The sequence below is a fragment of the Mus musculus genome, chromosome 2 (genome assembly GCF_000001635.26).
Source record: "Mus musculus strain C57BL/6J chromosome 2, GRCm38.p6 C57BL/6J".
Classification (NCBI taxonomy): Eukaryota; Metazoa; Chordata; class Mammalia; order Rodentia; family Muridae; genus Mus; species Mus musculus.
The window spans coordinates 153,906,038-153,966,985 of NC_000068.7; the positions used below are offsets into that span (position 1 = coordinate 153,906,038).

Genomic DNA, 60,948 nt, shown 5'->3' on the forward strand with positions numbered 1-60,948 from the left:
ACATCCCCACCAGCCACTACAGCTAGCCACATCCAGGTGGACTTTAGTGTAAGTAGCGAGGGTTGAGCACAGGCTTGGTGGGGATGGTGTGACTGCTTCTACCTGACAGTGGCTGGGAGGTGATTAGTGGGAGCCTTGCTGTGAGGACTCTCATCTGCTAGGGCTGGTGGCTTCAGCCTCATTTGTTGCAGCACTATGTGTGTCTCTCAGAGCGTGGCTATGCCCTACCACTGTATAGGTGGGGAACACCGAGACCAGGAAGAGACTAGGCTTAAAGAGGCTTCTGCAGTGAGTTAGTGGCAGAGTTCAGTTCTCACTTACGTGAGCAAGTCCCAGGTGACCAAAGATGCATCTTGCAAGGATGTAGATGAAAGGACTAGGAAGTCCTGCCCCCTACCGGTGGCCTTCTTCCTGCGATGCTGGGGGCTGTTCTCCTTGTTTGTGAGAATGATGTGGTAGGACTCATAGCACAGTCTGAACAAATAACCCAAGCCAGAGTCAGAGCCACTAGGGTGACCTAAATGCTCTTAGGAGAAACTGCCAGGGATCTTGTGGCTGATGCTCTTGACCTCTCAAGTCACACCCGCCCACTTCTCTGCTCTAACTATGTCTTGCTGGCTTGAGGTCTGACTTGAGCCTCAGTGGGTGGAGGGCCAAGCCCACCCTGCCTTCATTCCTGTGTGGCTGAGTGTTCTTCCTATTGTACCTTAGCCTGTGGTGCAGCTCCAGGAAGGCCAGCTTATCCAGCTTGCCACTGATGGGTCACTCCCGGAGTTCCCCGAGGGCTCAGCCAAGGACTCACAACTGCTGCTCTCAGCCACCTTCCTCACAGCTGAGCTGGCCCTTCTGCAGAAGTCCTTGGAAGTGAAACTCAAGGACAAGAGGGTGAGCTGCCATCACACCCCACCCGCTTCTGCTCCTAGACTTCCAGGCTCTGCCTGTCTGGGGCACCTGGGAGTGGTCCAGGAGTCGGATGCAGAACTGCTGATGGAGGTGTGGGGCTGCTTGGGGCTTCAATGTCAGTTAGCCCTGCCTATCACTCACTCCTCTGCCCATGTGACCTTTGTCTAACCATGTGTACATCCAACCTTCCATACAACCAGCCCTTTAGTGGTTCACCTACATTTCTTTTCTTCAGAGTTTAAAAGAAAAGCATACATGTGGAGGTCAGAAGACAACTTTCAGGAGTTGGTTCTCTCCTTCCACCGGGAGTTCCAGGGTCTGGGATCAAGTCAAGGCTTGGGCGGCCAGAGGTTTTACCTGCTGAGCCATCCCCGTCTTACCCCACCCCCACATTTCTCAGGCCTTTGCAGCCATCGCTTTCCTCTCACCCAACGCATCACCTATCCACTGTGTCTTCACGACCTGGTTTGATTCCCCGCCTCACATCCTTCCATCCCCTCGTCACCATAGGCTGGTGGATAAGTGCACCTCTTCACCATCATTAATTAACACACACGCCTGGCCACTGTCCTTTCTGCCACTCACCGGTTCACCCAGCCAGGATCTACTCTCCCCACCTGTGCATTCTTCCCTCCTTCATTGCTCCAGTTCACCATCTTACAACCCCTCCCCTCATCAGCCACTCATCTTCTTGCTGGTCACCAATCCATTTTCTTCCTAGGCACTATCTGGTTTCCCCTCAGCAATCCATCCCACTCACGGTCACCCACACAGGTCCGCCACACTTCCATCCACGTATCTACCCATCCTCCCCCATTCCATCGTCACTTATCTGTTTTTCTGTCTCCCCTTCCATTTGCCTATCTGTCTATAAACTTGCTTTGGCATCCACCACACACGGCCATCTTCCCATCTATCTTCCTGCTTTTCCATTCAACATTTTCTCAGTGTTTGACCATGGTCAGGAGCCATGGACACTGGGGTGTGTAGACTATGATTGGGCACTGGAGGTTCCTGCCCTCGCTGAGCACAGAGTTGTGTGTGCAGGAGAAGGGAGATTCTGAGGCTCCCACCTTCCTGAGGCAGAGAGATGGGTGCTGGAATGACTCGCTTTTATACAGTGTCCACTTTGGCTTTGATTTGTAGGTTGGTAAGCTTCCACAAAACACTAGGACACTGGCTGGCTTCATCCCGCAGGTGAGTGCCCCAGTCACTTGTGACGACTTCGTGCCCTCGTCTCTCCAGGCAACGGGAGCTGACTTGGGAGGCAGCCACTCAGTGTGCATGCCCTTTGCCCAGTGTGGAGACAGGCCCACCTCTTCAGAGAGCACTCTTTGGATCCGGCTGAGAGACAGCTCAGCCTTAGTGTCTTGTGCGTCCTATATCTAGCACACACATAGCCAAAATATGTGTTCTGCCCCTTTCATTTCCTAAGAGACACAACCAGGCTTTTGCATATTGGACTTCTGGCAGAAACCAACCACTTTCTGAGACATCCTTTGACTGAAATCCGAGAGACTGTGCCTTGGCCTTTGCAGGTGGCCAAGACATACCACAAACCAAAGCCTTTGCTGATCAAGGTCAAGATAAACAAACCCCCCAAGGTTACCATGAAGGCTGGAAAGAGCCTGATGCACCTCCACGGTAGCTTGGAGATGTTCGCAGCGCGTAGACATGGCAAGCACCCGAAGTCACTCTTCCGTCTGGAGACTGTGAGTGGGGCCCATCAGTAGCCACTCTCACCACAGGGACACTTTCGGCTAGAGGGTGCTAGGATTTTAGTTGAGAGTCAAGACACAAATGGAGGGACCTGACCTGCTGTATGATGGATTATCTCCCCCTCCTCCCTCCAATCCTCCTCAGGCCCCACGGACAGTAAAGTCTGCTCCAGAAGAACATTGGAAGCCCAAAGAAACCCATAGCCAGCCCTGGCTGAGATGTTTGAAGGTTGATCAGTAGCTATGCAAGAGAGGAGCTGATGTTGAGGAGTTTAGGGATACCCTGAGCAGAGGGCGAAGGCCAGGAACAGTTGTGACCATGTGCAGACATTGACCGTGGGCCAGGTGCTTATGAAAGTTCATGTTGATCCAGGAGAAGGAGACACAAAGATCCTGGGCTAGGGTTGTGGAGAGGCTGCTGGGCTCAGTAACAGGACAGGACAGGACACAGAGGTAACAATGAGAGACCCATTGCTTTCTCTGCTCCTTCCCCCATGCCAGCACATTGGACTGGAAATCCACTACTCCGTGCAGGATAACCGGCTGCAGATGGTCACCTCTATGGACAGGTAGGAGCTTTGGGTCCCACAATGGCATCCTGTGGTAGTCTGGGCTCTATTCTCGACCTCACACCCTTCTAACTCTCCACACCATCTACAACACTGACTGGTGGATAGGTGCATCTCTATGCCACTGCCACAATACTTCTATGGCCATTGTCTGCTTTTCCTCTTGTTCATTCTGGTGACACCTCTTGGATTCCAACCCCAGGTTCTCACACAGATCCATCCAAGTTCCTACCAAGATCCATCCACTATGGCCCACACGACCAGGACGTGCTGCTCATTTAGCCTGCTCTAGAGCCCCAGATGGCTACACACTATTACATGGTCTTCCCTTCAATTTTGGCTCAGCACTCAGAGCCTTTCTCAAATCTTCTGCCCTCACTCGTCCACTGTGCTCCTCCACGGTGAATTTGGTTCTGGACCTTGGTCTTCTCCGTAGGCCTTCATTATTTCTTCCAAATGAGTCAGGGCGCAGCTCAAATGCTACTTCCTCCAGGGCATCTTTAGCTCTATGTGCTTTCCCTAGTGACGTACTGGCCTTGTGCCTTACTTCCATATCCTGCTTTATTCCTGCATTCTGGGGGAAGGACTCGTTACTCCTGGTTCCACCCAGCCACTCACTGCCTCCTGTACTTGTCTCAGTAATTCATCTGACATGAGTTATGTCAGGATTCTTTCAATGGCAAGAGCCAGAGTTCCAGCTGGAACTGTCTCACAGCCCGAGAGGGAAACTTTTGGCTCATGTGACATAAAGCTGTTTGCTTCAGGCATGGTGGGATCCAGGCTCACAAAACTCTCGATACTCTTACCCCCTCCTCCCCTTTCTCTGCTGAGCTCTTTGCTGGTTAGATTCCCAGGCAGCTCCTCCCTGCTAGGTAGTAAAGGGACCCAACAGCAAGAGGAGCCCTGGGCCAGTAGTTTTCAGTCACCAAAGCTTTGGAGTCTAGTTTGGGTCATGTGGGCAAGGCTAGACCAATCATAGTTACCAAGAGATAGACTGTTTGGGTGGCTTGGTCCTGGGCTGTTGTCTTTCCTGGAGTTTGCTTGCCCACGTGGCTGGCCTGAAGCGTCTGTGGAGATCCAGGATCTTCTGCTGAGATGGGGGGGGGGTGACCATGTAGAATCCAGATGCCTGTCCATGGCTTGTCCTGGCTCTAGTGTGTTAGTGTCTCCTGGGAGCTGTGTTGGAGAGGGGAAGGGAAAGACTTCCTCATGTCCTTCAAGGATCTAAGTCTGGCCTGTTGGGTTGTGAATGGAGTGGTGGATATGATCGAGAACCCAGGGTTGGGAAGAGCAGAGTTCATGTGAGGCCATTCAGGAGGGGCCTCTGGGAGGACAGAATGAGATGTAATGATAGGTGTCAACTGTCCTGTCACTGTCAACAAGAAGCAGACTGCAGAAGGGGCACCTCTAGGGGACTGTGAGGTGAGGAACTCCTTTCTCAGTAGTGCTGACTATGCCTCCTCTACCCTCTCCCTCCTTCTTAGTTTATTGAGCCTGGCCCGGGAATCTTCTTCAGTTGGCGATTTCCACGTAAGTGTCCCAAGTGCTTCTGCAAGGCCATCTGAAGGCAACACTGATCCTACAGGGGACAGGCCCTACAATGGAGCCAGAATAGAGAGCAAGGTGCTCACATGCTGTGGGGCTCCTGACACCCTGGCTGACCTCAGGGAAGGCCCTTACTTAACCTTTCTGAGTCCTTGTTCCCTTTCCCAGATAGAATCTGGTCATCAATATGGGTTGATTGTAAAAGTATCACTGTGGTAGCAGCCTGGATGGCCTTGACTGGCCAGACTGTTATTTTTATTAGTCTCTAGCCACAGGGTCCCATCACAGCAGCCAATCCAGCAGATACTAATATGACATCAGAAAATACCCTATGTGGATATACATGAGCTGCCCTGGAAGCTGCCATAACTCATACTCAAGGGCCCAAAGAGCTGGTGGATGTACAGCCACTCTGAGATCTGAGTTTTGTATCAGACCAATAGTGCAGGACACAGAGCCTCCTTCTGACTCCTGAGTGTCCGAGTTACTGTGTCATGACTCAGTGCCCTATATGTCACCTGAACAGGGATCAGGAGCAAGGCAGGGTCCAGCCCCAGGACTGAGGTTGTCTGGAAAAGCTGTTTGCTGTCCTTAATGTCCTTTTTGTGTTCTTCAGGCCTAGGTGAGGGTAGGCAGAGGAGGGATGCTGAACTGTGTTATGGTCTTTCCCCATCTGTCTCTTCCAGGAGGCGGAGTTAACTGGCTTCATCACTGATTATCTCCAGAAGGCCTACATCCCTGTGGTGAACGGTGAGGCTTCTCCAAGAATCAGGATACACTTCACCAAAGGGGGCTTCCACCTCTGTGGTCCCAAAGACCTGGGAGTAGATGACCAATGCCTAAACATTGAGGCCAATGTAGTCTTAATGTCATCTTGGAGACAAAAGCCCATCTCATCATTTGGGCTCTGACCCCACCCCCACCCCCCCAAACCTCCCACCATGAGTGAGATTTTGGCCTGTGATATAAATACAAAGCAGATAGGTGCTCTTTGCCTGTGTAGCCAGAAGACATCATGAATCGATCACAGCACTAATTCCTACACGGATCGCTCCCACTCATCTCTAAGCAGCCTCTTTATTAATTGCCAAGCAGCTGGGCTGAGATGACTTTCCCTCTCTTTCTTTCTCAGATGTACTCCATGTTGGGCTTCCACTCCCAGACCTTCTGGCTATCAATTATAACCTGGCTGAGCTGGACATAGTAGAGGTGAGGGAGAGGCTGGGGGAGGCCATGTCAACGAGCACTTTTAGACAATGGGTGACTAGCAAGAGCTGACCTCTGGCCAACTAGACGGAGGAGGTGGGGAAAGGCAGAGGGCCATCACTGTAATCCCTCAGCCTCAGAACAAGAACCTTGGCCAGGACTGCACGAAAGGATACTTTACCCTCTAGTTCTGCCACCATGATCTCTCTACCCCGCTTCCCCTTTTCTGGCTTTAAGTGGGGGGTGAGAATGGGAATATCAGTCTCATAGAGCTGCCCTGATTTTCTGAGACAATGAACCTGGACACGTATAATGAATGCCCCATAAATACAAGTTTCTCGTCACGTGTCAGGCTCTGAGCATGGAGTGTTAAGTAGTCATTTCTTGCATGCCCCCTCTCGACTCTAGGAGGTTGCAGGGTGTGTTCCTATTTGATAGTTGAGAAAATGAAGGCTCAGATGGGGCAAAGGGGCCTTCCAGGTCATGAGGCCTTTGCTTAGATGGAGTTACTTTCCATCTCTTGGCCTTGGCTGGTTCCATCTGTTCCTGACCCTGGATGACCCTTTTGCTACTCCCAACACCCTCTTCACCCAGCTCTTCTCTCCCATCAGGATGCCCTGGTGCTGGGCTTGAAGACAGAATGACCATGCAAGACGCTGCCAACTGCCTTCATCCGCCGTTGTTCTGAACCAGCAGAGGAGTCCAGATGTGAGCCAGATGGGCCTGTCCCTGCCACCGATGGTTACCTCCTGTGACCAGGAGAAAGTACGAGGCCTGGTAGGCCTCAGCAATAAACAGGAGGAAGACCCTTACACAATTCAGTGTTTCTGTCTCCTTTTGTAGCCAACGAACATGTGGGTTTTGGTCCCCTATGATAACTTTTAGGGTCTAGGACCAGCTTGGGGTTTGAAATGCCACTGGCCCAGCCTAGGCATGTGCTGAACATCTGCTTATAGTTACTCTCCATGTTTCACTTGCTCTTGCTCATCTAGAACCCATGGGAGAGACAAGTGGGGTCACCCCACTGTGTGTGGGCACATCAGGGCATACTAGGGCACAGTGGGTCATCCCACTGTTTCAGCGCTGTGCCCCAGGACGTTGTAAACTGAAATGTTTCTATTCATGTGAAGCCTACACCCCCAGGATTCTCTCCATGTTACCTCTGTTAGTCCTTACAGCTGAGGAAGTAACTATCAGCATTTCACAGACAGGGGGCTTGAGCTTCATAGTGGCCTGATTGGCACATCAGGGGCACACTAGGGCACATTAGGAGCACTCTAGGGCATATCAGGGGCACACTAGGGCACACCAGGGTACATCAGGGCACACTAGGGCATATCAGAGCACATCAGGACATATCAGGACACACCAGAGCACAGGCTGAGATTGAAACTTGGGCTCTGCAGCTGGCCTGCCTTGGCTCAACTCCGTTCTGCCTCTTTGCCGTGTGTTTTGGTTGAATCATGGCACCAATGGGAGCCCCGTTTTCCTCACCTGCACCACAAATGATGCCTGTAGCAATCTCAGCAGGCTGCAAAGCTTATGTGAATGGCACCAGAAGGAGTGATTAGACAGTATCTGGCATTAAAAAATGCTAGCTCAAGCAGGGCTTTGAGGCTGCCAGAAATGTGAGCATGTGTCTGTGGGCCAGGGTGTGGCTAGCATCATGGGAAATGTGAGGGTCTGGTCGTGTACTGTGGCTTTGGGATCTGGGGCCAGCATTAACAGAAGGCCATGTATAAGAGGGGCCTGTGTGTCTGCAGTGCTTGCCTGTGTCTGAATCTAGGTACTCATCTATACCAGCCCACTGACACACAATCGGACAGACAGAGTGCTTCTGTGCCTCCCTCTGTCCCCATTACTCTTCTTGGGTCTCTCTCTCTCTCTCTCCTCTCTCTGTAAGTGTGTGTATGTATGTGCTTCTTTCTACAAGCCAGACAAGTGCTCTACCATCAAGCAATATCACTAACTTCCATGATTTTTAAACTGACTCTTTTAAATCTAAATGCACATTTAAACATAGCTAAGTAAAATTGTGTGTATTTTAAATTGATGTTGAAAATTAGTATAACCTGCTAGAGCATAAAGATCATACAAAACCAGCCACGTCTTTGAAAAACGTGTATTGGACCCTTCCTATGACTTACTGTTGCTCAGTCCTGGAGATCATCAGAGTGTTGGCTTAGTGTCTGGGAACCTATATTCTGGGGTGTGCATCTGTCACAACACTTGTGCCTGCATATGACAAGTCTCGATGTAGGAGTTGGAGACAGATGGGTCTGGGTGCTCTTAAGTTTGGCACATGCAGGTCTGTGGGTATGCAGAGGCTGGCCAGGAGGCCAGTATTTCTCAAGCCTGTGGAGCCTAGCAGGTGGCCCTGTTCCAGTCTGGCACTGATCCATACCACAGAGGAGGAAGGCCCGGATGCCAGGGCCATGCCCTTGTCCTTCACCGCCACTTAATCCCATCAGTCGTCATCCTCTGGGCTGGGGGACAATAGCAACCTTGACACAGTGCTGGCAGGTCCTGGTGTCTAGTTAATCCATGGGTGGTGACACTTGACACGGGCATGTTAGAGACTCCTCCCTTGTTCTAGCTCTGTCCCTGTATGTCCAAGAATACATAGCCACTTACAGCCTCACAGCCACCTTCCCAGGTCCAGTGTGCAACTGGGAAGCCAAGACACAATGCTGTTAGAGGGAAGGCCTGGCTTCTATTGGAACCCTAGGCACAGGGTAGCCTCTGACACATGGCAGTTCCTGTATGAGTCTCTGTTTTGGATGCTGGGTATGTGGTCAGATATGTCAGAATGGCTCTGAGAAGAACATAGACCAGGCAAGGGAGCCCTGCCCTATGGCCCTACTCCTGGGGGATCTATGGAAGATGTCCCCTGTCCCTGGACTCTCTCACCTTTCAAGACTCCCCAACCCTAGCTGATGAAAGGGAGGCTTTGAGAAAGGAGGCAACTTCCCCAAGGACTCACACATGTATGTGAGGCTGGCCTTTAACTCACCTGAGTCCCAGTGTCTTCCCTGCTCCTCTCTCTAAGCTCCGAGCCCTGGATATATTGTGTAAAGAAACCAAGGTGCAAGGTCCCAGAGCAGGCAGGAAGCTGAACTGGGTCTTCAGTGCTGAGCCACAGCTACCAAGCTCCAGGGACCTGCCATGTTAGCCAACCTTGGAAGGACACTCTGATGCTCCTCAAATTAGTGTCCCACCGTTCCTGCCTCTCCACTCTCTGCCCACTGCTTGCTCAGGTGCCTTCTAGGATGCTACCATCACAGGGGCCTAGAGCATCCCCCATTCCCCACTGCTCTTGTCCAGCCCCAGTTTGCATGCAGTAGGAGCAATCACAGGAGGTGAGCCCATTGCAGGTGGTGAACATGGCTTTGCAATGCATGTCAGCCATTAAGGACAAACCCTCGGAATGCACAGGTACCAATGCCAGGGAGGGAGACTTTCACTTCCTCTGCCTCGATCCCTTTCATGGTTCCCAGAACTTCCCCCAACCCCTAGGCCTGCACACCACCTTCCTTAATGTGCAGGCTACAACAGCCCTTTGCTCTCAGTCTGCTGGGTGAGGTTGGTGAAAAGTAGAACCCAGAGACAGCATTTTAATGTATTTCCTCCGCAGACATGCCCACTCCCTGACCCTGCATGAAGCAGTGGGGGATGCCTGGGCTGCAAGTAGGGACAGAGACCTTGGGGCAGGGGGCATAGAGGAAAAAGATAGCGAGCAAGCTAGAAACCAAGTGCCATTTTCCTGCCTTCCAAGAGGCTGGGCCAGGCAGGTCAGGATGGTGAGTGTGGAATGAAAGGGCTCAGGTGTGTTGTTTCTTTTAGCTTAGGCTGACCACAGATTCATAGCAATCCCTGTGACATGCTGAATAATGGTTGTGCAAGGCAGTAATGACTGTGCCCTTCTGTAAGTGGTTCCCTGGATCCACACTTCCTTCGTGTCTCTGTGGTCCATTGGGTGGGCAGTAACTTGGAGGTTGAGTTTGGACTATGATGGTCTTGGCCTAGCTGCCAGATCCTCACCCATCCCAGTTGGGGAGAAAGGCACTTTGGCTCCTGGTGGAGCAGGATGCAATAATAGAATTAAGGTCACTGGGTCAGGATGGCACCAGAAGTGGTTGCCCATGCAGAGACTGTGCACAGCCAGGGAATGAGTGGGGGAGGTGCTGTTCCCTTTTTCTCCTTCAGAATGTCTTCAAGGGATTGTGGCTACCAGGTACTTGAAGGCATGGTGCAGCAGCAATGGTGATACTCACACACCTGAGTGGCGGTGAGGGACCACTTAGCATGGCCACTCAGGAGAGGCATAGCTGTTGCAGTCATGCAAAGAGGTCCCTCACTCCTGCTCAGGCTTGTGAGCAGACTTGTGGACTCTGCTCTTAACTGTTCATCCAAGAATGGAAGCTACAAGCAAGACGTAAGGCAATGAACCTTGTAGTTTCACTCATGATAGCCAACTATCAGAAGGACCCAATGCTTGTGAACAGAAGGTGGCCACGGATGGAGCCTCCATGTGTGGAGGGGCCCCTGGGAGAGAAATACCGCTCTTTACATGGACGTATGAAGCATGTGTGTGGGCACAGAGTGTGCAGGAGGAAGGAGCTCGCAGAAAGACACGGACATCATTGTACTCTATACCCTATCCACTGTGTCAGGCCAGTGGCCAATTCTGGTGGGCCGTGAAACCACGGACACCGGAGGACTTTGTGAGCATCAAGTTTTAAAGCTCATCAAACATGGAACCCATAGCCTCTTTCTGTTCGGATCCCATATTTCAAGACACTTCTTGTTCAGGAACATAGTCCTCTCGCCCTGGAAGGCCCTGAAGGCCTGAAGGGCACACCACAGAGGCACAGTGACCACTTGAGACAGCACAGGCTCTCAGACAGGAAGACCCAGGGGATGGAGATGGGCTCATAGCTGGTACCTTGTTCAGTTTAGAGTTCCAGAAGACTTCTTGGAGGAGGTGATGCTGGGACAGAAACCTGAAGAACTAAGTGGACATGGAACCCAAAGCCAGCCATGCTTGCGACTCACACCTGTGATCCTGACACTGGGTAGACTGAAGCAGGATTGCCACAAGTTCCAGGCCAGCCTGGGCTCCAGAGAGATCCTGTCTCAAAAAAATGATTGAAAAAAATAAACAGCCACAGCCCTTGGGTGTACAGTGTAAACTGCCAGGCCACATCTCCATGATTCCCACCAGCCTCCCCGTTAGTTTGTAGCAGCCACCCCGGGGCTCAGTACTGCTTTGTCTGACAAGCTCCTCCCCAAGTACCTATCAGACTCCCTTCCATTATCTCTTTGGGTTAAGCTGGTCCCTTTCCCATTCAGGGTATCTGACCACCATATTTAGTATCCCCAATACCACTTACAATCTTGTCTTATGGCCCTGGCTGCTGCTGACTGTCGCGTGTGCGTGCGTGCGTGCATGTGCGTGTGCGTGTGCGTGTGCGTGTGCGTGTGTGTGTGTGTGTTCCCTTCAGAGCTGTGTGCTTACAGGCTGTCAGTGCTTGACATGCAAGTTTGGAGTATTGTAAGTGGGTCTGGTAAAATATGAGAAGAGGAAGAAAAGCCCCTCACCCCCATTGTTCTGCCCAGGATGCATTAAATGGGAGCCTACTGATTCTGTGTGTGGTTAAATGAATCACACTATAAAGGTTAATTTTATTAGCATTTGCCATTTTTAATTTATGGCTGCTGAAAGGCCAAATGGCATGACAGCACCTGGGACCATGGTTGCTCTTCTGTTCACAGGGATACCCTACATCTGGTAAACAATAGGCACCCCACAAGTGCCTGCTGTAGACCGACCGACCAATCGACTGACTGACTGACTGACTGACTGACTGACTGAATGAATGAATGAATGCACCATTCTCCTGAACCTGCCTGCTCTGGAGTCCCGGGGCTCTCAAGCCATGAGGGGTGGTTGGAGCTGGTGACCCTTCTCCAAGTAGGCCCCACTTCCACTCCCCAGGCCTGGACTTCTCGATGCTAGGCTTGTGGCTGGATTAGAGATCAGAGGGTCCAGTTGCTATAAGCAGTTTCCTTCCCTCCAGGACTTTTAGGATGGTGGGCAAGTGAATCAAGGTGGACCCCGCATTACTGGAGTGGCTGTGGGGGACCTGAAGGGAGCTCTCTGGGAGTGACCGAGCCTCACCCATCCCAGTTGTGGAGAAAGGCTGGCCTCTGGGGCCCCTATGCATTTCTTCCAGCCCCTGGGCGCTGACCCCAGCCCCTGGCTTTCCTTGCAGAAGAAAGGCTTAATTCAGGCCCTCGGGGAAAACCGCAATTTGCTCCTGACTTGACATACTGACGGGTTCCTGGCGGCTGTGCCCCCTTTGTCTCCCCAAGCTGCTGTGAGTATATAAGGGCCGCCCCTGGGCTCAGGTACAGAGGCTGGCAGGAGGCTGGGAACCCACTTACAGAGCAGGAGGAACAGGCTGGTAAGGTGGCCCCAGGTGACCCGGTCCCATCCTAATCCCCTCCACAGACTGACTGTGTGACTCTTACTGTCCCATCTGAACAATGGGCACAGAAGGAATTACTCTGGGGGAAGAGAGGCCTAGGAGCACTTGGAGGCTAGCAGGAGGAAATTTCCCCCATCTTACAGATTTGGGGTTCTCGCTGTATGACAGGGCTAACTGGGCTGGGGCCAGAATTGCCCATGGACAAAGATCCAGGCTAGCATCCCTCTCTCTAACTGGGCTCCTACTATAGTGGCATTTCCTTCTGTGAGAGACCCTAGGGTGATGAGTTCACTCAGGGCCCCCGTCCTAGTAAACAAGATGTACAATTAAGTTTGTTGCTGGGTCATGTGGTGTCCATGGAGAAGGTGCCTGCTCTGTGTTGATGCTGTCTGCAGCAGAGCTGGCTGAGTGAAGAGCTACTGGGTCCCACCCTCACCCCACGACAGGTGCTCTTCCAGTGCACGTGGGAACAGCACTGGGACCCAAGGCACAGTCTCCTTCCTGTAGCTTACAGAGTTGGCCAGCAAGGGTATGGATACGTTTGCATAAATGCAACTTGTGAAAAGTATCTCTCAATAAACATCTCAGTGATTGGCAGGACTCTCCAGAGAAGGCAAAAAGAGAGGCCTCTCTCAGAAGGTAGTGAACCTGATGGACCAGGAGCCAGCCATGAGGGGACACACAGGAGACTTTCTAGCATCTGAAATAGCAAGTGCAAAGGCCCTGGGTGGAGCAGGATTTAGTTTATTTAGAACTCAGGTGGCCAAAGAAATTCTTTGCCTTGGGCCTCATCCACGGGTTGTGGGAGCCACTGAGGGGAGGGTCCCCCTAAAGCATTTACCCTGGACCCTGCCAGGCTCACAGGGCCATATGACAAATTTTCAGTCATGTGGATTCAGACTGGAATGTGAATGGTTAGTTCTGTGGCCCTGCTCGAGTTCCCTCCAGTCTCTGAGCCTCAGATTTCCCACCTGATCCAGTTCAGGCAACTGAAAGGTGTGCTGGTCCTGGAAGCTGTCCCTTGTGTGGTGGCTGGATAGAGCACTTCCAGTTGTTCAGGAAGGAAGAGCTCCTGACCAGCACTGGCCATGATGGAGAGCAGGAGCGAAAAGGCTGGGCGTGCAGACCTGATAACATCTTTCCCTCATCCAGGTGTGCAGCTGATGATGCTGGGTGTGTATACCCTGCTTCTGCTCTGGGGCCTGGCCACTCCATGCCTGGGGCTGCTTGAGACAGTGGGCACGCTTGCTCGGATTGACAAGGATGAACTGGGCAAAGGTGAGGCAGAGGCAGGTGGGCAGGCCGGAAGGGACCCAGCTGCAACTGTCTGCATCAGAGACAGATGTTCGAGCTGAGGCTATCAGTACTCAGTGGACAGATTCTGGTTTATTTTGCAAGGACCCTGGAGGGGCCAGCAGCACACACTTAGGAAGCTTGGGTTTGCTCTCCAGTTCTTCCAGTTGTCACTCGTATCCTTCCCTCTGAGCAGAGAACTGGGCTGTGTGGAATGACATGGGGTTAGGGACAGGGATGAAGAAGGGACTGGGTGGGTCATATTCCCATCTCATGTTTCTGGGGTGATCCTCACAGGACAGTGAAGAGCTACCCACAGTGGGGGTTTCTCCACTCTGCCCTTTCCACAGCCAGGATTGGGGTCACCCCGGCACCGCCACCAAACCCCTGCATCCTCTCTCTACTTTGGCTGCAAGGATCTGGAGCCCAAGTGTTATTCAACCTTCATAAAGTACTTGTTCACACGTTGGGCAAGCGTCTGCCCCTTCCTGGTCTTTTATTTATCTGTAGATGAAGGAATGGTTAGGGGCGTGTGTTCATTTATTCCTGACACTCCTTGGTACCACAAGTGGGGCGAGTGGGAGGAGTCCCCACTTCTTGAATGTGATGTGTCAATCCTAATGAAAACAGGCTCTGAAACTCAAAGGAAAGGACATCAGTCATGGCCCTGATCCTCAGGGTGAAAGGACACTTCGTTGAGTATTCCTCCTTCCCACTCTCTCTGCAGCCATCCAGAACTCCCTAGTTGGGGGCCCTATTCTGCAAAACGTGCTGGGGACTGTGACATCAGTGAACCAGGGCCTCCTGGGTGCAGGAGGGCTGCTCGGAGGTGGTGGCCTGCTGAGTTACGGTGGCATCTTTAGTCTTGTGGAAGAACTCTCTGGGTGAGGCCCCAGGGCTCTGAAGGGCTCTGCAGGAGGGCTTGTCTTCACTCGCTGCTGGGAAGGGGGGGGGGGATGGGTGATGACTGAGCCAGGAAGGACATGGGTAGCCACATGCCTCTGTCACCCCGGGGGCTGGATACAACTCTAGCTACCTGCTGTGTGACCCCTCGAAGGTTGCTTGATTTCTCTGGGCTGACCCTGGTGTCTGTCTGGCTTCTTTCCTCATCTCTTTTGGATGTCTGGTGAGAAGAGTCTGCCCCGATGAGCCCTTATTCAGCCCCTCCCCACCTTCAAGGGGTCACTCACTCTGGGGACAACATACATGATACTGGTTTGTCTTTGTCACCATGGCAGATTGTATACCCAAAGGGGCAGGATTCCCATCTGGGCCACTCATCAGAATGTCCTCATATAAACAGGGCTTTGTGATCATGTTAGGATTGGAAGAAATGAGCAGGTGGCTAATGCTTTTAGCAGAGCAGTCACCAGCAGGGTTCTAGGTGACCTTAAGCACCATTGGTAAGTTGATGTAGAGATCAGACAAGTGTCAAACCTCTCCACGGGGGATGGAAGCCCCCAGGGAAGGTCCCCTCACTCCCACTGTGCTCACTCCATGGAGGAGGGGACATGTCTGTGTGTGGATGACTGCAGCCCACTCTTTTTGGGCATGGGTGAATATGGACAGACAGTCAGACGAGGAGACAGGCTTGTGACAACAGAGGAGATGGCAGGTCCCCATGTAGCACCCACATCTGCAAAGGGGGCAGGTGGCAGCTCATAGCGCTCAGCTTCACTGAGTCACTCTGAGGTAGATCTTGGCAGTGTCATCTGGATGCTGAGGCACAGTAGTGAAGTGATTCATCCCCAGGCAGAGTTAGTAGCCACAGGATAGGGCTGCGAAGCATCCTGAAAGGACACCATGAACATCGAGACAGCCGTAGTCTGTGTGCAGTTGGGGCCGAATAAAACCATCTATACAATGAGCACTCAGTAAATGCTATCACTATTATTAGATTCCACATCTCTTCATACCACCTTTGCTGAATGAACCTCACCTTGTCCTTCCTTCAAGGAGCTGCAGAATGTGCCAAAACCTGATAGGACAATGCCCTGGGCTCAGACAGGGCTGTAAGCTGCAGCCTGAGAACCAGGAAGGAGGACTTCCTGGAGGAGGGGATGTCTGGCTGAAATCAGGAGAGCCAGGAACACTCAGTTACTTAGGGGAGGATATTGAATAGAATCAGGGATAGGTGTTCCAGATAGGGGTAGCAAGAGTAGGCTGGAAGGATGATGCTTGACTAAGGAATCCCCTGTGGGGTGTATTCTAGATGGGGCCCAATGTCACACAAACCAGGGCTGAGGCTGCCAGATAGAGTAGGGCCTCCAGCTGTGATTCTGAGGCCACACTGTTGAGTATCAACCATAGGGGGAATCTGGTGGTCGGGGTCCACCCAGGACCAGGGGTCTGTAGGAGTGAGCCCACTTCCCCCACTCTCCAGGCTGAAGATAGAGGAACTAACTTTGCCCAAAGTGTCACTCAAGCTGCTGCCGGGGGTCGGGGTGCAGCTGAACCTGCACACCAAGGTTAGCCTGCATGGCTCCGGGTAAGTGTGCGTCTGGGAGCTCTTATACACCAGCACCCACTATTTCCTCTGCCTCACTTCCCTTAGGGTCCCCCCATCTTGGGCCCCTGCTCTATTACCTTCCCCCAGAGGACCCCACTTCTTTGGTGATCCCCAGGCTTCCACGGAGCTTCCCAGACCCTCCTCCACTGCCTGAGGTGGGGAAGAGAGCCTGGAAGATGCTTGGGGACCAGGACCCTGACATCCACAGGGCCCCAGGATGGCGTGGGCATGGCTGGGTATGGTGAGGTGGGTAAGGTCTGGGAGGCGGGCTAGGCTCATTCTGGGGACCTTGCAGTCCCCTGGTGGGCCTCCTGCAGCTGGCCGCAGAGGTGAACGTGTCTTCGAAAGTGGCACTGGGCATGAGTCCTCGGGGGACACCCATCCTTGTCCTTAAGCGCTGCAGCACGCTCCTGGGTCACATCAGTCTGATGTCAGGGTGAGTCTCCGGCTTGGCACCAGCTCACACACATCCAGCACGGGTTGCCTGTCCCCAGCTCTGCCTGAGAATGTCATGCTGTCCTGCAGACCCTGCTTTTGGCCCAGACCTGAGACCCAAGCTGTAGCCCTCAACACAGTTACTCCAGAATGATCTTTCTCTTGTCCCCGGGGTCCCACTCGGGACTTCCTGTCTCCCAGAAGCTCTGTGTCTGCTCTCAGCATGTAAGAGCCCCAGCTCAACCCTTGACTTGTGTGACCCAGGACCATGCTGGGACCTCAGTGTCCCCTGTGTCCCCTGTAACCACCTTCACATCTCCCTTTCCTGTGGGACACCCACTCACCTGCCCACACTCGTGACCAGCCTCACTCCAGCCCACAAAGAGCAAAGGTTCTGCCCAAGCTATATCACACAGATGAGGCAGGCATGGAAGCTTGTCTCTGACCACTGGACTACCCTCCCCTGGACCATTCTTTCTCTGTCTCCCTAGCACTGTCTTTATCCCAGGCCAAGCCTCAGCTCCTCCACTTTTGCTGGCTTAGTGTTAGCTCCAGGGACAGGGTGGGTGGGTGGGCTCTGTAAAGGCTTAAACAAAGGAATCACAAGTCAGGGCTTTGGGCTCCTTAAAATGTAGTGTCTCTTGATGCTCTGGGGACAGTAAGCTAAGGGTAACTGTGCCATCTTGGGGTGTGGCTCTGTGGGCATGTGCCCACATGGTCTCCAGGCAGGCCTGAGACAAACGACAGATACTGCTTATCCTTAGGCCACCTACTAATTCATTCATTCATTCATTCATTTGTTCATTCATTCATTCATTCATTGTTTATTGAGTCCCAATAAACAAGGTGTGGAATCAGACATGCTGCACATGTAAGTGACTCTCATCTATAAGTCGTTGGGTGTCCGGTGCACAGGCTGCCTGGTAGGCGTTTGTGGGCCTCTCTCTCATCTGGCAGTGGCATGAGATAGGGTGGGGCTGTCTTGACAAGGAAGGTAAAATCTTGGATGCCCCATGGTAAGGCGGGGCCAAGGCTTAAACACAGGTCCCCAAAGCTCCAGCCAACCTCACAAAAGGAAGAGACAGGAGGGAGGCAGAGCCCTGGTCCACCTTCATGTCTTCTTCACCCAGGCTGCTGCCCACGCCAATCTTTGGGCTCGTAGAACAGACACTGTGCAAGGTGCTGCCTGGACTGGTGAGTGTGGCCCCCACCAGGCTGCCAAGGGCAGTTAGCTGGCATCCCTAAAACATTGTGTGGGTGATAGTGGATTGCTACCCTGGGCTGAAGGAAGCAGTGTGGCCACGGGAGGGAAGAAAACACGTCAGGTAGACTCAAGGGAAGAAAACACGTCAGGTAGATTCAAGGAGGTCCATCGTGGGCTCTGGGGTTGAGTGTGTGTGAGGCAGGCAGATCTGACTCTGGGTGCTGCAAGCACTTTCAGCCAGAATTCTTGACCATCATTCTGGGTGGGATTGGAACTGCACTTTGAGGTCAGTGCTGTGCTATGGCTTCTGTGTAGTTTTCCTGCCTGGCTGCCCGGTGCAGCAGGATGTACCGGCTGGATGCCTGCATCTGGATGCCTCCTCCCAGTGCAATCCTGGGGCTTGGGGCAGCAGTCTTGCCTCAGCCCTGGCTTTTGTGTCTGCCAATAATTATGACCTTGGCAGGTGGCCCTTAGTCTCTGACCCCAACTGTAGACTGAAGTGCTGGGCTGAAGTTACCACACGGGGCTCAGTGAGTGCAGGGACAGGGTGTGTGGATTTTCTGGATGACAGAGAAGATAGGGTACCTGGGACTTCTGACCACAGTCTTCTGACTCTACACTGGGTAGCAGGATGGACAGCAGTCACCTTGGCCCTGCAATGTCTACTGTTCCTCCCTCGTGGTGCACTTTCTAAAGGGGCTCACGTAAGAGATGTGAGATTTGGTGTCTTCACACCATGCTTTACCTTTGAGCCTCAGCACCACACAGCCATTTTGGAGAGAGGCAGCTGTCTCCTGCCCCAAGCAGGGTGCACCCTCTCTCTCCAGTGGCCTCTGTCTCCTCCTTACAGCTGTGCCCTGTGGTAGACAGTGTGCTGAGTGTGGTGAATGAGCTCTTGGGAGCTACGCTGAGTAAGTTGGGGTCCTACCCCTCCTCTGTGTTCCCTCACCCTTGCCATTGAGCAGGTGGCCATGGAGGGAAGAGAGGGGAGTTTCTCTTCTTCCTCAGACTGTCCACTCCACTCTGGGGAGGCCTCCGGAGAACCCTTAGGGTGGAGATCTAGGAGAGGAACCAAGGGAGGATGTCTAGGGAGGAGCCCAGCTATCCCAGGGGTGGGGGAGGCCTCAGAGCATCCACATCTGAGATCTCCACCTGCCAGCTGCTGCAGACAGACACCTACTGAGCACTTGGGGCTGAAACAAGAGGTAAACATTCTCTGTGGAGATGAAAGTCACAAGCTCACAGGGCTTTAGCAAGACAGCCATGGCCTTGCCGCCCAGTGACTCTGTCTCTCTGCCTCGTGGAGACCTCTGTACTTACTCAGGGAAGTATGAGCAGAGGCAAGGCAGGATGGTGCTGTAGTCACCCCTCCATCAGGGAGGCCGGGAAAGAGGCAGGACAGGCATGGGTCAGCCATAGCAGCCCTAGAAACAGGAGCACAGGCTTTCCCAGTCTGTGTGCCTCCAGACTGTGGCCCTCCATCAGCGGGGTGAAATGGGGGTGACAGCAGAACCCAAATGAATTCTGGGTAAAGGGTAATTTGCAACAGGGGCTCAGTAAATGCCAGTGGTTACTGTCCCTGGGGGTACGGTTGAGGTTTTCCTGTCTGCCCTCTTTCCTGCAGGCCTGGTGCCCCTTGGGCCTCTGGGGTCTGTGGAGTTCACTCTGGCTACACTTCCCCTAATCTCCAACCAGTACATTGAGCTGGATATAAATGTGAGTGTTCCAGGACCAGGGCAGTGGGGTCCATGGGGGAGCCACAGAGGTGAATGGGGGATCCCGGACAAGGCCGAGCAGCCACACACCCACCCTTCTCTGTCTCTTGCCTGGTAGCCCATCGTGAAGAGCATAGCTGGAGATGTCATTGATTTCCCCAAGCCACGCATCCCAGTCAAGGTGCCCCCCAAAGAGGACCACACCTCCCAAGTGACTGTCCCACTCTATCTCTTCAGCACCGTGTTTGGGCTCCTGCAAACCAACGGTGCCCTTGACCTGGACATCACCCCTGAGATGGTGAGTGGTGGCGTATGGGGACGCTGGCTTGGGACATCTGCTCCAGGCTGTGGCAGGGCTGCTGCTGGGTTTCCTCATGTTGTCCCTCATAGCCTTGCTGAGTCTGTTCTCTGTAAGCAGGGGCTGGGCATGCTTAGAGCACACACCTTGCCGTCCACCCTGTTCTAGAGGAGAGTGCCAATAACCCTCCGTACCTGCATGGCACCCCTGAAGCCTTCTAACCTCAGCCTTCCAGAAAACCACGCCCAAAGCCAGAACCGACAGAGTCAGATATCCCTCCATCCAAGGAGGAAACGACTCACCAGATGAATCTGTCTTGAGTTTAAGCTATTTTATACTAAAGTAGGAATGGCTAACATCCTGTCTACTTTCTCAAGAGTAGATTTGAGCTGGAGAAAAGAAAGCCAGGCTTAGGCTTTGCTGAAGGTCACTTGTACTCTCATACTGGAGTTTCTGGGACCTCCTTGCTCTTGTGTTGGTCCCTCTTTGCCTCAATGGCTCAGAGGCTCCCCCCACCCCCAGTCTTATCCCTACCCAGAGCACTGAGCTCTGAGCTATTTGGAGGCCTCACATACAGCTTAGGCAAGAGGATTGGCCTCTCACCTTGTACAGGATGGGGAGGGGTCCCTAGGGGACAGAGGTAGCTTCAGAGAATTGAATGGGGCCCCAAGTTGGAGGTAGGGGTCTTTAGCTGGGGAGAAGGCAGAGTCTGAAGAAAGGAATGTGTCACTGAATGGCCTGTGGATGGGGCTGTAAGCATTGTGATGACTGCTCCTGGAGCTCTGGGGACAAAGTGTGGACAGATCTGTTCTGATAGGGTGGTTCATATGGGGCCACCATTGCTTAGCAACCTGGCAGGACCTTGGCAACTACAGTTTAGCTTCCAAGGGGGAAGGGACATGGGCCCAGTGAGACCACATTTCCTAACATTTTAGCCAGAGCTTGTAAACTTACATGAACCTACGATTTATAAAGACTGGAAGTGGTCGTATTTATAAGTGACCGCTGAGGTGACAGATAAGAGCACCTGGCTGCCTTTCTCAGTGTGGTCTGGCAGTAATGAGAGGACTCTGATACCAGACAGCTCAGCTACATATCCTGCTCATCCCGGGCCACCATTAGCCAAGGATGGAGCCAGGGCAGAGTCTTAGCATCACTTGTGTAAAGTGAGGGCATTCTTAATCTGGTCGCTGAGCTGCTGTGTAGGGTGTGTTAGGGAGGTGGGAAGAGTACCTGGTACAGGGTCAGGCTCCGGGAGTGTCCGTAGTGAGCAGAGGTGAGAGGGACACACTCCCCTGTCCTGCACCCATTTCCAGGGACGTCTTCCTTCTCCACTAACCTCTCATTTGCTCTCATACCCAGGTTCCCAGGAATGTCCCTCTGACAACTACTGACCTGGCAGCTTTGGCTCCTGAGGTGAGTGGGCCCTCTTAGGGGCTCCATCAGTGTAGCTCTTTCCTAGATTGACTCCAGAAACCTTCCCAGGCGATCTCTCCACATACCCATGATTAATGTTGAGCCCAGATATAAACTAAAGTGTGAGACACTAACACTTTATCCTTTTCTGATAGCACAACTGGCTTATAAAGGAAAGAAGCAGAGTGTCCCAGAAGCCACCTGGGTGCTGTGGTCACAGCAACTCCAGCAGACAGAGAACAGGAGAGTCTTCCCAGGCTACTGATTCACAGTGTGACCATTCTGAGTCTCCTAGTAACACCTACTCTTTGAAAAGTGATAGAAATCAGGAAAACACAGCCACATAGAGGACGGAGGCATGCTAGCATTTGAGGGCCACTGTGTCCCACGCCTGGATCCCCAAGTTACTGAATTATCAACACAGAGAATCATAAAGATCCATCCCGAGGGTCCCTCAGACCAGAAGATGTCCCCAGCTCTTGGTCTTCTCTGTCCTGGAGAGAGACAAAGGAGAGGGGTCATGGAGGTAGAGATAGTGGACATGATCCCAGGACTCAGCTTCCCAGTCATTCAGATGATACTGGACCCACCAGTATGCAGCTGGGAGAATTAGTAATGATTTGAAGTTGAAATGACTATTATTACATTATTATTACATAGAGTAGTGGGAGTGTCTGAGGGGGGTTGGACAGAGAAACAGAGGATACGGGTGGCCGAGGACAAGGTCCATGCATCCATTAAGGAAACGGTTTCAGGTAGCCTCAGGGAGCAAGGTGGGACTTGCTCCTTCTCTGGGCTGAAGGGAGGAGGAAGCTCAGGAGAGGAAGGGTCTGGGAGTGGACACTCAGGAGAACCTTTCAAAGGCAGGAGGAAAGTGCAAGATCAATTGGGTGGCAGAGATGACTGAGAAATCCCTCAGGACACAGCTACCAATGTTTGTTGTTTTATTTTTGACACGGAGCTGCACGTAGCCCAGGTCGTCCTTAAACTTGTTATTTAGCCAAGGATAGCCTTAACTCTTGATCTCTCTGTTTCTAGTTTCCAAGTGCTGGGATTTTAGCTGTGTGCCACCAGGCTCAGCTTGCTTGGGGAAGAGATTTTGCCTGTGTATGAAACAGAGTGTGATATGGTGGCCCCATGGGTTAGAGTCTTAACCGCTTTGATGGGCAGAGTGCCTGCTATTCTAGGCTACAACCTTGCTGCCAAGGGCCGTGCCTCTCAACTAGTAGATGCTCAGTGTGTTTGTGGACTGACTGATTCTGACACTGGCATCTAAGCTGTCTTCACACCCATGTTCTTTCCTGTCTCTCCCAGGCCCTGGGGAAACTGCCCCCTGCTCAGCACCTCCTGCTCTCGCTGCGGGTGACAAAATCGCCCATGGTCCTGCTGCAGAACAAGAAGGCCACAGTCTCCATCCCAGTCACCATCCATGTGCTGTCTTCTGTCCCTCAAGGAACTCCTGTAGCCCTTTTCCAGTTGAATGGGGTAAGTGGATGAGGGGTGGGCGGGGAGCCCTATGTTGCATAGCAAGACCCTCACATCATTGATGAACTAAGTCTATTGTTGACCCAGCTTCTTTCCAGCTCCTAACCCTTCTTTGGTCCAGTGGGCCCACTCTACGTCCTCAAGTCCTGAGAGTTGCTCCACAGTGACCTGCCTCTACTCAGCTGTCTCCTGGGGACCCTGCTTCATGACTCAGCATGGTGGTCCCAGCATGCCTTGTGCTCTGCCTGCCCTGGCTGTCTCTTCTGCTACCTTCCTAGGCTAGCTCAAGTGCCCCTGGGAAGCCTTTAGCTCCCTCGTGGATTAAACAGAAGGTTCCGGTCTGCAGTCCCAAACACCCATTAACTCTGCCACACAGTAGGACCAGAGCTGCCATGGGAGGAATGCTCAGAGGCTTTCCTGGCATCTGGGTGACTGCCTCTATTCTTGCAGAGTCAGGGAAAACATCTGCTCACTCTTCTCCTCAGGTTATGACTCTAAATGCCCACCTGGCTCCATCCTCTACCAAGCTGCACATATCTCTGTCCCTGGAACGGTAATGTGGGGTCCTAGGATGGTCTGTCCCTCCCTTTAGACACTAGAATCAGGGGCTGGATAAAATAAGGGCCACTTGGTGTTGGCAAGCATCTCTGATCTGGGTGCTTAGTAGATTTGTGTCACCTTAGGGAAGGGGACATGGTGGTCACTACAGATCAAGTAGCAGGGCCCAGAGTAGGTGACCATGACTAGCACTTCCACTGTTCCCTTTGCTCAGACACTGACTCTGGCAGTGAGCCTGCCCCAGGACACAGAGGCTATAACTTAGCCTGAGGCTGACCACAAGGACGCGATCCCAGAGTGCTGGACGATGTTTCCGCCCCATACGCACTTCTTCCATTGATTCCCTCATCTCTGTCTTATGCTAACTGAGCATCGAGAGATTCCAAACAGCCAAAATGAAGGTGGAAGACCATTCTGCCCCTATTTTTGCATACTACCCAACACAGCACTTCACAGTTTGTAAAGTTCACTGTAGCCCAGGCTCAGGCAATGGGCCCGTGACCCCAGCCTCCCTCTCCAGCTGGTGCTCTGGTTATGGTGAGGTCTGTCTGATCCCCATCCCAGTTGTAGAGAATTTCTCAGACGTCCTTGAGTCCTGACTGTCCTGAGCCACAGCACCCAGTATGCATCTCCCTGCTTTGGAACTTCCCTGTGGTTCCTTTTCTTGCCCTCTTCAACCAGGTCTGCTGCCTGCTCACCTCTGCCTCCTGGTGGCAGTTCATGACACAGCACTCCAGAAGTGAAGATAGAGGTCTAGGCTTGCCACGGACTGACTTGCATTGGGGTCACCTGGTGTACACTACCATTAGTGAGCACCTGCTGGATGCAGACTGGCCCATGTGCAGTGCTAGGCTAGGAAAAGGACACACACACAGACAGTTGGGCTACCCCTAGGAGGGCTCTGTGATGTCTCACAAGGGAAGTGAAGCCCTCTCAGTCTATTTCACAGGGAGGGAAATAGAGAGCCTGAGAGATGGCTGGAGAGAGATGAGCTAGGTTGGAGTCCTCTTGCCTGTTCCTGGAAAGCCATGACTAGGGTGGGCCAGGGTAAGTGGGGCCAGACAGCTCTCTGCAGGGAGTGAGGAACCACCAGGACCTCTTAACACTTCTCTTCTCTCTGGCAGGCTAAGTGTCCAGCTGGCCTCCTCCTTTCCCCAACCTTTTGATGTAAGTTCCTGGGAAGAAGGAGCTTGACAGGGGGTAGAGGATTTGGGTGGGGAGTGGGGGCAAGTCAGGGTCAAGGCTACCTCTGTGTGGGCCCAACCCCAGCAGAGCAGAGCAGAAAAGCAGAGGAAGTGTGCTAGTGTGTATGCTTGTGTGTGTGCGTGCACCTGTGAACCTGTGTGTGTGCTCGGGTGTGTGTGTATGTGTGTGTGCATGTGTGTTTAGGTGGATGTGTGCATGCGTGTGTATGTTTTTGTGTGTATATGCATGCATGCGTGTGTGTGTGTGTGTGTGTGTGTGTGTGTGTGTGTGTGTGTGTGTGAGCCACTAGACATCTTAGGAAAGTCAATCCCATGTTCTTACAAGGACTTGGATCCTCAGAATTGTAAACATCCAGAGGCTCACAAGGATCTGGATCTTCACACAAAATTCTGAGCCCTGAAAGTCTAGCATTCCAGAACCCGACAGAGCCTGAGGTTCATGCTTCTCACAGACTTCTTAGATTCTGAAATCTCGGACAGCTTTAGATTCCAGAACATTCTGAGGACTCCCAAACTGTTTATTCTAAGATCAGCCTTCACAGCATTCTACCAGAGCTGGGTACATTCCCTTCTCTCTTTCTCAGGCACACCTGTCCTAATCCACAGAATCTTCTAGAAGGGAATATCTTGCAAGGTCCCAGACTAAGGGTGAAGTCTGCATTAATCAGTCTCCTTTACTGTTGCTAGGCTACTGTTGCTGGGCTACACAGCCCAATCTGAGGGCCCCATTACCTAGCAGGAACAGTTCATTTAGGCTTGCAGGAGGCTTCTGGGCCTCTGGTTTCTCACGAAGCTCCCCACTCACTATTCCATCTGCTGTTGCAGGCATCCCGTCTGGAAGAATGGCTCAGTGATGTGGTCCGGGCTGCCTACATGCAGAGGCTCAACGGTACAGCTGAGCTGGAGTCCAATTTGCTCCTCGATCCCTTACTCGGATAAGAATACTGAGGCCAAAGAGCTGCCAGGATTTCCGTTAATGCAGCAATGACCAGCACCATCATGCTCTCCTCAGGACCCCCAGAGTTAACCTTCCCTGGATTCTGCTTAAGCTCCCACAGTCAAGTGGGAAATAGCTCTATCAACCAGAGATGGCACGGGATGCCTCTAGGTGGTGTGGCTAAAGGGGAGTCACAAACCTGATATAGAAAAGAGGGGTTTTGTCTTTTTTGGGGGGTATGATGGGGTAAGTAGGAATTTGCTAACAAGAAGCTGAATTCCCACAGGGAGAAGTGTCTGTCCGTCATCAGGGTCTGAGACACCCCAATCTTTGTTTTCAACCTTTTTTTTTTTTTTCCTTCACAGAGCACCTGGAGGTTGGAATTCCCCTGCCTAAGATTCTCAATGTCAACTTTGCCAATTCAGTGGTCGATATCATTGAGGTGAGCGTCCCCTGTGGATGTGTCCCCAGATGGCAGTTTAGCTGAGGCCCGAGAGACCTGTTTGACACCTCTGAGGAGCGTGCCCTGCCTCATCCTCTGACCCACCTCTGTGTCATGTCTACAAAGCTCAGAGAACCACAATCGTCAGAAACAGCAAATACGTCATGTATTTCAACCCTTTCCTTCCTCACCCGTGGCAGACATTGTCAATCAATCACAGAATTCTGTTGAATTAAGACATGTCTGACCTGAAGAAGGAACCTCAGATATACACACAGATTCATGGTTCTTTGGTTCATGGACAGCAAATACTTATTATCCCTCATTGTATGTCTATGGCAGGCATGACTAATGGATTGTGACAGCACCCCCTCTCTACATTATTATTATTATTATTATTATTATTATTATTAATTATTTTGCCACAAACCTTTTCAAATCAGTACACGTTTGAGTCTTTGGCTAGCTCTGGGGAGTGAGCACAACAGGGGTTTCTGTATTAATTTTTAAGGTAAGAGGATGAAGGTCAGGGAGTGTCAAGGTTGTTCAGTATGTTTTTGGTAAAAAATGACCTTTGACCTTAAGTCTGAGTCAGCAACCTGACCTGCACCGGACTCATCCACAGTCTCGTCCCTCATTTAACGCTAGGCCTCAGGCAGAGCAAGAGGCCAGGCGTGAGGTGAGGCAGCCATGAGGGGATCTGGTGCTTAGAGACCTAACTGCGAATTCCTGTTCTTGCAGAATGCAGTTGTGCTCACAGTGGCTCCGTGAGGCGGTATGGCTGCTGCTCTCCCTGTTCACTACAGAGTCCTATCTGTCTGCCCACTCTGCCTCAGTTTCCCTCCCAGTCTTAAGCCTGCATTGGTGACAGTATAAGTGCCCCTTGCCCACCCGGGCCCACCTTGCCCTCTGTTCCTGTGATCATGCCTGTTTTGGGGTGGGGATGGCTGGATAGCCACTGATCTGCTTCAGAAAGCACATAGCACCTTGGTTCAATCCCAGCTTTAATAAACTGATCCTTGGTCTTGTGCCTGCTGGCTGGTTTGTTCCCTGGCCACACAGGAGCGCTGCTGGCTTTGGCCTCCAATGATCTTCATTCTAAACAGGAGCTCTTATGAGGTAAGGGGACCTGGGGCTCAGTTATTGGAGTGCCGAGTCCCTGTTCCACCTGGCTGGCCTGGGCAGCCTCTGGTCCTTGTCCGGCCTCAGCCTCTCCATGTCGTCCATTACCCCCACCTTCTGTCAGGATCTCTGCCTCGGAGGTTTGGAACCCTTTCAGAAGGGCATACCAGCTGAAGTTTTGAGGGTTGGATAGGAGCAGTTCTGCAGGGAGAAAAGGAGCCAGAACTCTATGAAGCAAGTGTGAGTGAGACTCACCCTACCCCAGAGAGACACCTGTTGATTGAGAAGACAGATGTTCCTAGAACAAGAGAGCACTTCCAAATGCTCTTGACACACACAACGGTTCGTTTCATTCACCAATGTGACATCTCCCCAGGAGACGTGGTTGCTATGGACTGCACCGGAGGCAGGCATCACGGTGCTGGCAATGTGTCAGAGGAGATGCTCATCCACTGTCAGGAAGCAGAGGGAGAGTTCTCTTCTCCTCCTTCCTGTCCTGTTCCCTGGGCTTCCGGCTTACTGGATGGCACTGCTCACACTGTTGGGTCTCCCCTCTAGCTCATCACTCTAACAAATCCACAGTAGGCTTTACTATTCATTCTGGCATCACCCAGTGCCCATGGCCGGGAGCTGTCCAAGCTCCTACTCAGTGGTCCAGGCAGCTTTCCCTGCAGCAGCTAAAGGGGGCTCAGATGCCTGGCCTTGGGCTCTGTCTCAGTCCCATGTGTAACAGGGTGTCTAAGACTGGCTGGTTTACAGTGAACAGGAATTTACTGGCTCACCCTTCTGGAGAATGGGACATCCAAGATGGAGGGACTGGTGTGTATGCTGGGGTTCGTCCTGCTGTGCCATTCCATAATGCCAGGCAAAAGGTCAAAGACAATAAAGAGATGAAGAGGTAGAGATAGAGAGTGTGTGTATGTGGCACACAGAGAGAGTGAGTGTGTCTGTGTGTTTGTGAGAGAGGGGGAAGGTGGATGGGAAGGGAGAGAGAGAGAGAGAGAGAGAGAGAGAGAGAGAGAGAGAGAGAGAGAGAGAGAGAGGATATGAATCACTCCCACACTGGAATCCACTTCTTGCCTGCTGAAGTGGAATTCATCCATCCACAAAGCTGGAGCCCCCAAAAGCCTAACACCCCCACTGAGCCCCATCTCCTGACCCCATCACCCAGGGGACACATCCAGACCACAGCAGTTGCTTATCTGTGACACAGGGAGGTCGTGGTTCTCACCCAGGTCATCAGAGGACTAACATCCAGCCTGTGTCAGGTGCTGGGAAGGAGCCTGGCACGTGTGAGTGAGTAGCAGCCTGGCCAGGCCTTCACTTGGCTGCCTCTTCTTGGAACTTCCTTCTGAATTAGGCTGGAACCCCTGATCCCACCCTTGGGGCTCTTAGTGTCCCCCTCAAGACACCTGGCCTAATTCTCATACTTCACCGAGAGTTTTCCAAAGTCAGGGACAGAATCCGCTTACCACCCTATCATGCACTGAATTCCACAGTGCCCAGACTGGCTGGGGGTTTCCATGCTGCTGTGATTTAAGTGTGAAAAGTCCCCACAGGATTTGTGTGTTAAAGCTTGATCCCCTACTGCAGCATGTATGGGAAGGGATTGGGTCATGAAGGCACTGTCTTCAGTGGTTCGTCCATAGACGGGCTCATAGCTTAAAAGGACTTAGCAACTGGGCCTAGTTGGAGGCCAAGTTCTGAAGAGTATATCTTATCCCTGATCCCTTCCATTGCCCTTTCTGCCTTCTAGCCTCCACGGGGCGAGCCACGTTCCTTCTCCATGTTCTTCCGCTCTGACGTTCCATCATTCCACAGGCCTGAAAGATAAGGAGCTAATTGACTCTACAGACTGGGAACTCTGAGCTTAAAGAGCTGCTTCTTCTTTTATGGTTTTCATCAGGTGTTTTGCCAGAGTAATAGAAAACAGGCGCTACACATCCTGCTCTTACAACTCAGAAATGGAGGCTCCAAGAAGTGTCAGACAGCCCCTAAGTGGCAGAAGCAGGCAGTCTGGGACTCAAACAAGATCCTGTTGCCCCTAACCCCAAAGGCTGGCCTGTCCACTGTGCCACCGTGTCATGTGTCACCATGATGGTGTTGTCACACACTCACTAAGGGATAGGCTCAGTCTCATACAGTTTTGCATTCTTACAGTATCAACGTCCTGAATTCGCCCTGATTTCTAGTAATTGTACAGGAAACTGAGGCGTAGGGGACTTAATGACAAGCCAAGGCTACAACAGGCCAGGATTTGAGCTCAGTGTCTCTCCTCCAGACACAATGCCCAGTGTCTGAACTTCCACCCTTAGGATAGGGAATAGGATACAGTGTGAAGAGTGCCCCCTATTGGCACTCCCGGTGAACTGACCATTCATACAGGGGACAGTGCTGCAGGGAAGAGTTCACGGTGGAATTGCGGCTGTTTTCTGTCTCAACAGTGTGACTCAGCACCCAGGCACACCCTTGGCTCCCTGGATGGCTGGGTCACCTTCAGGGTGAGTCACCTCCTGGGAGATCTAGATGTTCTTCCGGCATGGATTCCTCACGGCCTGGCTCTAGACAAAGGGCCTTTTGGATACTAAGCCCAGGTGATTTTCCTGGCGCCTCTGCACTAATCCTTCCAGGATGGCCAAGGTGGCCTCAGGAGGCAGGCCAGCCTCAGAGCCACTGGGGCCGGGCTGACCTCAAAGTTAAGGCAGTAAGAGAACCTGGAGGATGGACAACAGCCACCCCCAGGCGGTCACCACGCTTGGCCCTCAGGAGGTCACATGGACTCCTGCTTCCTCAAGTAAGGAAAAGCATATTTGGACTCTTGGATTTTTACCTAAGATTAAATGGTAATAGGGACGTTTGCTTAGCAGCCTCTGGGTCACAAGTCATGGGTGCCAGGGAGTAGAAAGTCAGATTTTACAGAATGGAGGCCCATGGACACCATCTGCAAATGTCACCCTAAATCTCTCCATGACACAGAGGTGCAGAAGAAACACAGGGAAGGGCAGGTGTGGTCCAATGTGGTGCTCAGAGCAAGTGGGGTAGAAACCACTGTACACGGGGCTCTCACTGGGGGAGTCACGAGGGGCTGTGGTCTTCTGGGGATTCAGGCATGATCCAGACATTTCCTACCTAACCTGTTACTTTCTTCACTGTACAGAGCCAGACTGAGGCCAGGGAGGAGGAAGTCACCCTGGTCTCAAGGGTAAACCCAGCCCCAGAGCCCTCTGGCCCTCATAGGGTTTAGACAGCTCATCTGGGATTTCTTCTTCATGCCTTGGGTGGCTTTGTGGAACCCACAAGGACCCTAGATGATGCTGATGCTGACCCTAGAAGTGTGTTGTGTGCTAGGTCCCATACTCAGCTTCGTGGACCAGGATGGATTTGATCAGCGATTCACTTTAAGCAGGCAGAAAGCTGGCAGCAAGTCTGAGCCCACATGGTGCCCTTAATAACTCTATTAACATACCTGCTGTACGGGGAAACTGAGTCCCAAAGAGGAGCCTGACCAGGAAAACAGATGATGCTGTGCTGACACAAGCCAAGCTTGTCAGGATTCAAATATATGCCACCTGCCTTCAAAGCACCTTTACTGGTAGGGAAGGGCAGAAAGCATCTCTTGGGGAGGCTGGCAATGAAGGACCGAGGCTTGCCGGGGTAGGAGAGAGAACACCCTGGCTCTTTGAAGTAGTGAGTGGGAAGGCTGGGGCCTGGAGGAGGTGGTAAAAAACAGGTGTGAAAACTGGGCCTGGGCTGGGCTGGGTGCGGGCAGCAGAAGGCCTCAGTGAGTGCTCAGGCCAGTTGGGGCTCGGTCATCATTTGTGGTTACACTGGCAACTGCACTTATGCTGGGCTCTGAGCTGGTCACCCTCCTGATTTTCCTGGAGAATTCACATCTCAGATGGGTCCAGGGATGTCTGAGTGGTCCAGAGGGGGAGTAAAAGGCAGGTAGATGGCAGGACTGGCATGTGCAAAGGTCCAAAGGCAGGGGGCGTGACAAGGAGCAGGTGAGAGCATAAGGAGAAGACGGGGTGGGGGTGGAGTCTTGGGTGTCAAGGGAAGCCTGGGTAGAAGACTGGGCAACTGGTGCCTCTATGGGAATAGGGAGTGATGGGGGAAAGGAAGGTGGGAACTTTGAGTGAGGGAATGTTCTATAGTGTGGTGAGATGCAGGCTACACAAATACATAAAATCATCATAGGCTCGGGTTTTCACTGTGGAAATTTATATACAAAATCGTAGCCTGTGTGTGGAGGTGGGTAGTGTCACAGTCGGCTGTCAGCACAAAATCAGAGGTCCGAGGGCTCACTAGTGTCGTGTAGAAAGTCTTGGATTCAATCCACAGCATCACACAGACCAAGTATGGTGGTGACTGGCTGCAATCCCAGCGAGGTGAATGCAGGATGCTTAGGTTATCCTCTGCTACATGGTGAACTTGAGGCTCCATGGTTGGATTAAAAAATGTGACAGAGCAGGTACCATGCACGGAATGCAGATGTTGGTGAGGCTGACGAGAGCTGGCTGGTGTGTGGCACTCACTGGATGGTTCTCTCAGCTTTGCTGTACACGTGAATTCTTTCCCCTCATGATGAAACCCTTGAGTGGAGGGGTCTTCTGTAGCTCTAAAACATTCTACCTGTGAGCTGACCCACACGAGAGCAGTTAGAGCCATAGCTACCTCCCAGAGTCTCCGCTGTGAAGCGGGTATTACCCCCATTCGTCCTATAGAGACAGAATAGACTTGGAGAGAACAGGGTCACAGAGCAAAACTCAGTCCTGTGAGGTGGAGCAGGTCCAATCTACCCACCAGGGCACCTAGAATGGGAAATATCTGCCTTGAGGCGGGATTAGAAGCCAGATGTGCTCACCTGAAGGCCTGGGATCTCCAGGAACATAGCCAGGTCAGGGCGATAAAGCCCAGCTCATGTGACACCATCCGGAGCTGAACACACTTCTTGGAATTAGCCACAAACCACAAACTCTTGTGGTTTTGGGGCTCAGTGCTCAAGTTGTAGAGAAAATCTGAATTCCGGTCTTATAATTCTAGTCAGTCATAATTACCTGGCCCTTCCCAGTCCGGGTCCCCACTCAGACTGTGGCCACTTTATAAAGCTGATCTGTGACCAGACTCAGCCCACAGCAGAGGCCTGGGCAACAGACCTCTGAGGATTCACTTGCACACCCCCTCAAGGGTAAGGAGGAGTCCCATCCCTGTCACAGGCCCAGGCTGGTAGGGGAGGCTGAGAAATGAGAAACCCCACCCTGCAGGCTGTAGGGGAGCTCTGCCAGGAGTCAGGACCTCAGATAGCAATAGGCCCAAATCAGGACACACATATGTATGAAAAAGCTGTGCCCAGCTTTCCCAGGGGTGTGGGCCTTCCGGGATTTTTATTACCTCCGCGATGCTTTTCAGTTACTTGCTAGTGCTAGAAACACCTCTGATGATTCCCATTTAAAAAACAACAAAACAAAAACAACGCAGAGTTCTTTAGGCATGAGATCAGGATGAGATGAAGAAGACAGAACAATCATGGGCATATTATTTTTAATAGTCTAGTATAAATGAGTATTTCCCAGGCTCCTGGGATGAGATGGGCAGATGTAGCTCAGAAGTGTTGTGAAACTTGAAGAGTGGCAGGGACAAGCTAAAGAGAGTGTCTAAGTGTCAGGAGTCAATGTTAGCCATGGAAGGCTGTGGTGTGCTGATGCTCTGAGGCAGATGAACGAGGAGCCTGGGAAGATGGAGTGGGTGAAGGATGACAGGCAGGGAGGCTGCCAGTGTTCCCGGCAAGCCAACCAGATGAGCCCAAATCAGGTGTCACCGCATTTCTGCATGCCCTCCCTCACTTCCTGAGGTTCTGAGGCGACTGTCCTAAAGCAAGAACAACTTGCATGGCTTAGATATCTCACTTTTGTGGTTACGAGTTAAAGGTCTTTTGTCTAAGGACCAGAAACTTGATAAACTGGGACCCAGAGCCATGTTCTTAAGCATACGGTGTGGATCCCACTGCTCTAAGGGAGGAAAGAGTATTTGTTGGCTGACTGGAAGTATAGAAGAGTACCTTGATGGCTGTGTTGGTGAGTGGAAGAATGGATGGATGGATGGATAGATGGATGGATGGATGGATGGATGGATGGATGGATAGGTGGATGGATGGATAGATGGATGGATGGATGAATGGATGGATGGATGGATAGATGGATAGATGGATGGATTAATGCATGGTGGAGGGATTAATGAATTGGTGGGTGGATTAATGGATTGATGGATGGATGAATTAGTGGACAAATGGATTGTAGTGGTTCTCAACCTGTGGGTTACAACCCCTTTGGCAAACCTCTATTTCCAATAATATTTACATTATTACAGCTATGGTGTAGCAATACAAATTATTTTATGGTTGGGAGTCACCACAACCTGAGGAACAATATTAAAGGGTCACAGCAGTAGGAAGGTTGAGAACCACTAGGCTAAATGAATGGGTAGATGTATGATTGGATAGTTTAGATGCTTGCATAACAGATAGAAAAATGCATGGGTGGAGGGGAAGGTAGATGTATAGATGGAAGTATGGGTAAATAGATGGGAGAGTGGGTAGGTGTATGGATTGATGTGTGGATGGCTGGGTAGGAGAAGAATGAGTGAATGAGAGGTGGGGGGGATGAGTAGGTGGACAGGCATTGGAGGGAGAGCTACAAAGAGCTGCTAGCTGCCAGTGTGCTTCTCGTGTTGGAATTCCCATCTCTCCCTCCACAGCTCAATCGGTAAATTCCATCTTGGCTAATAGATTTCTATACTCTGGAATAATTTGCTCAATGGGTATTTTTGTCACTAGATTTTTTTTTTTGGAAAAATTTTAAAGTAGTAGCAGTGATTCTGGACTATGCCCTACTGTGTGACTCTTGTCAGTTTCCTGTCTCTGGGTCTTGGAATTCTAATATGACTTCTAGGTTGAGGGTGCTTATCTCTGCTTGCTGGCCAGAGCTGGATGGATGAAGGAAAAGGATGACAGGTGGATGAAGGAAGGAAGGATGGATGGGTGGATGGATGGACAGATGGATGTGTGAGTGGATGGGTGGATGGGTGGATGGATGGATGTGTGTGAGTGGATGGATGGATGGATGGACAGATGTGTGAGTGGATGGATGGATGGATGGACAGATGGATGTGTGAATGGATGGGTAGGAGGATGGATAGGAGAACCAATGGATGTGTGAGTGGATGGATGGATGGACAGATATGTGAGTGGATGGATGGATGGATGGATGTACGGATGTGTGAGTGGATGGATGGATGGATGGATGGATGGATGGATGTGTGAGTGGATGGGTAGGAGGTTGGATAGGAGAACCAATGGATGTGTGAGTGGATGGATGGATGGATGGATGGATGTGTGAGTGGATGGATGGATGGATAGATGTGTGAGTGGATGGATGGACAGATGGATGTGTGAATGGATGGATGGATGGATGTGTGAGTGGATGGATGGATGGACAGATATGTGAGTGGATGGATGGATGGACAGATATGTGAGTGGATGGATGGATGGATGGATGGATGTGTGAGTGGATGGGTAGGAGGATGGATAGGAGAACCAATGGATGTGTGAGTGGATAGGATAGACAGATGGCTGGATAGATAGGTGGATTGGTGAGTGGGTGGACAGATGCATAAGTGGGTAGGTGGAAGGGCAGATATATGAACCGGCGAGTGAATAAAAAGATGGATGGATGGATGGGAGGATAGTCAGAGTGGTGACACATACTGTCTCAGCAGGAAAGCAACATCAGTATGTGGACTGCGTGGTGTGTGGCTGCTCTGTCAGTGGCAGCTGTGTGTGGTATCCGCCAAGACACAACCACAGTCCTCAGGGTTACAAAAGATGTGCTGGGCAATGGTGAGTCCAGCCCCATTGGGGGTCATGGGTGGCATGGGAAGGGATGGGAGGTGAACCAACTCCCCAGTGCCTGAGAACCCTCCCCATGCTAGCAGACCCCATAGTTAGTGGCTGGGGGACCTCTCCCCTTGGGCTGTAGCTTATCTTTTTTCTCAGATACCACCTCCTAGGTACTAGCTCATTCTCTTGAGACAGTAGACAGCAGAGATTAAGAACTTGGGCCCCGGGACAGAATTCCTGAGATTCAAACCCTACTTATTCAACCCAAGTCTCAGTTTCCTCATCTGGAAAGTGGGCTGAGCCATCTGGAAAGGACTGGTGTCAGGAAAGCTGAGTGGGATGACTTGTGGAGACCCACATGGTTCCTGAGGTGCAGAAGTTCAGGTACAGGCACCTTTGGACCATAAGTCTTTACTCTGTACCCTGAGAAACGAGGACCTGCTGTGGCCCCCATTCCTTCCCAGGGCTCCAGTGAGGATGCTGCAAGATGACTTCCTATCTACTGATCTGAGAGCTTTATGTGTCTTCATTTCATCAAATGGAGGCTGTTCCTGCCCTGGCTGTTCCCCAGGAATTTATGATTTATGAGAAAGTAGACTTTATCAAGCCATGAAGTGAGGGCTACTTAAAAGGGAGAGAGAGAAAGGAAGCCCACCAAGGGTTGGAATCCAGCTTCAAGGATGAGAGTAGCACCCAGGACATGAGCTCCCTGGGTGTTGCTCTGTCTTCTTGATCTATTGCTGCTTTTCCCCAGGGGAGTGAGGTAGCAGGATGAGGCCCCACAGGTAGGGTGACACTCTCATGTGGTGCCTGGGGACTGGGAAGGGTAGTCTCCTGGCTGACGCCTGTGCCTCTCCACAGCCATCTCAGGCACAATTCAGAAGAGTGACGCCTTCCGCTCCGCCCTGAGGGAGGTGCCCGTGGGTAAAGCCCGTGGTGATGGTGGAGGGCCCTTCTTGGGTGGACTGCTTGGTGGAAGTGAAGGGAGCAGTGGTGGGGGAGGAGGTCTCTTGGGGGGCCTGCTTGGTGGGAGTGGAGGAGGTGGCGGTGACCTGTTGGGTGGAGGCCTATTGGGTGGCAGTAGCAGTGGTGGTGGGGGGCTACTAGGTGGTGGTAGCCATGGTGGGGGTCTGTTGGGTGGCAGTGGGGGACTGCTGGGTGGTGGTAGCCATGGTGGGGGTCTGTTGGGTGGCAGTGGGGGGCTTCTGGGTGGTGGAAGCCATGGTGGAGGACTGTTGGGTGGTGGTAGCCATGGTGGGGGTCTGTTGGATGATGATGATAGCCATAGTGGAGGGTTGTTGGGTGGTGGTGGTAGCCATGGTGGGGGTCTGTTGGGTGGCAGTGGTGGACTGTTGGGTGGTGGCAGCCATGGTGGTGGTCTGTTGGGAGGCAGTGGTGGACTGCTGGGTGGTGGTAGCCATGGTGGGGGACTGCTGGGCGGCAGTGGTGGCCTTTTGGGTGGTGGCAGCCATGGTGGGGGACTGCTGGGCGGCAGTGGTGGCCTTTTGGGTGGTGGCAGGCACCGCTATGATGACTACAGACGAGCTGAATTCCCCCGAGGTGTCGGTGGTGTCCCGTACAACGACTTCCATGTCCGAGAGCCTCCCCCCAAATACACCAATGGCAGACAGCTTGGTGGCAATTACAAATATGGTCACATTAAGGCGAACGACAATAGAGCTCAGCTGGGGGGCAAGTACCGCTATGGGGAGATCCTGGACTCCGATGGGAGCCTCAGGGACCTACGGCATGAAGACTACCGTCCTCCAGACAGTGCCTACCACCGCGGCTCTGGGCGGTACAGATCCGCCGCAGACTCATCCTCGGTGGGCAGGCTCTACCGGCGCGAACTGAGGCCTGGAGAGATCCCAGCTGGTGTGGCCACTGGGGCCCTGGGCCCCGGAGGTCTGCTGGGCACAGGGGGCATGCTGGCAAATGAAGGCATTCTGGCAGGCCAAGGGGGCTTGCTTGGTGGAGGTGGTCTTCTTGGAGATGGAGGACTTCTTGGAGGAGGAGGTGTGCTCGGTGTGCTGGGTGAAGGAGGCATCCTAAGCACCGTACAAGGCATCACTGGGTAAGGAACTGAGCTCCACTTACTGACAGGTGAGCCACAAACAGGCAACCATGCCCTGAGGCCGAGGAGAGGTTAGGACTGAACATCTTGACAGGCTGACGTTATTACAGTTTGTAGTGTTCACATGAACGATGCCAGAAGCCTAGACCCAGCACTGCCTCTTATATGACACTAGGACATTCTTTTCATCTCTCTGTCTTTCAGTTTACAGGAATGTAGGATGATCAGCGTAACTCAGCTTGTGAAGAAAAAAAACAGTCAAGGATTTAAAACTATGTGACATATACAGCATATGCCATATACTATACTATATGCTCGCTAGCTATAGCATATGCTATAGTCTCATAATGAGACGCATTAGAATAATTAATTATAATTATGTATTATAATTCCAGCCATGCCCAGGTTCCCTGCCATTGTCATTTAACTCGACAAATATATTGTGCTCTTATGATGTAAGGGACACTTAGTCTGGAGACACACACCTCAGCTCCCAGGGAACTTGCTGGTTGGTGGGGTGTGTGGGATTGGCAAAAGAAGCTGGACCTAGTCTAAGGGTTCATAAGCACTGGCAGAAGCTTCTAGTGACTAAGAATGCACAGAATGAGATTCAGGGCAGGTGGCTTTCACACAAGAGCACCCTGGCTGAAGTTTGAGGATTGTGCCGGAAGCATCCAGCAGGGGGCAGTGTCTTCACAAAAGATTCAGAGGAAATGAAGGGTTTAGAACTGCAAACAGATGCCCCCGTGGGTGGGAGATTTGGCCTTGTGTTTTCTGCCTTGAACTTTTCTATGTTTTGCCCATGGACCTCAAGTATCTCTGTGATAGGAGGACAGAGTGTGGGGAGCAGAGGAGACGGAGTGAGGGAGGGTGTTCTGTGGCAGCGGATGGCAGCAGTCGCCAGCTCATCTCTCTTGACTGCATGCAGGTTGCGCATCGTGGAACTTACCCTTCCCCGGGTGTCCGTGAGACTCCTGCCCGGTGTGGGTGTCTACCTGAGCTTGTACACCCGTGTGGCCATCAACGGAAGGAGGTACATGCCCTAGGTCCAGGAGAAGTCCCTGACAGAAGAGCTTGGGCAAGCTACCTCATCTCATCACCTGTGGTTGCTGCATCCATCATGGTGGGAGGAGAGGGAGACCAAGTGTCTGAATTCCAAGTCAGCCTGTGATGGTCTCTACAGCAGGAAAGGCAGCCCAGGGTGGTATTCAGGGTCTGGGAGTCTGGAGGTAGAGAGTACCTAAGTCTCCTAATGCCACCAAGTCTTTTTGAGTTCACTAGCAAGGCCACTTTCCTCCTGGTTGGCCGTGGCTATGGGGAGAGTGCCTTCCTAGTCACCCAGTGTGGGGACCTTAGAGAGTGGGGCTCATTTCTTCGGGGTGGGGTGGAGTCACGTCTACAAAATCAGAATGGTCACCTTACAAACAAGAGTTTGTAGCAAGCCCTGTTCCTAGCCTTTAAAATTCTCACTGGCTGAGGATGAGGGAGATTTGTCCCGATGTCTTGAGGCAGGGGGATAGTACTTGGTTTGGGGCTCTGAGACTTGATGTCAGGAAGAATCAGTGCTCAGACCTGAGGTGACAAGTGCCTGACAGGCCTGTGCAAGACTGAGACGTGGTGAGAGTGGCTGATGGTCTCATGGGTCACCTGGTCTCCTCCAGCCTCATCGGCTTCCTGGATATTGCAGTGGAGGTAAACATCACGGCCAAAGTTCGGCTGACCATGGACCGCACAGGCTACCCACGGTTGGTCATTGAGCGCTGTGACACCCTCCTGGGAGGTATCAAAGTCAAGCTGCTTCGAGGGTGAGTGTGAGGTGGAGAGGGACAGGGCACTGTAGTCACCCCTCCTGGGAAATAACATGGTCCCACACAGAGACCCCACATACTGAGAGACTGCCACCTACTTGATAATTCAAGGGCTGAGCCTTTGAACCCAGGATGTGGGCACCCATCCATAGCTTGGAGAGACCTGTCCAGATTCAAATCTCAGTTCCAATGCTCCTTGTTGTGTGACCCTGAACAACTCTGAGCCCTAGATTCTGCATCTGGGAAATGGGATAACTTCTGTTTTCAGTAACCAAGATCATGAGCTTAAGGCAGTTGGCATAGAATCTGGCATGTTGTCAAAGTTTATGAAAATGTATCCCAGAGTGCTTATATGACCATGAGTGTCCCAACCCATAGAGAAGTTTCTTGTCTGGTTATATAGTCATTATACCCCTGATTGTGTGTGTGTGTGTGTGTGTGTGTGTGTGTGTGTGTGTGTGTGATTTTTCTGTCTTTTCTACACAGTGACTGAGCCCCTATCCTCTGTCCAGAGAGTTTTCAGCCATCCCTATATTGGCCAGCACGTTGTCCCCAGGACATGGAGATCTTGGATGAGGGCACATTAATGACAGCTCAGAGCACAGTGTCCATCTGTTCACTCCCTCAGTCTTTGGGGTCTCTAGTCAATGTTTTCTCTCCCGTCTTACTAATCCTTTTGCCCCATCACCCCAGCCCACATCTGTGCAAACAGAATTCCACCTCCCCATCCCCCCCGCCCCCTGCCTCATGTAGCTTCTGTCCTTGTGCTTCAGGATAGATAGGAATAGAGAAAACAAGGCTCCAAGGTCAAACACAGATCCTCCCAGATTTTTGCAATCACTTCGTTCAGAGTGTCGAATGATGAAGGTGGCTGGCCATGGCTGCTCACTGTGGCTCTCCTTCTGTTTCCTCTAGTTACGACATGCAGACTCCAGTGTGGCTCCACAGCCCCACCCCTTCATGCACACAGACACCTGTCCTGGAGCCTGAAGCACTTGGCTCTTTCCCTTCATTCAGCTGGGAGACGTTTCTGTACCCAAACACTCAGTGCCCTTGTCTAACTCCTTAGAGTTGCGAGTTATTCCCAGATGAGCTGTCATTCATTTGCCCACGCTGTTTCACCCATCTGTTTTGGTAATAATCTATAGCTGTCTATAGATGCCATTTTACAGGAGGCTTGATGGATCTCCCCACTTCCCATAAGGACATATACATAGATCAGAGGCACACCGTCTCTAACACACCAGTACACGTGCAGCTGTGTGTGGCACTCTCAGGCACATCCCCAGGGACCTCAGGAGAACCAGGACAGGAGCAGCCCCCTTAAGATGGAGCCACTTACAAAGGGGACCAAGGTGCACAGCAAGCCTTGGGGGAGGTGTCCAAAATTCTGTTTTTTTCCGGAATGTTGCTCCTCGGCTTGGCAGAGAAGTGGGAGTTGGTTCTTCGTGGGGGAGGGGTCCAGGTACAGTGTAAGGGGTGAATAGGAGTGGTGTTAAGAACTGAACCCATCAGGGAGACTTTGTGTCTGTCTGTCTGTCTGTCTGTCTACCTGTGCATCATCTGTGTGCATGACCTGTCTTTGGCTTTCGTCAGCTGGGTCCAGGTGAGCACTGGTGACCCACTCTGGTCAGGTTTCTGGTCTCCTTCCTGCTCTATCAAATAGCTCCCACCACCCAAATTTTCAGCCCTACTTACCTGACCTTGAGTGTGATCCCAATGGGCACATTTTCTTAGCTAGATTTCTCCTATTGCATCCGTACATGTTTTTTGATCCCATGGAATGTTCTAAACGCCATACTGTGAGCTTAGATATAGTCGTATATTCATTTGTACCCAGGGAAAATGACAAGCCAATAGCCCTGCAGAAGACAAAAGGAATTAGAGGGAAGGTCTGGGTAGCTAGGAATCCGGGATGTCCCAGCCTTTCTGGTACGACAGAGGCCTGATATCTGTGGTTTGTGGAAAAAAGGAAGGAAGGAAGGAAGGAAGGAAGGAAGGAAGGAAGGAAGGAAGGAAGAGAAAGAAAGAGAGAGGAAAGTAGGGAGGAAAGGAAGGAAGAAATGGAAAGGAAAGAAGGGGAAGAGAAATTAAAGAGAGAATAGAAGGGACAGTGGAAGAGACCAAGGAAAGGGGAAGGGAAGGAAGAAGGGAGCGAGGGAGGGAAGGAAGTTTGCCGTTGGCCTATGTAGACAGGCCTGAAGGAGAGCCCTCTGTCTGGTGCCACTGTCCAAGGCTCAGGGGCTCTCAATACTCAGAGCTGGAACCAGGCACTGGTGTGGCTGGACAGCCCAGAACCCTCCATGCCTGTGAGTCTCTTCACCTTGCCCCTCCCTCTGTAGGCTTCTCCCCAACCTGGTGGACAACTTAGTGAACCGAGTGCTGGCCAATGTACTCCCTGACCTGGTAAGGATACCTGAGAGGGGTTTGTGTCTCCAGGGTCACACGGGGGACCCAGTGGGCTGGAAAGGGCCAGGGCTGCCATGCTCATGCTGGCTGGGACCATTGAGTGACAAGACAGGAGACCCAACCTGAGCACCCACAGCTTTGGACCCCAAGCTGGGGTGCTTTTCCTTTTGTGTAACAGTTCTAAATTTGTTTCCCATCTTAAATGGGAATCAGGAGAGATCCGTTCTCTGGGGCTGTGGTGAGGACATGGCTCACAGGGAAGAGTCAAGCCAGCCATCCCGCTTGATGTTTCTGCCATGTTGCTCCCCAGCGTCCACACCTCCTGAGCTCTCTGGTGTCTCTTTCCGCAGCTCTGCCCCATTGTGGATGTGGTATTGGGTCTTGTCAATGACCAGCTGGGTCTCGTGGACTGTAAGTGCTCCTTCTTTGCTGTGGTTGCCAATGTTTACCGATGACTGCTTGACCTAGCCACAGGGACACTGCAGCAGCTGAGAGGAGGGTCCAGGGTGGTGGGCAGACCACGCAAGTCCCAGAAATTCTACAATAGTCAGGCCTCCCACATTGGCTGTTGCCACGCCCCCTTAGGGCCTGGGAGGCGTGGCCTAGACAACAGTCAAAATTCTGGGTGGAAGCCTGGCTCTGCCCTGGCAGCTATGGAAGCAGAAAGTGTCTTCATTCTTTAAAAGAAGGCGGTGCAGAGCCTTACTAGACCCTCAGGACCAGGCTGCAGTGCAACCACCTGTCCTGGATTTCTGAGATGGCTCCTGAAAACAAGGCAGCCCGTAGCATCTTCTTTTGCATGACAGCACCCACAATGCTTCAGCCTTTAACCCCCGCAGCCATACAGCGCAGCCCTATTTGCTAGGGAGCCCATGTTTCTGGGACACCAGGCACCTTGAGGATGACTTACCAAGATGAGGAAAGAAAAGTGAAGAAGATAATGTGTTTATTACAAGCAGTCATGGAAGTGTAGGTCCAACTGAGGGCACACTGTACAGCCTTAAATGTCCCCTTGTACACTGTGCTTCACAGCTTACAAAGTTCATCTCCATTGGGACTTCACTCCCAACTCTGCCACAGAATCTAAAAGGCGATATTAAACACACTTTCCAAAGGCGGAAGTGAGCTCCAGAGAGGTGCAGAGACTTGTCTGTGGTCACACAGCAAGGAAGAGTCAGAGATGGGGTTGGAACAAAACTGGCTCCTCCTTGAAGCATAAGCTGAATGGCGTCTTGGTCCACGCACCATTCCCAGCCACATCCATAGGTATGGGGCACATAGGTATGTTTTGTAGGAAAGGGGCTGTAACGTGACCCTCTTCTTTGCCCACAGCTTTGGTGCCTCTGGGAATACTTGGGAGTGTGCAATACACTTTCTCCAGCCTTCCACTGGTGACTGGGGAATTCCTTGAGTTGGACCTTAATGTAAGTGATTGACCGGAAACCTCTCTAAAGTTGAGTGCATGCTCGTGCGCACACACACACGCACACACACACACACACACACACACACACACACACACACACACACACACACACGAGGTATTTACACATACTGGGAACAACATCTGATCAAGACCCATCATGGATTAGAGACCTTCTAGGACAGAGCTGGGAAGCATGCTCACACAGTATTCTGTGCTTACTGTGAGCCAAGCACGTCCCAAGCGAGGGCTTCTTACTGATGAGCGCAGTGTGCTCTCAGAACTGCAAGACTTGCTTTTCTGTCACAGAGAGGTGGTTCCATTTTCAAGATCACACAGCTAGTGATTGTATGCTTGGGCTCTGAACCCAGGCATCCTGCTAGTGTCTGCAGTTGCTGCTGGGGCTTGGATCTGCTGGAGAAGCACTGGACCTTAGAGTGCTAGTACAAAGTTAACAATCAGCTCTTAATGGTTTTCAAAAGTCTGGTTGGCAATGTTTGCTGCTTTCCATAGTATGAACACTCACACAGTGGCCAGTGCCAACCTGGGAAATAGGATTTCACTGAGAAGTTGGGAGATTGGGTCTTGTGAACTGGGGTGAGCAGGTCCTCTGGCATCCCATGGATCTGACACCCACTGTGAGTGGGCACCTGTGCCAGCAGGCCATCCCAGGGTCATGTGGGCATGATGCTCCCCTGAGCCTTTAGCACAGAGATGCAGGTCCATGCCCATGTTGCAGGGTTGTACAGAGACATACTTCCTGGCCTGAGCCCACTCCTGAATGAGAAGCAGGGAATAGAACAAAGCCTCTGCTTTGAGGGAATTTCTGATCTATTGCAGGAGAAGCCATGACAATTCTTTAAGCAAACGGGCAGTTACAGACCCAGCGCCATGACAGAACCCAAAACAGGGACTGGGATGCACTCGCAAAGCCAATGAGGGCTTCTAAGAGGAGGCAGCCCCTGAACTGTCAATGTGTGCACGCACGGGCACCTGCACTGTCCACAGCCTTTCTGATTAGAATGCAACAACTACTGAGTGGGGATGGTAGGGGTGCTAAGGAGGTGAGAGGGGACCTGGCTCGGTGCTGGCCTTGGTGGCTGAGGTGCAGAAAGAAGGTGAGGGTAGAGTAGCTAACCTCTGAGTCCAGAGAGGGGGAGCATTGCACAGGGCATCATCTCTGGAGATGGGTGTACCAATGTGGACTGTGGAGGTTCAGGGGTATGGACACATCAACTCACTGTGATGGGCTGAGACATTGGATCTGTGCCACAGTGCAGGTATGCATGCATGTGGGTGTGTGCCTGCCCGTGTGTAGTTGTAACTGATCACAAAGCAGGAGCTGCCATGACCCCCTTCCCTTTCAAGCAGAAGAAGATCTGTCCATAAGAGTAGCTCAAAATCATGTGTGCTGCCAGGAAGCACTGTCTAGACACCTCCTTTCAACCTCCAGACTCACTTTCTTCCCTCCCCTTTCTTATTCTCCTCAGACTCTAGTTGGGGAGGCAGGAGGTGACCTCATTGACTACCCCCTGGGGCGGCCAGCTATATTGCCCAGGCCACAGATGCCAGAACTACCCCCCATGGGCGACAACACCAACTCCCAGCTGGCCATCTCAGCCAATTTCCTGAGCTCGGTGCTGACCATGCTGCAGAAGCAAGGTGCAATGGACATTGACATCACTGATGGCATGGTGAGTCAACCTAGCAGGGTACTGAGTGGCTGGCCTGGCTCCTTCCTAGCCTATGCTTTAGAGGAAGGACTGAGGATGGTCCTGCCTTTTATTCTGTACTCTAGTTAACTGTTTTAATGGTGATCTACTCACACATTCACTCATCTACCCTTCCATCCATCCATCCATCCATCCATCCATCCATCCATCCATCCATCCATCCATCATCTGTCTATCAGAGCCTCTAACGTGCCTCATAGGCATGACAGTAAGCTGCTTCTGGTCCCAGGAGGAGGCAGTTGCCCTCTGTTTTGTGTGATTTATTTCAGTCCTTTATTAAAGGAATAGCATATTCACATGCGAGCACCTTAACATTAACATTTAGAACTCTTTAAGTTGGTCAACATGCATACACAAATAATCAAAAGAGGCATGAAAACAAAACACTAGCCTCCTGGAGAAGCCACTCTCTCTGCCCTTTAACAGATTTCCGATCTTCAAAACAGCTGCAGTGCAGTGCAGTCATGCTTATTCATGCTTCACCCAGTTTACCAAATCCTATTTTGCCACATGCAAATCATATCTATCTATTCAGATACCGTCCTTCTGACTTGCCCAACCTCTCATCCACCCACTGTTCATCCACTCCTTCATTCACCATTTATCCATGCACTTTCCATCCATCCCTCCATCCCTCCATCTCTCCATCCATCCATCCATCCATCCACCCATCCATTCATCTATTACCCAAACACCCATTCATTATTTCTCAGCCTATCTACCCATCCATTCATCCACCCACCCACCCACTTATTCATCTATTATCCACCCAGGCACCTATCCATTATCTCTCAGTCTATCTATCTATCTATACACTTATCCATTATCCATCTATCAATCTACCCATCCTCCTCCAATACTCTGGGACAGTTTGAGGATTTGAGATGTGGCAGTATGAACCATACATTTCACAGCTTCTCATAAACATGAGCTATTTAAAACAAAACAACACAACAGCAACAACAACAACAACAAAAACAACAACAACATCACTACCCAAAACATGGGAATCTGTAATTCTTCCAAGAAAAAAGTGTCCACTTAGGTTCAGGGCAGCTAGCATTCTTGCAGAGTTATAACATGTGACCAGGGCCCTGCCTTGATAGTGCAACCATGCAGGAGGCAATGACTTTGCTTGATCTGCTGCATTGGTTCCATGGTCTCTCTCTCTCTCTCTCTCTCTCTCTCTCTCTCTCTCTCTCTCTCTCTTTCTCCCCCATCCCTCCCTCCCTCCTTCCCTCCCCTCCTCTTCTTCTCCTCCACAATCCTCTATTTCTGACAAGTGGTACTGCCTTTCATTCTTGAGGTTTTAGGAAGTGGGTAGACATGAAGGAGAAATGAAGGGACTTACTGCAGAGACCAAGCAGATGCTAGGCTGTGCACATGGACTTGCCCGGGATTTCCTGAATTTTATAAAGAATTCCCAGAGAGGAAAGATTTGGGCTTGCCTTGACTACATCAGGCCATATGTGTAGATAGACAGCCTAAGTGGTTGGTCCCATCCACTTAGCCACACAACTGCAATGTGGTCTACACAATGGCCACTCTGGAGTGTATTCTTGGGAGTGTTGGGCTTTCCAAGGGATATGTCTGTTTTAGTGTGCACTGGAATCTAAGTGTGGTGTCTCAGCACCTGTTTGTCCCCATCATCTCAGGACTCACATGACCTTGTCTTTGCCCCACAGTTTGAAGATCTCCCTCCACTTACCACTTCCACACTGGGGGCCTTGATTCCCAAGGTATGTAAGCAATCCCAATGGTGTCCCTGTCTCTAGCTTCTTTTCTGTCCGGAGGGGAATGTCTCCATGTCACTGGAATATATAATTGGTGCTCTGCAGTTTTAAGTGGTGCCCCTTTGGTTAAGTGAAAACAAGAGTCATGGCTGGAGGCCTTTGCAGACAATAATGACACTGGGAATGGCTTTGCCTCTTCATTTGGGCAGGTTTCTCACCTGGCTCCCTGGGGCTCAGGATGGGTGTGGATACCAGATTCTGGTGAGGGGACATAAGAGGGTCAAGGATGACATACCCTGAACCCTGGTGTGATGGGCCTGCCTGCACAGTCTTGCCTTGGCCTGGCTACTCCTGGGCTGGGTGACTATGCAGTGATGGAGTTTCAGCTCAGGTTCTTGCATATGTCAGACAAGTGCTCTCCCCTCTGTGTGACTTTGGACATAGTCTTAGCATTTCTGAGTTTATTTTTCTCAGTTGTAGAAAAAGACTCGTCCAGGTTGTCCAGAGGGTCAGCCAGGGCTGGGCACACACAAACACAGGGCAGTTCTGGAGGAGTTGTCAGGTATTTAGAGAAAGGCATGACTCAGCATATTACAGCTACCAATGACCTCACCTTTCTAAGTCTTTGTTTATCTCATCTGGAAATGAAGGCCCAGAGTGGGCGTTTGCAGATGTTAACAGCTATTCTTGCTGATATCTACAAATTCCCTTTCAAGTGGCCCTGTAAAGGCAGAACGAAGGCCTCTCTATTCCCAATTCTAGTTGTGGGCATCAAAGAACTTCATGGGTAGGAGAGGCCACATGGGGCGGAGGATACTCGTTTAAAGCCCTCTGTATCATTACCCATCTCTTTCCATCTGACACATTAGTTCAGGAGACAGAATGGAAACAAAACTCAGCAAGTGATCATTACTGCCCTCGTGTGGTTGGCGTTTGAATAGCAGAAGCAGTGTTCTGAGTTCTAAGCCTCTGCAGTTCCATCATGGACCTCTGATACAGGATCACTTCTTGTGCACCCTGCCCCTGATATCTCATGAGACTGCCCCAGAATCCCCTCTTTCATTGGGAGACAGATCCTGTTCTCAGCTGGGCAACAGACACAGAGAGATCACACAGAAGTCAGAGCCCGTATACAAGAACACAGGGCTTTAAATGGCTCAAGATGGTCTCAGGAGTTAAAGCTAGACAAGGTGGCAAGTGACATGAGCCATAGAGAGCAGCTTGACCAAAGCTCAGGTGGCCTCCTGGGGCACTGCTGCTCTGGGGACACAGTTCCAGCTGCCTTGGGGCCTCTGAAGGAGGCATTACTAAGTCTCAGAGACATTGCCTCTTTTGGTTGGGTTTTTGGACCCCAAGTTTCTCTGGGAAAACATCCTGAAAATCTCTATGAATAACCAGTTGGCCAAATGTCTGATTAGTTGGTGTTCATGACCTTTTTGTTCATGGACCAAGAGTTCGTACAGAAGACTATCAGCCCTCTTGTGTCTTCTTAGGCATAATCGCCCTCATCCGAGCCATGAGCAAAATCTGCTTGAGAAGCAGTTGCTTCCCATGCCCTCTGAAAGTGTCCAAGGGCTTGTGCAGTGTCCAGGGCCTGCTTTCCATATTTAGAATTTTATATGGAATTGACTGGGTATTTAGTAACCGTGAAAAACCTGTCTTTTAAAGAGCTGTCCCTTCAGCATGTTAGCTTTGGGGAGATGCTCTGCCCCCCCCCCCGCCAGGTTCCTGTACTGGGGTCCCCAAGGGAACCCAGCCAGTCCCTACTGGTGAACTCTGTACTTGAAGATGATTTGGGGGCTACCTTCACATCCCAGGAAGAGTGTAAAGGGCCCTGCGCCCTCTGCTGGTCGTGGACAGTAAGCTGTAAAACAGTTGTCCCTGAGGCTCCACCCATCTTGTCACGTGTAGTTTGTGTGGCGGTCCCATGTGAGGAGATCAGAGAGAGCAGCCTCTTGCCCTACTCATCAGCTGGTCCGTTCCTTTGCCTGGACATCCCATGAGGAACCTTCCCACACTCTGCCCACTCTGTGTTTGGAGGTTGGCTGACAAAAGTCTACTCTTGATAACTCTGCCCACCCAGTCTGGTTCCGCCTACAGGTGTTCCAGCAATACCCGGAATCCCGCCCACTCACCATCAGGATCCAGGTGCCCAACCCTCCAACTGTGACACTGCAGAAAGACAAGGCGCTGGTGAAGGTGTTCGCCACCTCTGAAGTTGTGGTCTCCCAGCCCAACGATGTAGAGACCACTATCTGCCTCATCGATGTGGTATGTGTCTGATGGAGGAGCCCCCTCGCTCCCGAGCTATGTCTAAAGACAGAGACATAAGGTCTCCCAGGCTCCCTGCCTTCTTCTTATCCCCACAACCCCATCAGTGGTTGAGCCATCCAGCTTAGGCAACAGGGAAGCTGGCTTATACCGAGCCTTTATCACTTTGGCTGTGTGACTTTGGGTTAGTGGCTCCCTGTCTCTGGGCCTATTTTTTTTTTTTTTCTCTCCTTGAGGAGTGTCAGCTGGGCATTAGTAAGCTTCTTGGAGCAGCTTTGGGAATATCACAAAAGTCTTGAGTGTACCTGTCAGTGTTCAAACAGACCACATAGGCAATATTCACCGAATGCTGCTATGTGTTATACCTTCCTGCAGTAACAAAACCAGGGTCATCAGCACACCCACCCAATCATACAAGCACCAGCTCACAGACCCATCACCTCATTCACCATGAGCTCACACACTCACCCACTCATACACTCACACACTCATACGCTCACACTCATATACTCACAAAATCACACACTCATACACTCACACACTCATACACACACACCTATATATTCATACACTCACACTCATACATTCACACACTCACCCACTCATACACTCACACACTCACACTCATATACTCACAAAATCACACACTCATACACTCACACACTCATATACACACAGCCATATACTCATACACTCACACTCATACATTCACACACTCATACACTCACACACCCATACACTCACACTCATATACTCACAAAATCACACACTCATACACTCACACTCACACCCATACACTCATACACACACTCACACACCCATACACTCATACACTCACACATTCATACACTCACACACTCATATACTCACACACTCATATACACACTCACACACCCATACACTCATACACTCACACTCACACATTCATACACTCATACACTCACATACTCATATACTCACACACTTATACACTCACACCTATCAGCTCACATAGCCATCAGTTCACAATCTCATACACTTGCGCACCCATCACCTACCTCATACACCCATCAGCTCACACACTCACCTCCTCTTTGCACTGGAAACAATAAAGGTTCTCCCTCCCAGCTCTCCTGAGGTCTGATAAATTCTTGTGAGCCCCATCACTTTGCCGTACTATAGATGACTTCCCAAGGAGTCTTTTAAAATGAAAACAAACCTTCTTCCCTGCTTCCCAAAACCCTCAGAAGGAAGCCAACCTTCTAAAAATGCCCCCCAAAGTTCTGCAAGGTCTTCTCTTGGTCACGTTTCAGCTCCCGATGCTCTTCAGAAAAGTCAAGCGTGGTCTGACCACAGGGCCTTTGCTCAGGCTGTTTCTTGATGTCTGCATGGCTCACTCACTTGCTTACTGTAGGTTTCTGTTCAAATACCACCTTCTCAAAGACTCCTCCACATCTGAAACACAGCTCCTATCTTCTTTGATCACTCATCTAAAATGCAGCCTTCCCATTCTGCGTCTTCCTGGCTTGTAGCCTTATCTGATATTACAAAATACTTTTGTGGGCTTGTTGCTGGGTAGAGATTGATCCCATTTATTGTCAGATCCCCAGAGTCCAGCACAGGCCCAGCACAGGCCCAGCACATAGTAGGTAGCAAGTAAGCATTTTTCAAAGGAATATATGCTAAGGGCCACTCCCCCCTCTGAGCAAGGCTTTTAGCAGACAGTCAGGATTCTGATCTCATCTGCTATATCTTCACAGTGCCTGCAGCTCCAGGACCAGTGAGCTACATCTAGGCAGGACGGGTGCTCTTGGCTGAAGCAGGACAAGCCACTGTGGTCAGGGTGAGGGTGGGGATGGAGGGTAGGGGTGTCATCTTTCTGGGCATCATCAGATGTGAGTTGGGGATAGGAGTGTATGCCAGGCCTACCATAGTGAGTTTCCATCAGCAGTTCAGGTATGTGAGCCAGCTAAGGGCCCTGACATAGTGACCCACCACGGAGACTGTAGTCCTGGCTTCCTGAGCCTACAGCCCTGCCTGGTCTGGCCCAGATCTCGGCAAGTTTCAAGTCTGCAAGTTTCATCCCCAAGGGACCTTGGGGAATTTTGTCAACACCCACAGTGCTGGTCTTGGGCATGTCTCTGAGAAATGTTCACTCAGCCCCTACAGAGACTTGTGTGAAAAGAGCAGAGGGTGTCGGCTGACTCCTGTGTGCACGCCATAGGTTTGGGGTGCTCTTCGCAGTCTTATGATTTCAAGGGGCCTCTTGACAAAGTGACTTACCATTTGGGTGAATGGGGCACCAGTGGCCACTGTACACTGTGAGCACTCAGTTGGCAGCAGGAGGTGAGAGAACTCTGAGGTGGAATGATCTGGGCCAGACCAGACAGGGCTGTAGGCTCAGGAAGCCAGGACTACAGTCTCAGTGGTGGGTCACTATGTCACGGTCCTTAGCTGGCTCATATCACATACCTGAAGTGCTGTTGGAAACTCACTATGGTAGGCATGGCATACACTACCATTCCCAATTCACATCTGATGATGCCAAGCAAGAATGACATCCCTACCTCCACCCCCACCCTGACCATGCTTCAGCCGGGAGCACCACCTTCCAGCTTAGGAGTAGCTCACTGGACCTGGATATGCAGGCACTGTGAGGACACAGCAGTAATGTAATGCTTATGACATTAATGGCACCTATTCTCCCCCACCTCCAGGACACAGACCTCTTGGCTTCATTTTCTGTGGAAGGAGATAAGCTCATGATCGACGCCAAGCTGGATAAGTAAGAGGCTCTGTGGTGGTGGGTTTCTGCTCCTCAGAGATGTCTTCTGTACCGAGACAGCCGGTGTTGGTTCATGCAGGGCCACCAGGCAGGTTATTACCTGCATACTGAAAGAACCTGCAGCCTCAGCCTGGGGTCAGGGGATGCTATGAGGATTAAGGGAGATATAGGTAGTCAGTGTCCACACAGAGCGCCGGCTACGGATCACACCCAGAAGTTCCGACTGTGGCATAGGGATCCTTCGTTTAGTTCTGGCAGACATCCTCTCTACAGGAGGGGAAACTGAGGCACAGAGGGGCGAGGTTCCTAAGATCTCACAGCCAGTCTGTGGTAAAGCTGGAATTTCAGACTTACATCTATCAACATGGTGTCCGAAACGTTGTTAGTGCTCAGTACAGGAACATGAACTGCTCTAATCGGTTCTGCCAGGAGACTCTTCCCAGGCATGCTGGAGGAGGGGCTTCTGACAGTTGAGTTCTGGGACAGTATTGATTCTAATGGGCCACATTCTTCCTCTGCAGGACCAGCCTCAACCTCAGAACCTCAAACGTGGGCAACTTTGATGTAAGTATTAGGATTTAAGCATCAGAAAAGACCTTTTGAGAGGTCCGTGCCCTCTGGGCCCAGTCGGGCTCCGCAAGGTTGGGATTTGCAGGGGCTTGTTGATGCTGGTGTTGCCCTTTCTCACGGACGGAGGAGACCGAGGCTGCAGAGCATGCGCGAAAAGGGGGTAGGATGCGAATGCACAGCGCCTGCTCAGAGGCAATGGCACTGCTCGCCTTAGCAGATGCCTTGGGACCTCATCCAAGTCCTCGAGGAGGCACAAGGGCAACCGGGTGCCAGAGGCCCATCTCTCATATTAAAGTTGGGGGGTCAGGGCCCACTCGTGCTGAGTCTCCACTTTCTCCTACCAAAAAGGAACTAGAGATATGGACTCATTTCTCTTCTAAATAGCTGACCCTAGTGTGCTGCCTTTTAAGAGTTCACAAACCTGAGATGCTTAGAGTCAAAGACTGATACCCAGCCCCGTTTCTTTTGTTTACTCTTGGGTCCCCCACCTCCTCAATAATTACTGGTTTGGGGCAGACTCAGGTGCTATTTGGGCACTTGCCGAGAAAGGCAGGTCCATTAATCTTGTCACTTATCTTTGAGCTTCGCCAGCCCCAAGCCTTGCAGCAGTGAAATTGATGTCCCCAGCTCAATTTTAGGCAGAGAACCTGTCCCCAGCTTCGCAGCACCCTGGGTAGAGCTCCAGCTAGAGCAGATGGAGAGGTTCCAGATGGGGAAGTGTCCCGCATCCCATGATCAAATTGGACTTGCACGGAGTTCCCAGGCACGACATTAGCTGAAGTTCTGGAGCCTTTTCCTCCATGAATAGCTTCTCTCACGTAGTCCTCCCAAACTTCTTGTGACTTAGACAGTTAGTAAATATTCCCCTGTTTCCAAATAACAGTAAACTCGGGGACTTTGCTGACTTACTATAGATGATTTATCATTTATCAGAGCCACGGGGGGAGGGCACCGGGAACTGGGTGCCCACACTCGGCCTGTGTAGAACTCCATGGTAGGTATTTGGGCACACTGTTTGTTCTGATTTTCAGTTCCACCCCATGTAGTAGGGATTGTCTACTCCTCTTTGGAGATGGAGAACCCATAGCCTAGAGAGTTGAGGGCAGCTGTGCAGCTGCCTCAGCATCAAGTGTGGCATCAGCTCCAGGACCCCCAAGATGACCCAAATCTGTGGATGCTCATGGTCTGTGTGTAAATGGTGTAGTGTTTGCATATGGCCTTTCTTTCTGATCTAGATCATGTGACATGTGACTGTGGTTATTACCTGCATAGCTTAGAGAATCATGAAGAGAAGAAAGATGTAAAACTCAGTTAATGAAGATTCACTTTTGCTGTTTCTGTTGTTGTTACAGAGCCCTATATTGTTAGCCCAGGCTGGCCTTGAGCTCATGGCAATCTTCCTGCCTTAGCCTATGTATAATTCTGTTTTCCATATTTATGAAGCACATGGGTTGAATCCCTAGCAGCAGGATTCATGGGGCCAGAGGCCTGATTGTTGTGACTAATAGCTGAAGAACAGGCAGGCCACAGGATCCCCTCCTTATCCCCAAAGTCTTTGCAAGTGCATCCACTGCACAGTTGAGGAAGTTCAAGGTCAGAAAGGTTTAGAGCCTCCCCACAGGTCCCTGGAGGCTGAGTTGAAGTGCTCCTCAGCCTCCTGGGGAGGGGCTAAGCCTTCTTTGCCATCTGCCTCCTAGCAACCTCGATATGGTCCTTTTCTTCTCTGCACCTGAGCAAGTGGATCAAGCGCACTGAGGGGCTGTGACATGGAGCCTTTCAGGTTCTCTCAAGGCAGCATTAGGCCTTCACCTTGGACTCCAGGTCCCTCAGGGTCAGTCAGAGCTGGCTGCAGCCCTGCCTGAACTTTGTTCTTTTTCCTCAGGTGTTCATCTTGGAAATGTTGGTTGAGAAGATCTTTGACCTAGCGTTTATGCCTGCAATGAATGGTAAGATGGGGTGCCCATGCTTCTCTGGGGCATGTGGCTTGGGGACCGAGTGACTACGGGCTTATTGGGAATATTGAATGTGTATTCAATAAGGTAGCATTTCCAAGGACTTCATTTAAAGCAGATTGGTTTAAATCTGTAAAGGCAAATGCTCTACAAGCTTAAAATGACTAAGAACTAATTTTAGATTGTTTCACTGTGTAGTCCAAGTTTTCGATCCTTGTGCTTTATCTGCCTACACACTGGGAGCATAGGTGTCATACCTCTGTGCCCAGTTTAGTATCTTTACCTTTACTTAGCAGGTAACAAAGGCCCACATTTCTGCTGACAGGGTGTCACGTCGCTCCCCTGCTCCCGCACATGCTTTCTGTTTGGCTGATGGTTGTATTTTTCTGATTCCTATCAGGATTGCATGTGTGTAAAATTTCAAAACACAGAATCAGTGTTAGAAGACGCCACCCAGGGATGGGCCTTCTGAACATCCGAACATTTAGCATTTCCTTCTAAACTTTCTCTCCACGTCTGGCCTCTCAAGGTCACCCCTGACTACTTAAGGGTCACAGCAGTCTAGTAGGGAGAGAGGAAAGTTCCAGGACTAGACAGACCAGAGCTGGAGGCTCTTGATCTGGCTTGGTACCCTTGAATCAAGTCCTTTTAGTTTTCCCAGATGTGAGAGATTTAAATGCCTCTCAAAGTAGGTTCCAAACAGTAGCACCTTGAGACAAGGGTTCTGTGGCCAAGAGAGACTGGGAAACAGTGTAGTTACCCCCGTAGGGCAGGCTCTAAGCATCCCAGCTGGTAAGTCCTGCTGGGGTCCAGAGGGCTAACTTCAGTTACTCCCAAACTCTATCCATCCTTTCCTCTACCTTTCTCTTTTCCTTTCTTCTTTCTAGAGCATCGACCAGCTTACCTATTAGCCTCTGACTTTGCTTTTAAAGTTTAATTTAATGATGATGATGATGATGATGATGATAATGTGAGTGCAATGTATGTGCGAAGGTATATGTGCCACAGTGCATGTGTGGAGATCAGAAGTCAGTTGTGTGAAGTTGGCCCTCTCCCTTTTTCTTTGTATGGGTTCTGGGGATTCAACTCACATCTCCAGGCTGGTGCAGCAAGCCGCTTTACCTGCTGAGCCATCCTACCCTCTTCCTTCTTTTTGACTCTGACATTCTCAAATCAGATAAACACCTACAGCAGTCACATATTGGGGGCCCACGTGCACCATTCTGTTTCTTCACTCAGCAAATATTTCTCCTTGTTTCTAGTGCTAGGGGCACAGTCCCCAAGGAATTGACATGGGCACCTGTAACCAGTATAGAAACAGAATGAATGCGTTCTAGTTTCTCTGGTGACAGGAATTAGGAGTGGGGCAGGAGTAGCAGCTGCCCAGAGTTACTGGCTAAGGTCTAGGAAGTCTGTAGATGACAAGATTGGGAATAGCCTCACGGGAGGCTCAGAATCCACAGGAGAGGCTGGGGATGTAGCTCACTTGGTAGAGCTTGCTTCCTGTATGCATGAAGACCTGGGTTCAGTCCCAGTACCATAAACTAGCCATGGTGCTGCATGCTATAGTTTAAGTGTTCAGAGATGGAGGCAGGGAGACCAGAAGTTCACGGTCATCTTCAGCTACATAGCAAGTCTGAGGCCAGCCTGGGCATCTAGACAGGAACTCCAAAGTCAAAGGGCGAGAGGACAAAAAGACAGCTATGGTCTTACAAATGCTGGTTGCTTTTGGCCAGGCTGCCACCTCTTGGTTTCATGGATCACCACTGACCTGACTCTTCCCACCCTCTTTACAGCTATACTGGGTTCTGGAGTCCCCCTGCCCAAAATCCTCAACATTGACTTCAGCAACGCAGACATTGATGTGTTGGAGGTAAGAAGAGATAAAAGCCAGCTTCCCATTTGGCTCTTGCCCTCAACCTTGTCCACAGTGAGAGGAAGGGGTGGTGGATGGTGGGAGGGTGTGGTTTGTAGGACAGTGACTTAAGTTACTCCTTTTCAAAGCACAGAACCCAGGCTGAGGAAACAAGGTACAAAGCTGAAAACTCTTATGCTTGCAGCTCCCATTTTCCAGCTGGGAGAGCTGAGGCTCTAAGCAGTACTAGGGGTGCCAATGAAGTATAGCATAGTTCACTGAATACCTACTTTGTGCCACACATTATAATCTTGCGAGCCAACACTAGCTGTATGGCTATTGTCACCAAAGGGCTGAGACCCAAGAACAGGACTGGCATGGAGTTACTGTTCCTGTCATCATTTCACCATTTGCTAAGCACGTGCCCCGTGTGCCCCATCATGAGTTCAGTCACAGCCCCAGCTTGGGGCCCAGCACAACTTCTAGCTGACATTTGGACCCTCTATAATGGTGGCCCTGTAATGGTGGACAGTTCACACACTAGGAGAAGGACTGAGTGTCAGCGGGGCAGACCACTTACCCAAAGCCACTCTCCTGGAGTGTGCAGAGAAACAACATGCAGTGACCCCAAAAGCTGCTCCTGCAAGGGGCTGTCCCCACCCCAACCCCAAGGTTTCGGGAGCAGGCGAGAATGGATTTCTCCTTCTAGAACAATGACCCAGGACTATTTTCATGTCAAAACACTGACTACTTTATATAAATGACGTCTCTTTATTTTTCCTTCATATCCCAGGAAGGGAACTGTATTGATCTGTAAATTAAGCTATATGATTAGAATTTATCCAGAGCACAAGGAAGCAGCACAGTATTGAACTCAAGTGTAAACACATGTTGGGCTGCATTAGAAGTAAGGTCAGCTCTGAGCCTGGCCTTGCAGCCCCTAGTAATGATTTTTCTCATTTTTTAAAAAATCTGAATCTAGTCATTTATTTTATCTTTTTCTTTTAATGCCATTTTAAATTTACAGAAGTTTTTGAAAAAAAAAAAAAGTAAGGCCAGATCATTTGAGAATGCCATTTTTCTAGCTTCCTTTCATCTTAGCATCCTTACATAACTGGAGCCTACTGACCAAAGCCAAGCAGCAAGCACCAGTCCATGGCTCCATCAGGTCCCCTGCGTGTCCTCTGTCTGGCACAGGGTCTGCTCTGGGATGTCCCACGTTTCACTGTGTTGTCCTGTCTCCTGCTAGTCCTGCCACCTCGTGGAGCCTCACTGTTTCATTGGCTTCACGACTGTGACATTTTCTGTTTGTGGGGAGGGCCTAATCTTAGATGGAGCTGATGTTGCCTTGTGGTAGAGCTGGGGTTGTCTCTGCCAATGTCACCTGCTAGGACACAGTGTATCCACTCGGCTTCTCCTGGTCTGTCTGGTTGTCACTGCCTGCTTCTTGCCAGGCTTGCCCACTGTGAAGCCCTCTGACACTCACATGTACCTTGTACAGAAGCTCACAGATGCCTCCATGGCCCGCCTCCTGTCTCATCCCTCACTCACTTTGGCTCCTCTTAGTAATAGCTACCTCTCTGTGTTTGCCTGCTGCTATTTTATGCATATGTAATTCCTTTTATGCTTACTAATCAGAATTGTTATGTAAGAAAGAGCTGTCTCTCACCTCCCATTACTTCCATGTTACTGAGCCATCTGTTAGAGAAGAGACTTACAAAGGGCATTTTATTCTGGGTTAAAGTCTATGTACTATTTATTTCAGTCATGTGTCCTGGATGTGGGAAGGCTGTAGACAGAGGCATACACCCACTTCTCTGATTTGGTTGAAAAGGGAGATGGGGGATACAGAGAAAATTGTCACACACCTTGCTCAAAGTCCTCTGCAGGGCAAGATAATGGTCCACAAGCCATCTAACCCCATTCATCCATGAGATGGCAGGCAAGTGGCCAGGGCTGCAGCCAGTGCCATCTGCTTGCTCACTCTGTTCTCTGATCTTTCCTGCAGGACCTTCTGGTGCTGAGCACATGAGTGACAAAGGTAGATGACATGAGAAGAAGTCAACCATCTTCAGAGAGGATTGTCCTAGACACCGCCCTGGTCCCAAGTCTCTTCAGCCTTTATCACAGGTCCCTGCCCAACCCTCCCACCCCTTCCCCTTCCTGCCCTTAACCTGGGAAAGGATCCAGCCACTCCCCATTGTCCAACAATGCCATGCTCAGGACAGCCTGGGGACTGAGGTCTTGTGCTTTCAATAAAACATTTCACTTTCCCTGCATTTGGGGTGTCTCCATGAAGGATCCCCCTGGGGTCTAGCATTTCCTTCTCTCCTTGTTTGTGCCTTGGAAGTGGGAAGTGGGTGACACACTGAGGGTTTGTGGAGGAGGGAGTAGGGGTGGGGTGGGAGGTGGGGGTGGGGGTGGAGGTGGGGGTGACTTGGATTCAGCTTTGGTGCCTTCCTTCTGCACTCACTTTGGTGCATTCCCCTTGCCTCAGTTTCCTCACCACTGCTCAGTGCTCTGGGAGCTACACCCTAGCTGTTCACTGCTCTGCTGCAAACAGCTGTAAGCTGCAGGTTTGATGTGGCCTTAAGGTTTTCTGATCCCCAGAGGGAGGATGGAGGGTGGACAGCGCCATGCTGTCCCAAGCCTGTTTCTGGACACAAGCAGTCTGCTTCTATTTCACTAGAGACAGGGCCTGGAGGAAAAGCAGACACACTGATGACCACATTTTTCTGTATTCTCCCATCTAATGGGAGGCAGAGAAGCAGCTGGAGGGGAGGAAGAAAGGGAGGGAGGGCTGGCTTGTTCTGCCTCCTAACCCACCTTGTAAAAGTACCAGGCAGCTCATGTCTGGGTCTAGGACAGAGAATGACCGCTCTGAGAACAAGCAGGTTCCTAAAACAGTCCTCAGGGACACACCTATGGCTTCTAAACACAAAGCCAATGGCTACACATTCAAGGGACTTTAGGCATTGGCCATTGAATCACTCCCTCACAGCTGACACATCCCCAAACTTCTAGAGACGCCAGAGTGCAATGACTATCTTTTCATAATTAGAAATAACCACACTGTGTTCTATAGCAGCTCTCCTGTGAACAGGGAGCCTTGTACGCACTACATCAGGAGCTCATCAAGAAAGAAAAATTTGGAGTTAGAAAAAGGAGACTCAAGGGGCTGGAGGAATGGCTCGTGCGTTAGGAGCACATCCTGCTTTTAAAGAGGACCTGAAGTCAGCCCTTAGTGCTCATGCTGAGTAGCTCATAACCACTTGGGACTCCAGCTCCAAGATCTGACACTCTCACCCTCCTCTGGCTTCCGTGGGCACCCAAACTCATGGGCCCACACGCCAACACACACACCCACACACCCCCACACACACACCCACAGAGAGAGAGAGAGAGAGAGAGAAAGAGAGAGTGAGAGAGAGAGAGAGAGGGGGCGCATGACCAAGGCAACTCTTCTAAAGGACTGGCTTACAGCTTCAGAGGTTCAGTCCATTATCATCATAGCAGGAAGCACACAGGCAGACATGGTGCTGGAGGAGCTGAAAGTTGTACAACTTGATCCAAAGATGGTCAGGAGGCTGGACTGGAAGAATTTCAGAGAGAAAGATGGAGCTAGCCTCTACCCTACAAATCCTTCCAAGAACATCCTAGAGGAAAGGAACTTCACCACATATGGGAATATTCTACTCATCTCACCACAAAACCCGAGAGACACGTCTTCACCTCTGGAAAAGGCAAAGTGCACTTCTGTGAGCCACATGGTCTGCTCTCTAGTGTCCTAAGCCTAATGTTGAGTGCAGCTCTCACTTCCTCCAAACCTTTGGCTTCATGTTGCTTTAGTGGAGGCTGTGGGTAGTGGCTCCTCCAGGGCTGGCAACAACTTTCCAAGCCATTCCAAGTTGTCATCTCAACACCTACATTTTGTATAACCTTGTATAACCAATATTTGTCTTCCAAACCCAATTCTACAGTTGACTCTTAAATGCTTGCATTTCAGCTAGCAGCCTCTCTTAAACAAGAGAAAAAAAACCCACCAAGAAGCAACAGTGACTGTATTAACACAGTCAAAAATCACCCCCAGACATCCATGTTTATTGGTGGTATTGAATTAGGACTGACAAGAATAATAATTTTATCACTGCAGAAAACAAACAAACAAAACAAAACAAGACACCCACCAAGCTGGAGTTGCAAAGTTTTGTAACCACCTTATTCTCAGGGCAGAGTATTTGCTCAGTGTTATTTTACATACAAAAGTGACACAGGAAACAATCATAATAAATAAGTGTGCACCCTTGGACAAGCTATGACACACTTACAGTAGACTGGTCAGCTAGTGGTCCCCCAGGGGTGCCCAGGTAGTTCAGACTTTATATTTTTCATGGTTGCACAAATTGCAACAGAAATCCCAAATCTCATTTCTCCACATTCCTTACATCTGACCATTTTCTGATTTCCTATGGCACAGCAGGCTCAAGTGACTGTCACTCAAATGGTTAAAAAAAGAACCCAGGTAGCAAGAGAGCCCAAAAAAGCAAGGCTAGTCACACAAATGACAGATGACATAAAAATGATGTTTGAAAAGGACACAAACAGCTTAAAGGGGGTCTCCTCAGTGAGGAGAAAAAAGAAGAGGGAAGCTGTACCAGTCAGGGGGAACTTACAAAGGGTCAGACTTCAGGGCCAGGAGAATCCAAACATTCATGTTTTCTGGTTGACTGAATTAGATAGAAGGCAGCCAATGGCAGTTGAAGCTGAAAGATAGGAAATGGTCCCAGGGATAAAGTGATTACAACAGCCTCACAGGTTTCCTCTGTATCTGCATTATATGCTGCAATAGGCCTCACACCTGAAAGGTGTCTTTTCTTCTAGTTGGCATGTCAATTGTTACCAGTGACGTCAGCGTCTGAAAGATACAAGAATGAGGGAGTTATAGAGGCTTGCACCAAGGTTCCAGAAAGCAACTGGGGCCAGGTAATGTACAGCTAGATTGTATTCCCTACATGTATGTGGGTGTCTCTGCAAAAACTATGGCTGACAGAGAAACAATCTGCAAGAGGCATGAGGGAGATCTGGTTCAGCAAGACTTAGTTCTCTGGCCTGGTCCAAATATCTGCGACTGATATGAGGCAGTTTATTTTAGCCATATTTAATCACTGAACAGTTTTGAAAAAAAAGTTTCCCGATGATAATTAACTCTTGTGTATAACAAAGCTTAAGTGATGTATACAACGAAACTCTTTATAAAGTGCGTATGGCTTCTTCGATAAAGATGGATTCTGCTGACTAAGAAACAACGCCCAAGATAAGGTTCTAGGTAGAGAGAATGACTAAGGTAAATGTAACACCCTATGGGAGTTAGGCATGTCTTCCTGCTAAGATAACATAGAAGTTACTTAGGC

At 50.9% G+C, this 60,948-nt stretch overlaps 3 protein-coding genes across 6 annotated transcripts in view; all 3 read left to right on the forward strand.

Annotated features, from left to right (window-relative positions):
- The window catches only part of Bpifb6 (BPI fold containing family B, member 6), a 12,408-nt gene extending 5,650 nt beyond the window's left edge, over positions 1-6,758 (forward strand). The window contains exons 9-17 of one of the 2 annotated variants that reach the window (NM_199303.2): positions 1-48; positions 712-885; positions 2,050-2,100; positions 2,442-2,615; positions 3,123-3,190; positions 4,675-4,720; positions 5,422-5,485; positions 5,868-5,944; positions 6,553-6,756. The exon at positions 1-48 is cut by the window's left edge and continues 44 nt beyond it. In NM_199303.2, the coding sequence (NP_955007.2) occupies positions 1-48; positions 712-885; positions 2,050-2,100; positions 2,442-2,615; positions 3,123-3,190; positions 4,675-4,720; positions 5,422-5,485; positions 5,868-5,944; positions 6,553-6,585 (735 nt within the window). In that variant the 3' untranslated portion in view covers positions 6,586-6,756. Of the gene's footprint in view, positions 49-711; positions 886-2,049; positions 2,101-2,441; positions 2,616-3,122; positions 3,191-4,674; positions 4,721-5,421; positions 5,486-5,867; positions 5,945-6,552 lie in introns of both variants that reach the window. The other variant, XM_017317807.1, reaches the window with a different exon arrangement.
- A 5,402-nt stretch (positions 6,759-12,160) lies between these two features.
- Bpifb3 (BPI fold containing family B, member 3) lies at positions 12,161-26,959 on the forward strand. 2 transcript variants are annotated; one of them, NM_194357.2, is made up of 16 exons: positions 12,161-12,321; positions 13,585-13,710; positions 14,453-14,609; positions 16,109-16,213; positions 16,530-16,670; positions 17,800-17,863; positions 18,724-18,784; positions 19,498-19,589; positions 19,707-19,886; positions 21,249-21,302; positions 22,617-22,787; positions 23,273-23,340; positions 24,470-24,512; positions 25,376-25,439; positions 25,853-25,929; positions 26,671-26,959. In NM_194357.2, the coding sequence occupies exons 2-16, from the start codon at positions 13,596-13,598 to the stop codon at positions 26,698-26,700; spliced, it is 1,422 nt and encodes a 473-aa protein (NP_919338.2). In that variant the 5' UTR covers positions 12,161-12,321; positions 13,585-13,595; the 3' UTR covers positions 26,701-26,959. The 2 variants fall into 2 exon arrangements, with proteins under 2 accessions (NP_919338.2, NP_001366402.1); NM_001379473.1 differs by lacking the exon at positions 12,161-12,321 and adding an exon at positions 12,357-12,408.
- A 5,220-nt stretch (positions 26,960-32,179) lies between these two features.
- Bpifb4 (BPI fold containing family B, member 4) lies at positions 32,180-57,815 on the forward strand. 2 transcript variants are annotated; one of them, XM_006499824.1, is made up of 17 exons: positions 32,180-32,239; positions 34,825-34,945; positions 35,807-35,869; positions 36,506-37,019; positions 37,948-38,052; positions 38,681-38,824; positions 41,170-41,233; positions 41,587-41,647; positions 42,569-42,660; positions 44,150-44,353; positions 46,078-46,131; positions 48,226-48,396; positions 51,093-51,160; positions 51,682-51,724; positions 53,613-53,676; positions 55,479-55,555; positions 57,546-57,810. In XM_006499824.1, the coding sequence occupies exons 2-17, from the start codon at positions 34,840-34,842 to the stop codon at positions 57,567-57,569; spliced, it is 1,854 nt and encodes a 617-aa protein (XP_006499887.1). In that variant the 5' UTR covers positions 32,180-32,239; positions 34,825-34,839; the 3' UTR covers positions 57,570-57,810. The 2 variants fall into 2 exon arrangements, with proteins under 2 accessions (XP_006499887.1, NP_001030047.2); NM_001034875.3 differs by lacking the exon at positions 32,180-32,239 and having other exon boundaries at positions 57,546-57,815.
- Positions 57,816-60,948: the final 3,133 nt, after the last annotated feature.

Bases quoted from the DNA above. Each gene is read 5' to 3' on its own strand.
- Bpifb3 (NM_194357.2), top strand. From the start codon at position 13,596: ATGATGCTGGGTGTGTATACCCTGCTTCTGCTCTGGGGCCTGGCCACT. The intron at 16,214-16,529 runs GTAAGTGTGCGT...GGGACCTTGCAG, and splicing joins GTTAGCCTGCATGGCTCCGG to TCCCCTGGTGGGCCTCCTGC. The intron at 22,788-23,272 runs GTAAGTGGATGA...TCTTCTCCTCAG, and splicing joins CCCTTTTCCAGTTGAATGGG to GTTATGACTCTAAATGCCCA.
- Bpifb4 (XM_006499824.1), top strand. From the start codon at position 34,840: ATGTGGACTGCGTGGTGTGTGGCTGCTCTGTCAGTGGCAGCTGTGTGT. The intron at 38,825-41,169 runs GTGAGTGTGAGG...CTCCCTCTGTAG, and splicing joins AAAGTCAAGCTGCTTCGAGG to GCTTCTCCCCAACCTGGTGG. The intron at 48,397-51,092 runs GTATGTGTCTGA...CCCCACCTCCAG, and splicing joins CTATCTGCCTCATCGATGTG to GACACAGACCTCTTGGCTTC.